This window comes from Helianthus annuus, chromosome 17 (assembly GCF_002127325.2).
Source record: "Helianthus annuus cultivar XRQ/B chromosome 17, HanXRQr2.0-SUNRISE, whole genome shotgun sequence".
In the NCBI taxonomy this organism is placed as follows: Eukaryota; Viridiplantae; Streptophyta; class Magnoliopsida; order Asterales; family Asteraceae; genus Helianthus; species Helianthus annuus.
The window spans coordinates 40,177,776-40,249,864 of NC_035449.2; the positions used below are offsets into that span (position 1 = coordinate 40,177,776).

General features: G+C 38.8%; 4 protein-coding genes and 1 pseudogene across 9 annotated transcripts; 2 read left to right on the forward strand and 3 right to left on the reverse strand.

Moving 5' to 3' along the window:
• The first annotated feature begins 34,076 nt into the window (after positions 1–34,076).
• Positions 34,077–38,610, forward strand: LOC110926156 (probable galacturonosyltransferase 13). 4 transcript variants are annotated; one of them, XM_022169907.2, is made up of 6 exons: positions 34,077–34,699; positions 35,956–36,011; positions 36,112–36,267; positions 36,356–36,946; positions 37,071–37,373; positions 37,979–38,610. In XM_022169907.2, exons 1-6 carry the CDS (start codon positions 34,489–34,491, stop codon positions 38,258–38,260), a joined length of 1,599 nt encoding a protein of 532 aa, XP_022025599.1. In that variant the 5' UTR covers positions 34,077–34,488; the 3' UTR covers positions 38,261–38,610. The 4 variants fall into 4 exon arrangements, with proteins under 4 accessions (XP_022025599.1, XP_022025600.1, XP_022025601.1 ...); XM_022169908.2 differs by having other exon boundaries at positions 34,093–34,699; positions 35,965–36,011; XM_022169909.2 differs by having other exon boundaries at positions 34,093–34,675.
• Positions 38,611–43,162: 4,552 nt separating this feature from the next.
• On the forward strand, positions 43,163–46,160 carry LOC110921485 (membrane-anchored ubiquitin-fold protein 1). Of its 3 annotated transcripts, XM_035986979.1 has the most exons (7): positions 43,163–43,276; positions 43,638–43,691; positions 43,802–43,886; positions 43,959–44,091; positions 44,281–44,445; positions 45,737–45,832; positions 45,905–46,160. In XM_035986979.1, exons 4-6 carry the CDS (start codon positions 43,959–43,961, stop codon positions 45,790–45,792), a joined length of 354 nt encoding a protein of 117 aa, XP_035842872.1. In that variant the 5' UTR covers positions 43,163–43,276; positions 43,638–43,691; positions 43,802–43,886; the 3' UTR covers positions 45,793–45,832; positions 45,905–46,160. The 3 variants fall into 3 exon arrangements, with proteins under 3 accessions (XP_035842872.1, XP_022021504.1, XP_022021505.1); XM_022165812.2 differs by having other exon boundaries at positions 43,164–43,276; positions 43,802–44,091; XM_022165813.2 differs by having other exon boundaries at positions 43,165–43,457; positions 43,802–44,091.
• A 3,043-nt stretch (positions 46,161–49,203) lies between these two features.
• Positions 49,204–51,934, reverse strand: LOC118479363 (G-type lectin S-receptor-like serine/threonine-protein kinase At4g27290). Its single transcript, XM_035986980.1, has 5 exons — positions 51,235–51,934; positions 50,998–51,141; positions 50,782–50,900; positions 50,465–50,675; positions 49,204–50,375 (listed from the first exon to the last, which is right to left on the reverse strand). Exons 1-5 carry the CDS (start codon positions 51,902–51,904, stop codon positions 50,137–50,139), a joined length of 1,383 nt encoding a protein of 460 aa, XP_035842873.1. The 5' UTR covers positions 51,905–51,934; the 3' UTR covers positions 49,204–50,136.
• On the reverse strand, positions 51,890–52,599 carry LOC110924078 (G-type lectin S-receptor-like serine/threonine-protein kinase At4g27290). Its single transcript, XM_035986981.1, has one exon. It carries the CDS (start codon positions 52,508–52,510, stop codon positions 51,914–51,916), a length of 597 nt encoding a protein of 198 aa, XP_035842874.1. The 5' UTR covers positions 52,511–52,599; the 3' UTR covers positions 51,890–51,913.
• A 6,684-nt stretch (positions 52,600–59,283) lies between these two features.
• On the reverse strand, positions 59,284–60,125 carry LOC110924079 (annotated as a pseudogene).
• Positions 60,126–72,089: the final 11,964 nt, after the last annotated feature.

The following is a 72,089-nucleotide window of genomic DNA, read 5'->3' on the forward strand; positions in this document are numbered from 1 at the left end:
GGTAAAAGGAAAGCGGAGGAGGCAGCTGTTGCTGGTGGTGAAGTGAAGCATCGGAAGCTGCAGTCTAAAAGGACTGGTCCGACTCAAAAGAAGCCTGCGGTTACTGCTGGTAAGTATAACTGTTGCAAGTGTTTTGAAAGCACAACTTGTTTATTGATAGTTATTGCCTTGTTTGTATTGCAGAACCCCAAGATGCAGGATATTCTTTCTTTGATGCTCCTTTGTCTCCCTCGCATACCACAGCTGCGGATGCAGGGGTACCAAAGGAGCCTGCGGCACCTTCTGTTAAGGTGGTTCCTGATCCCACCGTGCAGGTGGAGAAAACGGTGGAGAAGACTGCGTCCCAGATTTTTGATACCGTGGATTCCTCCAACAACCTGATCAGTCCAAATGATGAAGGACTGGACTTGAGGTTTTCTGATGTTGGACCGCAAAAATCTGGGGCTGGACCGCAGAAGTCTCCCAGTGCTGAGAAGGTGTCTGGTTCCGCGTCCGGAGATGCGGGTTATGAAGGACCTCCAATTCAGCCTGGAGAGTCTGAGTTGGAATGGTACTACCGTACGTATACTCCGGGTCGGAGTACCAGTTATCATCGACCCCCCTGGACTGTTTTGCAGGGGGATGATATTTCTAATGATCCTTCTGCATGCAAGGAAATTCTGGGTGGTCTGGGCACCCCATTTGAAGTTGACCGTGCCCGTTCTGCACCCCGTGAGTTGCGTATTAACCAACTTTCTACCATGTTAGTAGGAAGTTCCATAGTGGCGAACGCCATTCTGGAAGATTACAAGGTGCTAGGCCGCAGGGAGGAGGAAGCTGCTCGCTTGCGGGCCGAAGCGGAAGAGTTGGTGAGTGCTGCTCGTGCGGGTGCGGAGCAGCTTGAAAAGGACCGAGCTGCTTTTGAGAAGCAGAAACAGACCGCAGAGTGGGCTGCAACTGCTGAGCTAAAACAGGTTCGTACTCTTGCCAAGTTACTTTCTGATGAACGCAAGAGTTGGAACGAAAAGTTTTCCAATGAGCGCAAGAAGTGGAAAGAATCTTGGGCTAAGCAGAATGACAATCTGTTTCGTGCTCGTCAGGAGTTGACGAATGCCAAGGCAGCGAACGCTGTTTTGGGCAAGGAGAAGGCTGTGGCTGAGGCGATTGTCGTTAAAGCCCAACAGGCGGAAGCCTGATCGGAGAGTCGCGCTCCGGTCAAAGATAATATTTATATACCCTAATTACCCTTAACAAATAGCTAGTGGTAGCAAGGGGTCGAACCACGAAGAGTATGTGGTTTGTGTACGGATTTGATTGAATTATGAATCGTTGTCACTTTTATGAAGCTTGCTATATTGTTTTTGTATATTTTTGTTTGATTGAAAGATGTGAATTGAAATTACTAAAGTGATTAACTAAATTAACTACTCACGATTACTAAATGCAAGAAGTAAAAATGATTGTTTGAACAATAATAAGAAAAACAAGGCTCACACCCGGTTTCAACAATTGCAAGACTTAGGGTTACTATGTATTTTAATTAGCTTTACTTGAAATAGTTCGTTAACGGGTCGCAATCACAAAACTTAGGTGTCAATCGCTATCAACGTTGTAAACAACGGACCATGATACACTTCGTTACTTTGGACTAGCAAATCCTACCAAAAGACAAGGCATAAATACGTGCATTCATTTCACAAAGTCAAATTTGATCATTCACTCGACAGTTTGCAAATTCAATACCAACGTAGGACAATTGTCTAAGATTCAAACGCAATTCAAGTTGTCACAAAACCATTAACAAAACATAATAAACCCTAAACCTTACAAAAGTCTACACCGGGGTGAAACCTCCAAAAAATTAGCCAAGCATGATCAAAGAAACTTGATCACCGGATGTTGGAAGCGTGAATTGGATCATCGTGAAGCTTGAAGATGAATTGATGGATGAGGATTAGGGTTTTAGGTGAGTGATTATGGTGGATGGATGAATGGTGTGGTGAATTGATGGAAGGATGGAACTAGGGTTTGGAATCAAGAAGATGATGGTGCTTTCGTTCTTGATTCGGGATGTAGGATGGGTCGTAGGTGGAATAGAGATGATGTAGTGATGAAAGATAGGTGAAAGATGGCTCCAAGAATTGTTTTTAAACTCAAAATAGAGTGTAACCCCCGAATTGATGGCCAACAACCCCTTTTGATTCGTTCCAAACCCCCAAACAAACAAAAATTCGCGATCCAGCATTTGACGAGCCGTCGCCGACGGCTTGATGCCCCGTCGGCGACGGTGCCTGTTTCTCCACTTCTGGCCGACGGCCTATCTCCCTGTCTACGGTGAATTTCAGGCGACGGATATATGTGTAGACCGTCGGCGACGGCCCCTATGGGCGTCGGCGACGGTGCCTGGATGTTGGTCTTTCTGTTTTTCGCCTTCCTTGCTTCCGGTTGACCCGTGTCGCTTCCCGGTGTTTCCGTTTTCGCTCCGGTGGCCCGTAAAGCTCCCGAAAAGCTCCTTAAACTCCAATAAACCTGCAAAACACAAATCTAATCAAGAGTGGGCAATTCGAAACTAAAACTTGTGTAAAAACATCAAGTTAAACAATTACAAGCACCGGTTTTCAACCACGTATCACATCCCCACACTTGTCTTTTGCTTGCCCTCAAGCAAATCTGTTTTTCACTTTCACTTGGGTCAAACAACGAATATACATCCCATTCCCGAGACAAAGGTTAAGGTCTAATGTCATGCTAAAGTTCAAACTCTTTACAATATTCAATGTATTTAATGGTAACGTGCTTTAGATACACAAATGGTTACCCAAGATTAACCCGCCCGTAAAACTAACAACTCATGCATATCCCTCACAATGTGCTCTCCACTCGGCTTAAAAATTTGCTAACATGTATAATGTATTAGCATTTCAACAATTAATCGCTCAAAGCCGATTAGAACACGTACCCGCATAGGCTTGCAACTCAATCATTCTCCACTATCGAACACAAATACTAAGCACAAGTCAAAAGGTCTTTGAGGGGTTGTAACGGGGCTAGGCGAAGGGTAGGAAAGAGGGTATTTTATTGAAGTGGCTAACGTGATGAAAATTCGACCTTTTATTACAAAAGATTATCCTGAACAAAAGCAAACTATAAACATCCACTATGGGCAAAAACTTTCGCCTTTTATTCAACAAACTACTAGCACATCTTTTTGTGTTTTTCTCAATGCTTTTTCATTCTTTTTCGCAACATTTTCTGATTTTTTTTTTATAAATGAATAACAACTATACAAACTTAAGTTCCTATAATCGAATTTCATCACACGGGTTTAAAAAGAAAAGGCTTATAGTTATGGGCTAAGTGGGTTGTCAAATGAAAGGTTTAGGCTCAAATTGGGCAACTAGGGGACTTGTTTGGGTAAGGATAGATAAATGGTTTAAAAGTAAAAGGTTTACCTAATGCCTTAATCATTCTCGTGCTTGTATTCGGTCTATAGTCTCAAATGTATCAAAAGTTGCAAGTTCTACAATACGCAACTAATGGCCCACTCAAACAAAGAAACATATGAATGTGAATCTATGATGTATAAAGGGCTCAAACCTCACGTATAAGGGTATGATATGTGATATGCATACATTGCTAGTTCCTTAGGCGAATTATTCTCAAATAACCACCCGCTAAATACCCGATATGCTTATTAATTTGAACTTGACCATGACAAAAGACCAAATGGTTTGTGACATCCCTCGTTGACTTGATTACTTGTGCTTTTGAGATTGCTTTGAAAACAAGACATTTTTGAAAATTTTTTTGAAATTTTCCCCCATCCCCACACTTGAGGTAAACATTGTCCTCAATGTGTAGTATTTAAATGAACGGGTCAAAATCGAAAATTTTTACTACTCCCCCATCCCCACACTTGAGGTACATATTGTCCTCAATGTGTAAGAACTAGAGTTTTAAAACGCACAAGGGATGTGACACGGCTAACCTCCCCAAAATTACACCCCAGAAAATAAAATACAATTTACAATCCACTTATTTGCTAACTAAAAATCAAAGATAAAAAGAAACGTATGCACCTGGTTTTTTTCGCTAGTTCCTCGGGTGCTCTTCATCTTTTCAACAAAGCGGTCGTCTCACGCACATAGTGTACCTACAAATCTTAACCCTTGTGTAGAAGCATGCTTCTCACAACCATCAAAATTTGTTAGTTACCTAGTTCTACCACTTTTATGAAATTATTACCAAGTCATACATTATTTTACTTTTGACTTTATGTGGAAAATATTTTACAACAACAATAAACCTAACTCACTTTCGTAGGAATCACGGTTGCATTTAGCGTATGCAACAAGCCCTTTAAACCTCCCGATAGCTCGGGAGGACGAGTCGGTCTCGTGAGGGTTATATAGGGAACACACCCACAAAGTTTATTTAACTAGGCAATAATTTAAATAATCAAAATGAGAAAAACGAAAATAAACTAATAATATACAACAACAACAACAAAAAACGTACCTTGCCTCTACCGCTGATATCTCTCATTAGGGTTCACTGGCGGGTTCGGCTGGTACGGATAACCAGTAAGGGCCTCGAACATATCCCTATAGTTATCCAACGGGCTTGACTCTTGTTGGGGTGGCGGTTGGTATGGCATGGGAGCGAAACTCGAGCCGACTGCTTCGGGCCAGTGAGGGATTGGATCGGCTGGCCCTCGCGGATGAGGAAGGTTGGGGTAATCAGTCCACCCCGAATGTTCAGCATATGGAAGCCCGGCTTGATAATCTCGTTGATGGCGTTCTTGTTCATGGAGTACCTTGAAATTATTAATTGCCATCTGGTTGGAGAAAGCCAACGCCCCCCACCGGCGTTGGTCCAACTCTGCCTGTGCATTCCGGCGCCTAGCATCCTCTTCCTCCCACGCTTGTCTGCGGGCCCTTTCCTCTTCTTGCATCTGTATCATGCGTTCCATTTGAGATTGTTGTAACGCATGTTGCAGTTGCTGTTCCTCCAACTGTTTTTCCACCCTCTCGCGGAAAGATGATTGAAAACCCCATTGTTGTTGTGAGTACGCCCCTTGCGCCTCTTCCCATTCTTTCCGACTAGCATGGTACTCTCTTGCTTCACCAATACTCGCCGACACATTGTCGTAGATCGCTTGATCCGCACGGTTCCACAACCGATACGACGGTATTTGTCTTTGATTCACAAAATCTGCCACATTGGCAGAGATTTCCCTATGCTTTTTCCGGTACCTACGCCTCGGTCCCCGTGGACCGGAAGGATCAATGTCCTCCTCAACATCGGGCATCTCCTCATCGCCCCCTTCTTCCTCACCTTCTTCATCAACCTCCTTGTCGTTGAACCGATAGCTATCCCCTTGCTCATCTTCAACCGTGTGCAAATGCCCAAAAGATTTCACGGTTATGTTCCAATGTCGCCTCATAGAGGCAAAGTTGAATTGATCAATGGGTTTGGATACCCATAGTGAGTCTTGAGGTAATGCGTTTTGTTGGAGAATCATGGCGCTGATCAATCTTGGGTAAGGAATCATTTTGCGTTTAAACGATTCCCGTGTATCCCATGTGTTAATCATAACAATTTGACGCCACGAGAGCTTGGGCGTCCCATATAACAATGCATGCACCACCCGACAGTCGGGTGCCTTCACCGTTCCACGGTCTCCAAACCGTACCATAATGTTCTCCAACGAGATACCTTGCAATATCTTTCCCATCAGAGACATATCTGCCCTTGCGTTACCTGAACCCCCAGAACCGGGTAATGTATCCTCCAAGAGAGTCACTGGGTCAGCATCATTCCTCTTGTTATCCAAAAACTGATCATACCCATAATAATCGTATGCGTCGACCCCAAGCGAGTCAAACCTCGCTATAGCATTCATATGCTCGAAGGACATCACCATTTGATTTTTCCCAATGTTCCCAATTAACTTCCACCTATGGGCTGGTCTATCGGAATGTTCAAAACGAAGAGTGGATAGCCACTCACAAACTGCCGCCAAGTATACCCGATTGGTGATGTCATCACACCAATCAATCACTCGCTCCCAACCGAGTTTCTCGAACCTCTGCACTATCCCAATCTTCCTAAACTCTTCGACATCCACCGTACGTTCACAAACCGCCCTGTCGGGTACGGGTTTTGAAATGCCCGTAACCATTTTCATCTTCCACATCTTGGCTTCCAACTTCTTATTATTGTATCTAGAAAGAGCCTTTGTTTTCTCTTCCTTCCATTTCGAAGCCGACCCACTATTCTTCGCCTCTTCCCAAGCCCAATCTTGTCTTTCAAGTTGACCATCGCCTTCTTCTACATTACTAAGTTGTTCCCATCGTCTTTGATAAACCCCAGAGCCCGAACCGGCTCCCGAAGATGAACCTTGACTGGAGGTCTTTGCCTTCTTTCTTCCACGCAACATGACTACAATCACAAGACAAAAAATAACAACAATTAGTACATTCCAACCTTCAACAATCTCAAACTTTGAACATGATATGTAATGTTGAACTTTAATCCAATTTTGGATGAAAAATCGCTTTTTAAACTTCTAAAGTCGCTCATTTTATCATCTATATTGACTAACACGTTTATTCATAAGATTTTTCAAATAAAAAAAAATCTCGGTTCAACCATGTTCAACATCACTACTATGTTCAATCATGCCAAAATCTTAGTGTAATCATATCACTAAAACTAAGCATGCTCAAATCCCACCCAAATCAAGCAAACACCCTTGAATTTATGCTTAAACATCCTACATTATGATAAACAACCTACTCTTAAACAATAAGTCTAAAATTTCGGAAGAAATCACAACAATATATGAAAATCATGCATAAATGGAGTGAAAGTTCATACCTTTAGTGAAGATTGACAAGAATAACCAAAGAAAAGTGTAAAAACAAGAACTTGGATGAACACTCTTCAAGAACCCTAACACACACGTCCAGAAATCTTACAATCAAGCAAGAATTGATGGAATTGGTTATGGGGATTTTGTTCTTCTCTGAAAATCACTCAAGATGGACTCAAGAATCGAGCGATTTGGTGGAGAATTGAGAGAGTTATGAAGAAGAGAAGGTTTAGGGTTTTAGAGAGAAGTTGGGGAAAAATATGAAGATACAAGAGAGAGGTAAACGTATGGATCTGCTTAGGGAGGAGTTGAATGGATGTAGGAATGATATGGTATGGTTTTTAAGTCACAAGGGAGGTTAAAAACGACTTTGGAATGAGTTATGAAGGTTAAAGAGGGGTTTGGGTTCGATTCTATGCGTCAAAAAAGAATCAGCGTCGGCTGATGATAGGGGCACCGTCGGCGACGGACAACCCTATCGTCGGCGACGGTTGCTAGTTTTCAAAACGGCAGCGACGGCTTATGTTCCTGTCTACGGAGGAATTTGGGCGACGGTGTTTTATGAGGACCGTAGGCGACGAAGACATTAGCCGTCGGCGACAGCGCTTAGATCTTTCATTTTTTATTTTTTTCAATTTTTAATTTTTTTTAAAGAAAATAGAATTTTAATTAACTTTTATTAAGGGGCTATACATCTATAAAAATCCTAAAAAATATTAAAAATCTTTTTGTGAATTTTTATAAGTTAAAATTTTTCAAAACGGAAATCGTTAATGGCCCTACCACCCCCCAAAAATTCGTGTATTGTCCTCAATACACATAAACAAGTCTAAAAACATACCTTGTATCTTCATGACCCGTTCGTAGTGTCTAGACTTCACACAATCAAGAAGGATTAGTAGGAATTGAAACGATAATCCGGGAAGCACGCAAACAATTAAACAAGTATACATAACTTTACAAAAAGTGTTACCGGTCCTTTTACTTCACCTCATATGTTGGCACGCTTACCAAGAAACATACCAACTCCGCATTTGCGTCCTTTTTCTCTTCGTTACCATCAAGGAACGGTTTAAGGCGGTGACCATTAACCGTTTGCTTCGACCCATCCTTTGGGTCCTTGATTGTAACATCTCCAAGCCTTCCGACCCGTGTAATCACATACGGGCCCATCCACTTGCTCTTGAGCTTTCCGGGGAAATATTTAAGCCTTGAATTGTAGAGCCAAACCTTTTGACCCACTTCGAACTCCTTTGGCTTCAACTTCGCGTCATGTGCTCTCTTCATGTCATCCTTGTACTTTGAGGCACACTCGTACGCTTCCTCCCCAAGCTCTTCCAACTCGCAAAGCTTTAACTTTCGCTCCTTTCCTGCATCGTCATATTTCATGTTAACCTCTTTTATAGCCCACCAAGCACGATGCACAAGCTCAACCGGTAAATGGCAATTTCGCCCATAAACTAAGCGATAAGGAGTGGTTCCAATAGGTGTTTTATGAGCCGTTCTATAAGCCCATAAAGCGTCATTCAACTTCGTTGACCAATCCTTTCGGTCGGGTCGAACGGTCTTTTGCAAAATTTCTTTTATTTGCCTATTGGAAACCTCAACTTGACCGCTTGTTTGTGGGTGGTAGGGAGTAGCAATTCGATGGTCAACACCGTACCGTTTCAAGAGTTTGCCAAAATTAAAGTTCTTGAAGTGAGATCCCCCATCACTAATGATCACCCGGGGAACCCCAAATCTAGAAATTATATTCGTTTGAACAAAATTGCAAACAACGGTGTGGTCATTCGTTTTGGTGGCAATCGCTTCGACCCATTTGGATACATAATCGACCGCCACCAAAATGTATAAATTGCCATGCGAATTAGGGAATGGGCCCATGAAATCGATCCCCCATACATCAAAAATATCTACAATAAGGATCGGTTGCATGGGCATTTCATCCCTTTTTGATATACTCCCTAACTTTTGACACTCAACACAATTTTTAGCGAAATTAAAAGCATCCTTAAAAATAGTCGGCCAATAAAGGCCACTATTGAGCACTTTGTGCCCGGTTTTGTGACCGCTAAAATGGCCCCCACAAGCAAATGAATGCAAGTGCATCAAGACGCTAGGAATCTCCTCGTCGGGTATGCATCTTCGAACGACTTGATCCGGACAAAACTTGAATAAGTCCGGTTCTTCCAACGTGTAATACTTGATTTGAGACAGGAAGTGCAACCTCTTCCTTCTATCCCAATGAGCCGGCAAATCACCTGTAACCAAATAGTTGACAATATTAGCATATCATGGTAATATTCCAACTTTTAAAATTTGCTCATCTGGAAAAGTCTCATTAATTTCTTCACGGGAAGAATCCTCTACACTCAACCGAGACAAATGGTCCGCGACCACATTCTCGCTCCCTTTCTTATCTCGAATCTCTAGGTCAAATTCTTGTAGCAAGAGAACCCATCGGATTAGCCTCGGCTTCGCATCCTTCTTGTCCATGAGATACCTAACTGCAGAATGGTCAGAATAAACAATGACCTTAGTACCCCATATATAAGCACGAAACTTATCCAACGCATATACCACCGCAAGTAGCTCTTTCTCGGTGGTTGTGTAATTCAATTGTGCATCCGAGAGAGTCTTACTTGCGTAGTAAATGGCAACCGGTTTCTTATCTACCCTTTGACCCAACACGGCCCCCACCGCATAATCACTTGCATCACACATAATTTCGAATGGTAACGAACAATTCGGTGATTGCAAGATTGGGGCCTCAACCAACTTTTGTTTCAACACATTAAAGGCATTTTGACAATCTTGGTTAAATTCAAACGGTTGGTCTTTTAACAATAACTTACATAGGGGTTTGGTTATATCACTAAACCCTTTTATAAATCTTCTATAAAACCCCGCGTGACCCAAAAACGATCTAATACCCTTAACATTCGTGGGATAGGGTAAGGTAGAAATAACTTGCACCTTTGCACGATCAACCTCTATCCCACGACTCGACACTACATGCCCCAACACAATCCCTTCTTGAACCATGAAATGGCTCTTTTCCCAACTCAAAACAAGATTCTTTTCAACACATCTTTTCAAAACTTTTTCAAGTTGGTCAAGGCATGTATCAAACGATGACCCAAATATTGAGAAATCATCCATGAAGATTTCCAAAGACTCCCCCACCATATCTGAAAAGATACTCATCATACACCTTTGAAAGGTGGCGGGGGCATTACAAAGTCCAAACGGCATTCGCCTAAATGCGAAAGTACCGTATGGACAAGTAAAAGTAGTCTTTGCTTGGTCTTCCGGATGTATAGCAATTTGATTGTATCCGGAATAACCATCCAGAAAACAATAAAATTTTTGTCCGGCCAATTTCTCAACTATTTGGTCAATAAATGGCAAAGGGAAATGGTCTTTGGAAGTTGCGGCATTCAACTTCCTATAGTCAATACAAATACGCCACCCGGTTACCAGCCGAGTGGCGACCTCTTCACCTGCGTCGTTTGTGACGACTTGAATACCCGCCTTTTTAGGAACTGTTTGTGTCGGGCTCACCCATTGGCTATCCGAGATAGGGTATATAATACCCGCATCTAGCCACTTCAATACTTCCTTCTTCACCACTTCTCGCATATTCGGATTTAATCTTCTTTGTGTGTCGCGAGAAGGATTCATACCATCTTCCGTGATGATCTTGTGCATCACCACCGAGGGACTAATTCCCTTTAAATCCGCAATGGTCCACCCGATAGCGGCTCTATGGGTGACCAATACCTTCATCAACTTCTCTTCTTGCTCCCCGGTTAAATTGGATGCAATAATGACCGGGAGCGTGCTACCTTCACCCACATAAGCATATTTAAGATGCTTGGGTAGCACCTTCAACTCTAATGCCGGAGGTTCTTCCAATGACGGCTTCAACTTCGTGTCTATGCTTTCCGGAAGACTTTCCACTTGATGTGTCCAAGTGGGCCTTCCTTCTTTTGCCGCCATAACCTCCAACTCTTTCATCTCTTCATCCATGCTCCGATTTGTTTCTCCTTGCAACCTGTCAAACATGAAACACTCCTCTATTGTGTTTTCCTCTTCGACACTAGTGTCACATAGAGGTATACACTCGTCAACGATGTCCGCCATATAACATTCATCGCCAACTAGAGGATCCGTTAATCCTGAAAAGACATTTAACCGCAACCGACGGTTACTAAAAGTCATGTCGACCGTGCCCGATTTGCAATTAATTTGGGCATTCGATGTTGCCAAAAATGGTCGACCAAGGATCACCGTTGGTTGCTTGGTTCGGTCCAAAGAAACATAATCTAATACAAGAAAGTCCACCGGATAGTAAAAGTCCTCGACCTTGACTATTACATCCGTGACTATCCCACGGGGTAGTTTAGGAGTCAAATCGGCTAACACCACGGTGGTGTTAGACACTTGAAGTGGACCAAAATCGTATTGGTCATATAAGCTACCCGGCAAGATACTCACACTTGCCCCAAGATCCAAAAGTGCCCGTGTCATTTTGAATTCACCCACTTGTATTGAAATAATGGGCGCCCCCGGATCTTGAAGTTTTGGTGGAAGTGCACCCGAAAGAATCGAACTCACATTTTCGGTTAAATCAAGTTTTTTAGGAAATTTGTGAGTTCTCTTTTGGGTACATAAATCCTTCAAGTATTTAGCATATGAAGGTATTTGTTTGATTGCATCTAAGAGTGGTAAATTAATTTTGACTTGTTTAAAAATTTCCCACATCTCTTCTTGATGTGGGCCTCTTTGTTTACCACTTTCTTAGATGGTCCCAAAAGAGCTTCGGGAAAAGGGGCGGTATTACCCTCCACACCCTTGTCCTTAGCCTTTGGGACGGGAACGGTCGCAACGGGTGTATCTTTGTTGAGTTTTAATTCATTTTTATTTTGACCCGTTCGACCATTATTCTCTTCATCATCACTCGCATCTTCCACCACCCCTTCAACAAACTTGGGTGGTGGTGGCTCAACACCGTTATCTATCACTCGACCACTACGTAAAGAAATTTTATTTATTGGTACCTCACGTGTGTTTTTCGAGCTCGACCCATGATGCTTAGGGTTCACCGTGGTGTCACTTGGAAGTCCTCCTCCGCTTCCTCGAACTTGAGCCATCTCTTGAGCCAATTGCCCCACTTGCTTCTCCAATGCTTTTTGGGACTTGTCTCTCACCTCGAACTCTTTTCGCATCTCAATCTTTATCTCTTGATTTGAATTCCGCATTTCCGTTCGAAGTTCTTGATGCGAATTGGTGATAGTGCTCATGATAGCATCTAGTTTTGAGCTAATTGAATCGTCACCTTGGGAGTTAGATGCACCACCTCCATTACCACCTTGGTTGTAACCCCGTTGATAATTGCCTTCACGATTTTGATATCCTTGGTTACCACTTTGGTTGTAATTCCTTTGGTAACCCCCTTGGTTACCACCTTGACGATTGTTGTATAAGGATCCACCTTGGCCACCTTGATTACCCGATTGGAAATTCGGATTCATTTGATTTGAGGCGTTACTATACCGGAAATTAGGGTGATTTCTCAAACCCGGATGGTAAGTGTTGGAATTCATGTCGTATTGCTTTCGATCCCCATACACTTGATTTACCTCCTCGGTGTAATCACTCGATCCCGTTGGGCATTGCTTGGTGCTATGCCCAATATCACCACAATCTTCACACACTTCAAATTGAACCGCGTTCACCTCTTTCTTCTTTTTCAATTGAGCTATTTCCCGCTCTAAGGTGGAAATCCGATCCTTGGAATCGAGATCGGGAAGTGACCGGGAAACCGGATGCCTTTTTGCTCTATCGGCCGATTCTTTTTGTTTGGACCGTTTGCTCATCCTCTCCAAAAATTCCCAATCATCATCCTCATGATTGCTCAAGAGTGTTCCGTTGCTTGTCGTCTCAAGCCGATTCCAAGTTGCATCATCCAAACCCCGTATGAAACATTTCACCAATTCCCATTTTTCTATTTGGTGATGTGGGCATCTCCTCATGAGTTCTTTGAATCGGGTGAATGCTTCATGTAGAGGCTCACTTGAAAGTTGACGAAATGACCGAATTTCATCTCTAGCATCGTCGGTCTTGGCCATGGAATAGTATTCATCCAAAAATGCTTGTTGCATTTGTTCCTAAGTTCGAATACTATTGGCCGGAAGTGTAAAGAACCACTGTTTTGCTTTATCTTTCAATGAAAATTGAAATAGCCGTAGCTTCACTTCCTCTAGTGCGAAATTATGTCCTCCAATAGTATCACAAATAGACGAGAACTCTGTTAAATGGGTGTACGGCTCATCATTGGACCTCCCATTGAAATGAGGAAGGATGTTGATGTAATGCGGCTTACAATCAAACATCCTCCTTTCGCATACTATTGGAGAGTTGTTCTCGGTCACTATTGGTCGGAAACGGTCATTTACTCCCCGTGGAGGTTGTTGACGACGTTGTGGCCCATTAACTTCTTGATCGATCGGTCTTCGATTATCCCGTCTTTCATCCCTTCGCTCCTCTCTTCGATTATCCCTCGGGTTACCACCTCCCACAAAACGAGGAATCCGGTTAGGGTTTACATTGTTGTTGTTATTGTTGTTGTTGTAAAACCCTTCATTCCGGTTCCGTTGGTTGTTGTTTTGTGGTTGACGGTTGTTCCCATAACCATCGTTTCTTCCACCTCCGTACCCATAATCATCTTCCCCAACATAATTGGCGTTTTGAGACCCAAACTCCTCATCGTCGTACCTTCGAGCATTGTATACGTTTCCCCTATTCACGTAGCCCCAATCTTCATCATTATTAGCTCGATCATCGTAATACCCCCCATCGTCCGAATTTTCCGTATGAATGCTTACGTGTTCCGGCGATTGATAACCGGGAACACTATACGGTTCGTCATCGGGAATTGCATTCCTTAAATCGTCGATGTTGAAAAGCGGGTCTTCATTTACGGGATTGCCGCGATCACGGTTACCTCTTCGATCGGAGTTGACATTCCGATCATCAAGGTTAATAGGTAACGATGCTTGTCGGTGAAGAGGTTGTTGTTGAGGTGTTCGTTGGGTGTTGTTGGTGTTTTGGTTTCGGAAAGGTGGAGTGGGTGGTCTTGCATTGGTGTTACCACCCGGTTGCTCTTGAGCGGGATAAAAGGCTCCTCGGGATTGGAATTGATTTGGGTGGAGGTTTTGGTTTGGGTTAAATTCTTGGTTGGAATTGTGGTTTGCCATTGAATCGGTTTCAATGGTCGGTGTGAGTGGTGGTGTTTGGTTGGTTTGATTAGAAGCAAGAGTTGCTTCTAACCGGCTTGCTAGGTTTCTTCTTGCGAGTCTTTCAATTTCCGGTTCGTAGACTAGAGGTGAAGTCCTCCCGGAATTTCGTGTACGCATGCACTACCTGTAACCTGCACAAGTAACACACCCCGCGTAACAAGGAAAAAGACAATACAAAAAGAAAGCAAAACAAATTAAACAGTTAATCACACAAATTCAAACAATATCCAAACACAAAGCGCACGCACTCCCCGGCAACGGCGCCAAAATTTGATCGGAGAGTTGCGCTCCGGTCAAAGATAATATTTATATACCCTAATTACCCTTAACAAATAGCTAGTGGTAGCAAGGGGTCGAACCACGAAGAGTATGTGGTTTGTGTACGGATTTGATTGAATTATGAATCGTTGTCACTTTTATGAAGCTTGCTATATTGTTTTTGTATATTTTTGTTTGATTGAAAGATGTGAATTGAAATTACTAAAGTGATTAACTAAATTAACTACTCACGATTACTAAATGCAAGAAGTAAAAATGATTGTTTGAACAATAATAAGAAAAACAAGGCTCACACCCGGTTTCAACAATTGCAAGACTTAGGGTTACTATGTATTTTAATTAGCTTTACTTGAAATAGTTCGTTAACGGGTCGCAATCACAAAACTTAGGTGTCAATCGCTATCAACGTTGTAAACAACGGACCATGATACACTTCGTTACTTTGGACTAGCAAATCCTACCAAAAGACAAGGCATAAATACGTGCATTCATTTCACAAAGTCAAATTTGATCATTCACTCGACAGTTTGCAAATTCAATACCAACGTAGGACAATTGTCTAAGATTCAAACGCAATTCAAGTTGTCACAAAACCATTAACAAAACATAATAAACCCTAAACCTTACAAAAGTCTACACCGGGGTGAAACCTCCAAAAAATTAGCCAAGCATGATCGAAGAAACTTGATCACCGGATGTTGGAAGCGTGAATTGGATCATCGTGAAGCTTGAAGATGAATTGATGGATGAGGATTAGGGTTTTAGGTGAGTGATTATGGTGGATGGATGAATGGTGTGGTGAATTGATGGAAGGATGGAACTAGGGTTTGGAATCAAGAAGATGATGGTGCTTTCGTTCTTGATTCGGGATGTAGGATGGGTCGTAGGTGGAATAGAGATGATGTAGTGATGAAAGATAGGTGAAAGATGGCTCCAAGAATTGTTTTTAAACTCAAAATAGAGTGTAACCCCCGAATTGATGGCCAACAACCCCTTTTGATTCGTTCCAAACCCCCAAACAAACAAAAATTCGCGATCCAGCATTTGACGAGCCGTCGCCGACGGCTTGATGCCCCGTCGGCGACGGTGCCTGTTTCTCCACTTCTGGCCGACGGCCTATCTCCCTGTCTACGGTGAATTTCAGGCGACGGATATATGTGTAGACCGTCGGCGACGGCCCCTATGGGCGTCGGCGACGGTGCCTGGATGTTGGTCTTTCTGTTTTTCGCCTTCCTTGCTTCCGGTTGACCCGTGTCGCTTCCTGGTGTTTCCGTTTTCGCTCCGGTGGCCTGTAAAGCTCCCGAAAAGCTCCTTAAACTCCAATAAACCTGCAAAACACAAATCTAATCAAGAGTGGGCAATTCGAAACTAAAACTTGTGTAAAAACATCAAGTTAAACAATTACAAGCACCGGTTTTCAACCACGTATCAAAGCCCGGGCTGTAAAGGCGCTTGAAGAGGCCAAAGAGGTGGGGGCTCGTGCTGCAAAGGCCCTTGAAGAGGTCAAAGAGAGGGAGAGTCGTGCTTCTAAGGCTCTTGAAGAAGCGAATGCTGAGAGGACCCGTTTGAATCAGGTTGCCGGCAGCCTTCAGGTATGATTTGTTTTACCTGTTTTATCTTTCCTTCTGCCTTTCAAGAATGTTTACTAACTTCGTGTAACATGCTTCTTGCTTTTGAAAGGTTGAGGTTCGGTCTTGCGAGGCTAAGCTCGCAGACACTACTGCCCGCTTGACTGTAGCGGAAGAGTGTGCAAATGCGGCCGTCGAGGCCAGGGATGCCTTGACGTCTTCGTTTAACCAGCTTGAGGCTGACCGTGAGTGGATGCGGGATCACGGTATTGCACGTGTAAGTACCACATGCCTTTGTATTTGCTTGGATTAGCATGTGAGTCTTATCATCCTTTTATTGCAGATTGTTCAGGCTATCATGGATGCACATGAAACCGTAACTGGTTTGGACTTGGTCAAGGAAATGCCCGCGATGCCGGTTTTAAAGCCGGTTACAGCCGCTGTATCGGTCACATAAACGTCATGTCTAAAGGCGGTTATAATGAAGAGCGGTCCGGGTTTCGTGACGTGGACACCGAAGCGCTCCTTAACACGGCTGTTGCCTCCTTTTACGATACGTCCCTCTCTTGCGTGGAGAAGTTGGACGAATGTTTAGAGGCTGCGGATTATGTAGACCGGTTGCGGATGCTGTATGCCGATGTAGAAGAGGAGAATCCTGTTGGTGGCGGCCAAGATGGCGCGGGCACCAGTGGTTCAAAATAGGATTTGGGTTGGCCTGTGTGCCCCTTTTTTGTTTTCCTCTTGCATATGTAGGAAACTTTATGTAAATCCATTTATGCACCGCGTGGGTGCCTGAATTTTTTGAATATAAAGTTTGTTGTTCAATTTGTACAAGTGTTTTTACTTCTTGCATGATTGAACGTGTGTATGCGGGACTCTACTCATTATGAATGGGGTTGAGTATACTCCATACTGTTGTCGTAGGAGTATGCTTCAATTCCATTGTATGCCTGATTAGGGTTAGGAATTGTGTAAGTTTGTGAAAACTTGTCCGGAATTCTACCCATTGTGAATGGGGTTGAGTATACTCCATACCGTTGTCGTATGAGTATGCGTCAATTCCATTGTTTACCTTATTAGGGTTTAGGAATTGTGTAAGCTTTGTAAAAACTTGTCTGTCCAGCCGGATAGACACTTAATATTCTGCCTTTTGCTGGCCTATTACAATATTTGTGTGTGGTTGGCACTTTGTGTGGGTATCGCGAATGAAGATTTTGCCAATCTGTTTTTGCGGATACCGCAAAGTGGAACACGCATTTGTAATAGTAGTAACAAACAATATTGCATTGAATTGCTCGTTTATTTATTTGCAAATGGCCTGCGGCCCGATAGGTTACATGAAAATGTAAAAACATGGCTTACATGTAACAGCGTCTAAGCTGTTGTGCATTCCATGTACGTGCGATAGGTTCGCCTCCTAACGTTTGTAATTTATACGCCCCTTTGCCCAATACCTCATTGATGAGGTAGGGTCCTTCCCACTTTGGGGCAAGTTTCCCTGGGCGTTCAGCATTAGATGCCTCGTCACGGAGTACGTAGTCTCCTGGGTTGAAAGTACAAACGCGGACGCGTGAGTTGTAGTACTTTTCAAGTTTGGATTTGTACTTGGCCTCATTGATGGCCGCGTTTTCACGCCTTTCTTCCAAGAGGTCCAAGTCAATCCTGCGTTCCATACTGTTGTCTATTTTTTCAATAGCCAACATTTTGGGAGAAGGGACGCCTACTTCCGCGGGGATCACTGCTTCTGAGCCATAGACCAGGCTGAAAGGTGTCTCCCCGTTGCTTGTTTTTGGGCTTGTGCGGTGAGCCCATAAGATGCTTGGGAGTTCATCGACCCAGCCACGTCTGGCTGTTCCCAACCTTGCTTTGATGCCCTCGACTAGACTTCTGTTGATACTCTCAACCTGGCCATTCCCTTGCAGATGTGCCACAGATGAGAATATGTGTTCAATGTGTAATTCTTCTAGCCATTTTTGAAATTAATCGGCAGCAAAGTTGGTGCCGTTATCGGTAACGATGCACATTGGTAAACCGAAACGGCAGATGATGTGTTCTCAAATGAATTTCCTTGTTATCATAGCAGTGGTTAAGGCGAGTGGTTTCGCCTCTACCCATTTTGTGAAGTAATCAACCGCTACTATGATAAATTTGACCGCACCTGGTGCGTCTGGGAAGGGTCCGACCACGTCGATTGCCCATTTCTGGAAGGGCCATGCGGTGGTGACCGGGACCAAGTTGTTCTTGGGGCGTAAAGTTTTTGGAGCATGTCGTTGACAGTTAATACATTTGCGCAACTCTTTGACGGCGTCCAGGTGCATGCCGGGCCAGTAATACCCAGCATTCATGATTTTGGCCACTACCATGCGTGGTCCTGCGTGTATACCGCACATACCCTCGTGTATCTCTCTGATGAGGTATGTGGCATCCTGGGGGTTGACGCATCGTAGGAGTGGCCCTAGGTATGATTTGCGGCATAAGATACCATCTCCCATTTGATAATGGCACGCTTTGTATTGTAGCTTGCGTGCCTCTGAGTTGCTTTCGGGAGTCACACCTGATTGCAAATATGCAATAATTGGTGTCATCCAAGATGTTGTGCCGTATTGGATTACGTTGACCTGGCGCAGGGGTACTGAAAGATTTTGTAGAATTTCGATGCGTATCTCCTTTGCCAGGTGTTGGAAGCTGGTGGATGCAAGTTTTGAGAGTGCATCTGCGGATTTGTTTTCACTTCTGTTAATATGTCGGATATTAAATGAAGTGAACTTTGATGTTAGTTGCAGGGCTTGCTCGAGGTAGAGGATCATGATATCCCCCTTTGCGGCATAGTCGCCGCGTATCTGTCCTGCAACCAACAAAGAGTCGACGTGTGCTTCCAGATGTTGCACGCCGAGTTTGACTGCTAAACGTAGTCCTGCCAGTAGGGCCTCATATTCTGCCTCGTTATTTGTGCTTTTGAAATCGAGGCGGATTGCATATGTAAGTTCTTGGCCATAAGGGCTGACGAGTCGCAGACCTGCGCCTGCACCTTCCTCGTTGGAGGCACCATCAGTAAAAAGTGCCCAAATCTCCGAGGAAGCTGGTGTTGGCGTAAGATTTTGTGCTGCTTCGCATTCTTGAATGCGATCGGCCGGTACCTCGGCAGCGAAATCAGCTAAGACTTGGCCTTTAATCGCGGGGTGCGGTTTATAGTTCAGTGTGTGCGCGCCCAGCTCGATTGCCCATTTTGCTAATCTCCCAGAAATGTCAGGTTTGGATAGGATCGGGCCGATCCTGTAATTGGTTAGCACCGTGATGACATAGTTCGCGAAGTAGCGTTGCAACCGTCTTGATGCGTGCACTAGTGCTAATACCAACTTTTCCATTATTGAATACCTTGTTTCTGGGTCGTTGAGCATCTTGCTGATGTAATAGATGAGCGTTTGAACCCCCTCCCGCTCCACTATCAATACTGCACCTACCGCATTGTCTGCGGCAGATAGGTATAATATGAGTGGTTCATCCTTGCGTGGTGCGGTTAGAGTTGGGAGTTGTATCAAACACTCCTTCATTTCCCGGAAGGCATTTTCGGCCTCTGCGGTCCACTGGAATTGTTCTTTCTTTAAACAGTTCCGCAGGGTCTTGATGAAGGCATAGGACTTAGCTGCATGGTTGGTTAAGAATCTATTTAGTGCGGCTAGCCTGCCGGCCAGCCGTTGCATTTCTTTCATCGTTGAAGGCGATGGCATGCGCTCGATCGTCTGCACCTTTTCCGGGTTTACCCTGAATCCATCTTTGGTTACGATGAATCCAAGGAATTTGCCTTCTTCCATTCCAAACGAGCATTTCCCTGGATTGAGCTTTATGTTAACGCTTCGCAGAGTTTGGAATGTTCGTTCAATATCAGTGAGCATGGTATCTTCCTCCATGCTCATGACGACTAGGTCGTCCATGTAAATTTCGACACTTTTGCTTATTTGCACGCGGAAAGTGTCGTTCATCAGTTTTTGATAGGTTGTGCCCGCGTTGCGCAACCCAAACGGCATTTTTGTATAGCAGTAATTCCCGGTGGGAGTGCGGAATGCCGTTTTATCTTCATCCTCGATTACCATTTGTACTTGGTGGTAGCCTTTATAGCAATCGAGGAAACACTTCCATCTGAATGGTGCGAGGTTGTCGACTTTTTCGTCGATTTCCGGAAGTGCGTAACAATCCTTGGGACAGGCTTTGTTGAGATCTTTGTAATCGACGCACATGCGCCAGCCCCCGGATGGTTTTTCTACCATGACTGGGTTGGATAACCAAGTCTATTATTTAACTTCACGCAGGATGCATGCGGAGAGCAGTTCTTCCACCTGCTCATGCATCGCCTGGTTTTTAGCGGATCCAAGGTGGCGTTGGCCTTGAATCACCGGCTTAACACCTGGCATGGTATTTAAGCAATGTTGCGCAATTTCACGCGGGACCCCAGTCATGTCTGCGGGTGTCCACGCGAAAATGTCTTGGTTCCTGAAGAGAAGCTGCTTCAGGTGCGCTTTGGTGTTGGGAGACAAGGCGTGGCCCAACGTAACCTTTTGTTCTGGGTATCTCGCATTGAGAACCCATTTTTCTGGTTGGTTGTTGCGGGTAGGCCTTGCTATCTTAGTCGGACGTATTTCGTCCGACATCATGACGTCTCTGCGTGCGTAGATTATCGCGACCCCTGTTTCGGTTGGGAAACCGACCGTAGAGTGGGGTACGGACTTAATCATATTGAAATCACCTTGGGATTCTCTCTCAAGGAGTACGTCATATCTGGAGGTATGAGGTAAAACCATGAAGTTTACCTCTTCTGTTCGTGTGTGCCTTCCGCTGGTAAGGCGCACAGGAAACGTAATTTGGCCGAGGGGAAAGACAGTTTCCCCTGCGAACCCGGCCAACGGGTAGTCCATTGCTTGCAACCGATCTTTATCCTCCTGATCGAACTGGTTGAAGCATTGCTCATAGATGATATCTGAAGTACTACCCGGGCCGATGAATAGACGCTCGGTGCAGTAATGAGCCAGTTGGCCTGTAATAACGACGGCGCGTCTGTCGCGCGAGCCCCCTCGAACTTTTGGAAAGACGACTTGCTCGTCTTTCCAGTCATTGTCCGGTCTTCTCGCCGCCTTGCGCGGCCTACCTTTACCTCCGTTGATCATGTGGGTGGAGGCCACGTACATGGTCCTCTTCCCTGAGGAGGTGCCTTCGCCATGAGGGGTGATGCGCTTGGTGGGTTTTTGTCCACCTGGCAAAAGATGTTGCAGTTTCCCCTCTTTTAAGGCTCGCTCAATCTCCAGCCGGAGACTGATGCAGTTGTTTGTGGTGTGGCCCGAGTCCTTGTGGTACTCACAATAGAGTGTGAGATCCTGATTTTTCTTGGACTTCATTGGTTGGGCCGGTCGCAAGAGCCGTGCGTCCGTAAGAAGGACTTCGCTTGGCGACGCAGTGATTTCGGTCCAGTTGCGGTCCCGAGAATCTTTCTTTGGCGCTCGGTTGTCCCGTTAGGGATTGTAGTTCCTTGGGTCAAACGGGTTGGTCCGCGGGAAGTATGGTTTGGAAATGTCGCGATTTCCAACGTCTCGGTTGCGTTTATTGTTACGCTTGGACCCCTGGTGGGAGGTTTTGGCTTGGGGCTGTGCGTTTGACATATGCGGTTCGAGGGACCGCTGCGTCTGGGCGTATGTCTTGACTGCGGCCATGACATCTTCCCATTTTTTAGGCAAGCCCTCCTTGCCAGAGATGGTCATAACCATCTGCCTGTCCCTGACGGCCTTGATGAAATGGTTCCGTGCCATTTGGTCTGCCACGTCACCTATTTCTAGGCACTCTTTATTGTACCGGACGACGAATGCTTCTAGAGATTCGTCGTCCCTTCGCCAGATATTCATGACGTCTAACGAATCGCGTTCGTGACGTCGTTGTTGGCTGAAATGTGCGAGGAACTTTGCATGCAAGTCCTCGAATGAGACTAGTGATGCCACTGGCAAAGAATCGAACCAAGCCCTGGCCAAACCTGTGAGGGTCTGGGGGAAATATTGCACCAAGTGGGTTCATCCCACTGGCCGTTGCATCCCGCGCCCATGAAAACGTTCATGTGGTCGTCCGGGTCGGACGAACCGCTGTATTTCCCAATGTTGAATGAGAATTTTGTTGTGATGACATGGGTGTGGGCAATTCGCGGGGCGAATTTTGAGTTTTTGGCCGCAGCTTCGGCCTGTAGGGCTGGTTTTCGGGGCGCTTTGCAGCCCTGAGGTATGTGTTGCGTGGATGAGTGGGAGGAATATAGTTGCGTCCTCCCGGTCTGCTGCTGGTGTCATGCGAATCCCCATAATATGTATGGTCATCCGGGTCGGTATGGCCATAACCTTCATATTGGGGCAGCGGTCCCAGTCGGCTTTGGATGCCGGCACTGCGGTGGACTGTGGATGGCCGCCTATTACCACCTTGGGGGCCTAGGCGGCTTTGTATTGGTCCTCTGGTGCGGGACCCATATGAGGAGTCGTCCTCATTTAATGTGCGGACCTCACAGTAAGAGGATCCGCGGTCCTCACGCCTGCTTCTGGAGGCTGGACGTGAGGGTGCCCTGCCGTCGTATTGTAAAATACGACCCACAGGTGTGGTTGGTGCCGGGGTAGGCTCGGCCTGTATTTGCGCTTCAGCGCAAGCTCGGTTATATGTTGTGGCCAGCAGGGCGGCCTGCTGGTCATACCAGGTGTGAGGGTCCATGTCCGGATGGATCACAGATGCGTACTGCGATAGGTCGTGTCCGAACGTTAGGGATGGACCCCTTTGCGTGGAGGTGCCAATGTGGCCCGGATTTGGGTCTGGGGGAGCTGTCCCCGCATTCCCTGGGTTGGTGGGGAGTAGATTATCCCCGTTAGTGTTGTTTTGGTGATCAGTCATGATTTTTTGAGAGGGAGAATGATGGTTGAAAGAGTGCTAAGAGTAGCGGTGGGCGCCAATGATGAAACAATGGTTAACCGGGCAGGGTTAACTCACTGGTCTCGTCAAGAAGGGTTAATCCCTTCCTCTCGAGGATCGCTGGCTGGTCACCGGTGGGTTGATTTCCTGCATAAGGAGACAAACCGTGACTCGTAACAAGGAGAATGGGGTGGGGGGGTGCTCCTTGTTAACACTCTCCGGCGTGGGAATCAGTAGTCTGCTTGGGAAGCAAAGTATGATAGTAGTAGTAGTGAGAGAGTTCTGTCGAGATACCTCAAACCTGGTTTGGGGTTGGTATTTATAGCCGAGGAGTGAAGGAGGAGGTGGATGGATAGACTGACGGCATGCTGCACCTTTGCAGGTGTGTCAGACATGTTGGCCGGGGAGGCGACGCCACGTCAGTCTATCGCTTACATAGTCCTGACAGGCGGCTGCCATTGGTGCTACTTGCTCTGTGGTGTCAATCCCACTTGATGAGTAGACAGGGTGCGGTGCAAGCCGCATCGCTGTCTGCGGTAACTGTAGATGTTCCCGCGTCCTACTCTTCTGATCAAGAAATACGCGAGATGCGGTGCCAGGCCGCATCATCGGCTGTGGTGACTGTTGCTGTTATCCAGCTTCTCTGTATTGATAGAAGTGTTCACTGGATGTAGTGCGGGGCCGCATCGCTGTGAATACTTCCGTTTTCATACACCAGATGCGGTGCCAGCCGCATCGCTACACCGTTCTCATATTCCAGGTAAGTCCTCCTCCATCACTGGACAGATTGGATTCAACCACTGTGTCGATGCGTTCCCGCATGGACATAAATAGGTTGTTAGCTAGTGGGGGTTTTGATAAGGGTAATGGTCACTCGCGGTCGATGCTGACGCGAGATTTGGGACCATACCCCTTCACTACTCAACCCTGTTTTTCTATTAAACAACGGAAAGTTCTTAATATCTTCGTTCTTGATGCTTGCTTCTGGCTGCCAATGGTATAAACATCAGTATGATGAGGTTTTACACTTTTACCTAAATGTGAAGAATAACCTTTGTCAAGAAAACACTTATAATCATCATGTAACCAAAAGTCTTTAATTGAAATGATTAACCTCGTTTAATTTTTCATCACCCCTAGTGAGAAACCTAAAATAGGTTATATGCAGTGAGAAACCCGAATTAGAAAATCTTTCTAATTTATCGTCACTCAAATTCTAAATGAGAAATCAAACCAAAATTGTAACATGATCTCGATCACTATAATTTTCGACGAGGATCTTGAAAATTTTCAAAGAAACATCATTTCGTAGAAAATTTTTATCACCCCATTTTCTCTTCAAAATACAATCTCAACAATTAAATAGTCCCAAATTGTCATGAAACTCTTTATAAAGTAAACCCAAAATTTAAAGTAATCCTCTCCTTTAGTAATGAAGTACCCTACTAGGATACTCATAGCCTATGGAGAGTTTAGAAAAACCCGAAAAATTACTCGAATACTGAAAGTCTTGAAACAAACATGGTTCAGGTTCACAATACCGAACAAAAGTTTCCAACAAATATTATCTCCAATTTTTTCTTCATCACTTATCCCCTTATTTGGAATATCCTAAAAATATTTCATTCAAGAAAATACTTTTTTTCCATCAATAAGCACGCCTGATGAGCTTGTCGTACTTGGGGATATCGACTTTAAAAAATTTGAGATCAAGCAGCCAATAATTGCGCTAGCAAACAATTGTGTTGCGCTAGGAACAAACTAGCGTAATTGCTAAACAACTGCATTGATAAAAAATTGTGCTCAACAGACAACTGAGGCTAAAAGACAACTACGCCTAATAGACAACTACGTTGATAACTGTGCTAGGCACTGAGTACGCCTCAACTACCAATAACTGCGTGCACCCCAACTTACGGCAACTCCGCTGGCTTTGTTGTTTTCAAATTTGAACTTGAATCTGACCTTAACAACTCGAACAACCACCTTTATTCAACTCCTTTTTTTATAAAAAATCATCAAATACATCAAAGATTTTCAATATCATCCCAAATTTAATGTCTCATGGGCTTTAGCGAAAATAAACACCGAATCAAGAGCAATACTGAATCAGATAGGCGGTTAGTCCTTACGACTCGAGCACCATGCCCTAATACCACCTAAAAGTCACCGATACCCATCACGAATTTATAAACTAACAAGAAGCATCACTATTGATTGAGACGAAAGCGTGTGTGTCTATCTTACATAATAACAAACAATGTAGTAGATGTGCAAAAAACCCGTTTCATTATAATCATCACAATTACCGAAAGAGTACACATCTACATGTTTAAGCACTATGCCAACCCTAGGTGAGTTCCCTTAGGGTTGGAGACTCACTACCAACACTAACACGTAATGTTGTTACGATTTCTCTCTCTCTCTCTCTCTAAGCCCATCCTCTCCAGCTTAAGCTCTCCTCAAGCAAGCTTTGAAAGCTCTCTCTAATTCCATTCTCATACAAATGCCACAAACACGCATATATAGGCACACGGCTAACCGCACTAGCTAGTGGCTAGCGTAGTTAAACTAACTACACCTACACACATGATGCACTTGACATACCCATGCCAAGCTACTATGTGTGCTACTTACCTAAGTATGCCTATGACACATCACAACATATAATTGCATAACGACAATTACTGGCCTTGGTTTTACACTAACATACTCTCCTTAATTGTTGCTTTTAAATATGATTAACACTGAGTTATGTATCGACATTATTGGAGATTGAGAAAGTGGTTAGAGGCGCTAAGGGATTAAGTGAATTATGAGGGGGATCTATGAGCAGTTTCATTTTTTTTTTTTAATTTTTAACGAGAAAGACGATTTTTTCATGTTTTTAGCACCTGTAAATTAAAATACCAAATTTTGATAAGTGGCAAGCCTTTGAGACTTTATAATATTTAAGGATCAAACACAAAATCTAGAAAATCATGTAAAGTGTATTCTTTTTCCTTTTAAGAACATCACAAACATATTTAATTTTTGTGGTCATACCTTTACAATTATGTCAAGAAAAATAACGCTCATAGCCATGTGATAAACTTCATGCCAACAAATCTACATTTTTTTTTCTCAAATATCAAACTTACATTCCTTGAATGTACACATAAATACACGTAATACATTTTTTTTATGATATACAAGTGAAAAAGTGACACACAATTCTGATCTTATAAGATCATTGGTAATGGTTAATGTCTCTTAAGGGGCATATTTTATCACATCACCATTATAATATTTCATGTAATGGTTAAGGTTTTATAATGCCCTTTCATTTATTAGTTTCCTTGTTTTTCCTCATTATTGGGTATTATTCTAGAAGTGCCCCTCCCTCTTCATGCCCATGAGAAATGGTGTAAGGGCATTATCAAAATCTTTCACGCCCTTATAAAGCCCCATTAAACCATGGGGTATGGTGGGGCGTGGGTTGGAGGCATGGTGCGACACGTGGAGTATGGGGCACCCAAGACCAAAAGCCAATGAGGTTTCACCATGTCATGTGGGTAGCCCCGCCCAACGCCCGGGCTGAATCCCACGCCAATGGGGCCACGCTCAAACCGAAGCCCACCCGGGGTGGTGACTTGGGCGTTTCTCTCCAACCCACACCCCAAACCCCCGCCCCATACTCCATAGTCTTAAATATAGCCTAAAGAGTGACAGATCCAGATTTTTTTTAATGAGTTTCTATGGTTATCAACACCAAAAATAGATTAGCTTCCTCTCCAAGTTTTGTACTCTTATTTATACCCTTATTGTATCACATTGTAAAGAGACCTCAATCAATGAAATATTAGATCCCTTCTCCCTATTATTTTCTTCTTCTTCTTTGCTATTAGACTAGTTTCACAACACGTTATTAGCACGAAAGTGCTCTCACCAGAGCCCTAATCATCTTCCATGCTTTTATGATTTCTCATCGTGAGAGATTGTAGACAAGTGTTAGAACCTTAGCAACTAGAAGCAACAAAGCAAACCATGTCCCAGTTTTATTACTTTGTTTCTATCCAAGTCGTCTCCATCGATTGAGGTAAAAGGAATCTAACCCTCTTCTGTTAATAATATGCACACCACGTAGATATACTTTGTATCCTTTATTCAATATGGATATGTGAATGTGTTTTTGGTTTCTGATGATGAATATTATATGAATAATAAGCATTATATAAATTAGAAACTAAGTAAATAAGATGAAAAAAAAGCTGAAAGTTGTATATCGTTATCTTTCTCTTGTTTAACCTCTATCGACAGTGTTTCGTTGTAATTTTAATAGATTATATTTAGCCAATCATTTACTGGTAGAGTAATATACAATATGGTTTATATGACATGGTTTTAATTTGTTACATTCTATTGATTCTAAACATATTTTATAAATAAATTATGGATAATTATTGATTCGAGTATGGTGATAATTACTAAAAAAAATATTCGCATTAGTTAATTGCTTTGCTAGAACAACTTTTATAATTTATTCTTAATCCTAAGTAGAAAAAGATTTATGGTATGTTTTTATCTCTACCTTATTTTTTTTAATGATTAATGGATATGTGTTGGTCTTTATACGTATAAGATTGAGTATATAAAATATTTTAGGTGACTTACTTATTGTCATACATATATAATAATTAATGATATTATATTAGTAAACTGCATCAAATGCAAATCATGATTTTTTTATATATATAGATCTTCATATTTAATATTAGATTGATATTTTAGCATGCATATTTTTAACAATAGATAAATTTATTTTTAAGTACTATAATATCGATTATAATGTTCTAAATTTAATCTTCTATCTTTCAATAGTTTGAGTAGAATGAATTCCTCTAGTTATCTATTAACTTTTCAATTGTGCTTTAGTTGACGAGAAACTTAGTATAAACATGAAATATGTTCGCTAACATGATAGATAGATTTAATTGTTTCATGAACATGAATTTAAACTTTCTTGGCTTTCACATTTATTGATATTTCATATCTATATTAATTTAGTTGTGATGTTCTCTTCAAATTCATTAAACCCTTTGGGGAACACATATGTTTTCTTTTGTATACACTTATACCTTATAGATTGTTGAGTTATGTTAAAGAAAAATACATTCGTACGTTAGCTTTAAGGGATGTTTAATCTTAATGAGATTGATGAATAAAAGTATTTGATTCCTATCAATTAAAATCACACTTGATCTGTTACATCCTATTCTAAGAGATTATTAAAACGATACGAATGAATAAATAATGACTTCTGTTTCATATTCTTATGTTGGCATTTTCGATTTTTTTTTTTTTGTATTTGAATAAATAATAGATATTTTTTATCTCAAACTTAATGATATGGATTATGATAATTCGAAAATTATATCCTAATTTTCATATCATGGGTTGTATTCGAATTTATAATAAACTTGTGCCCGTGTGATATTTTCTAGCGATTTTAGTATTTCATACACTCCTTAGACACGTAGTCATTATAGTTCACAGTAGTAGTGAAGATCAACTATTTTTATTGCTATGATTAAATAGTGATTATTATTTCAATTTGATCTCTATGCGCATATATTGATTACGTATCAGATGTTAATTAGTTATTTAAATATCAAAATTGGTGAAGGAAAACACCTCCTCGTTACTAAATTATAAAAGGTCATAAGATGTTAGCCTGATAAATCTTATATGACTCAGTTATGTAACTATTTCTCAATTTATATTATATGGAAAGGGAGATTGTTTATGAGGGAAAACTAGAGAAAAATATCATTTGTCATATTTGAGATATGCTCCTAAAGTAGCGATATCATTAAAGGGTATGAAAAATACGAAATGATTTCATATTCCTATGATCGAGTAAAAAATGAAAAAATGTGAAACTTGTTTTGGTTTTACTCGACTCACTGAAGTAAATGTCATTATAAATTGGTATTGATCATGGACATAATTGAGAGAATTGTAATGATGGTCCATGACAATAATGAGATTAACCATCAGAAGTGGCAAACTAAGGGGTAACAATATAGCATGATGGTTTTAACTTTGAAGTTATAATATATTATTTCATATCTTATGTTTTGTATTACATATGTTCAAGTAATACATATACGATCATAAACCAGAAGTTTATGGATCATAATTATTTAATTAGTTGGCATGACCGGTTAGACCACACCGAGTCAATGATGATGTGAAACATAACGAAGAACTAGAAGATTCTTTAAGCAGATAATTAGCATGTAATGTTTGCTCTCAAGGAAAATTTTATATTTGCCAAATAAAGGAAGGTGTGTATCCCTAAATATTCTGAAAGTGATTAAAGGATATGCATATCCCAACATGATACCATTTAGTGTCTTAAATCGATGCATCGTCTAAATGGTTATCAAATCCACAACCTTAAGTTTGTGTGATTGTGGGTTAGTTAATGTGATAGCAAGTATATTAATCCAGAATGGTATATTTATTTTGGTAATAATGGTGAATTCAATTCCCAAGTTATTAATGATTATTGGAATAAATGTTGAACTTCATATCGCTTATGTTTATACAAGAATTGCTTTATTGAGACGATCACTAAACGTTCACGATTGATAGCAAAGCCATTAATCATGTGAGCAAGTTCATGTTTATATATGCGTACATGTAATTTTACATGCAATAACATTAATACACATCAAGCCAACATGTTGTAATAGTTTATCCCCATTATAGTTGGTTTTTGGTCAGAAACCAAAGATATCCCTTTTAAGATTTTGGTTGTGCGATATATATTGAAATTGATCCACCACTACGCACAAAGATGGGACCTTAAAAGGTGGTTGGGAATATATGATAACGAATAGAGCATTTCACAAGATATTTATTTATGGCTCAATTAATTGATATCCATCTAAATTGATTAACATTCCCAACATCAGGGGGAGATAAAAAGCAGTTGAAAAAAAAATGAGTTGGTATGAATTATCATTGATCCTCAAAAATAAAAGTGTGAACTAAAAGTTCAAAGAATAACTCATTTACAAATATTAGCGAATCTATTACCAGACACATTCACTGACCTTAAAGAGGTGATTTATATCACATAAGCCAACTGCTAATGCTCCAATTAAGATGAGTGTCCCAGTAGGACAACCACATATTTGTGATGGGTCTATTGCACGTCTAATGCGTGGTAGACTAATCGATTCCAATAATAAAATTCCTCGAAAGTTGGAGCAAGTAATTAAGATGGTCAAGTCGGGGTTATATTAATAGGGTCTCCTGAAGAGACATTAGATATGATGGTTCTAGAAGAACCTCAAGTACCTGAAAATAAAGAGATCTCGTTATATTGTATCATGTCTATGAAATATATATGGAATCGAAACAAAATCGACGTCGTTATACTTTTGTATATAATATAGCGCTTGAAATGATGAGGATCAAAATTTCAGATCTGCCTATGAGAAATGATTGGCCAAAACGAAAAGACGCAAATGAGGCAGAGTTGAATTCTCTATTGAAATGGAAAGTTTTTGGACCAGTAGTCCATACAACAAATGTTGTAAAATATATTAGAAACAAATAGGTCTTTTATGCGAATCAATAAATGAAAAGTAAATGGTATAAGGCAAAATTGGTGGCACAAGGATTTCGCAAAGACCTAATATTGATTATGAGGAATCGTATTCTCCAGTGGTGGATACAATAGCTTTCCAATATTTAACTAGTCTGGTAATAATATTAAAGAGAGAATTGATATGAGTCTTATGAATAATATTTATCACTTGATACTGAAAGTTTACATGAAAGTCCCTAGAGGATTTAAATTATCAAAGTCATGTAAAATAAGTTCTCGAGAACATTAAGATTCAAATTTGAATACGTTATGATTATTTTATATGTTAAATATAACTAAAACTCTTGAAGAGTTTCCTAAGGTAGTTGAGTGCCTAAAAGGTTAATTAAAACATCTTAAGGATGTAATTATTATGCACCAGTGAACATACATAGAAAACTTGTACTCGGTGATTATGGTATCTCAATGTACAATGTACAAACATGGTACAATATGGATTTTATTAATGAAGCAAGTGTTCAAGACGTCTTTGTATATGATATAGAAGTCAATGAGGAAGTTTATGTGACAGAACTCCTATAAAGTGTATGCTCATACATAATTACTCAATGTGGAAAGAAGTATGTGAATGATTGTAAATGTCTAAGGCATTGATTCAAAACCTCGGCAATGTATCTTTATAAAGTTAGAAAAAGATTTCTATGGACTAAAATAGTAGAGTCGAATGTGATATAATCGACTTATTAATGAACTTCAAAAGAGAAATACATATGGTGTAGTTGGTCCACTTGTTTTCATTAAAAGAACAATATGAGGTTTACAAGTGGTTATATATGTTGATGTCCTTGAATCTCCTGAAGAGATAAAAATGAGCTCAAATATTTAAATCAATAATTTGCAAATTGAAGATGGCATTGCAAATTTATGGCTCAATATGTGGAACATGTATTCATATTATTATCCATCAATCATAATACATCAAGAAGGTGTTGGACATTGCATACAGACAAAGCTTATGGTGTAAGTACATTTAATGATATTAATTAGTTGCTATAGAGAATGACTCTTATCATCTCCTATCAAAGAAGCAACGATAATTATTCCAGAAGTACCATAGGTATATAAGAATTGTACTAATATACCTTGGTAGTTATACACGAACATATGTCATTAAATTCATTGACAAGATATAACTTGTGTATAGTGAAGAGATAATGTTTTGGTACAACATATATTCTATACCCTTAAGGTACGAAAGATATGGGTTTATATTTTGCTAACCATCAAACAAGTTTGGTTAGTTTTGTAAATGCAGGGAATGTGACAAAACAAAACTGTGGATCTTACGATATTTATTTACAAGAAGAAGCACTAGAAGACTCATATGAAGATCATACAATGCTGCGAACATAAAAGATTGCACATTAAGGGAATCAAACGACAAATCATTGGCTACAAAAGCTTTGAGCAATTTTCGAGGAAGATGGAGACACTTCATTTAAAAGATACATGTTAAAATGAGGGGGAGACTTATTCAAGTTGCACTCTTTTTCCCTTGACTAAGTTTTGTCCCATTGGGTTTTCTTAGTAAGGTTTTTAATGAGGCAACATACCTGATCCAGAAGTATCAGAATAAGAAAATACGCGCTGCACTCTTTTCCCTTAGCTGAGGTTTTGTCCCACTGGGTTTTCCTAGCAAGGTTTTTAATGAGCCAGCATCTCAACGCGTATTAAGTTGATTACCAAGGGGGAGTGTTATGAATATGTTTATTATTAATATGGTTATCAACACCAAAAATAGATTAGCTTCCTCTCCAAGTTTTGTACTCTTATTTATACCCTTATTGTATCACATTGTAAAGAGACCTCAATCAATGAAATATTAGATCCCTTCTCCCTATTATTTTCTTCTTCTTCTTTGCTATTAGGCTAGTTTCACAACAACTTTTTTTTTTCTCAAATATCAAACTTACATTCCTTCAATGTACACATAAATACACGTAATACATTTTTTTTTATGATATACAAGTGAAAAAGTGACACACAATTCTGATCTTATAAGATCATTGGTAATTGTTAATGTCCCTTAAGGGGCATATTTTGTCACATCACCATTATAATATTTCATGTAATGGTTAAAGTTTTATAATGCCCTTTCATTTATTAGTTTCCTTGTTTTTTCTCATTATTGGGTATCATTCTAGAAGTGCCCCTCCCTCTTCATGCCCATGAGAAATGGTGTAAGGGCATTATCAAAATCTTTCACGCCCTTATAAAACATGGGGTATGGTGGGGCGTGGGTTGAGGGCATGGTGCGACACGTGGAGTATGGGACACCCAAGACCAAAAGCCAATGAGGTTTCACCATGTCATGTGGGTAGCCCCGCCCAACGCCCGGGCTGAATCCCACGCCAATGGGGCCACGCCCAAACCGAAGCCCACCCGGGGTGGTGACTTGGGCGTTTCTCTCCAACCCACACCCCAAACCCCCGCCCCATACTCCATAGTCTTACATATAGCCTAAAGAGTGACGGATCCAGATTTTTTTTTAGTGAGTTTCTTCTGTTAGATTCTCACTATTTTTTTCCAAATCATACATGATTAAATCCGCGTAAATAGAAAGATTTAATACACGAATTCAAATACTAGGTGATCAAAAAGTATATATTTGATACACAAATTCAAATACTACGTGATCAAAGACATGGTTATAGACGTAATCTATACTATATAATAAAAGAAACCATTTGAGGGACACATGTCGCTCTATAAGGTGGTCTCAATTTGATAAATTTTTTTTAAATATTATTTGAGTATGATTATATCTTTTGTTAAAGATAAATTAATCAATTAAAAAACTTAATCTAATAAAATAAAATATGAATTCGGTGGGTGGGAAAAAACAAACTTTATAATTTGAACAAATAAATGTTTTTTTCAACGGTTTCAAAAAAATCAATTTTCAATTAATTTTTTCTTCTAATTTTTTATTTTTAGTTTCTTTCCTTTTGTTTAATTCATTCTATTCTAACTTTGTTGATTCCCTTTCTCTTTATTAATGTTTTTGAATGGCAAATGTCACAATAACATACTACTAAATTACGTCAAATAAATCCTATATATCCCATGCCAAAGCTGAAATGACATTTTTATTAATTTTAATCCATCACTCATTATACTAATTCCAATTTAATAAGCCTTAATGGGGTGTTAAAATTCACACACCATTTCCATCTCTATACATGGATATATAAAGAAAGAGATAGACTGAAAAAGGGTGTGGCATCACAAGTTTTGATCATACATAAAACAAAATTTTGTTGGGTTGTTAAAAAAGTGTCTTAAAATATCGTTTTATAATTGTTAAATCTTCGTTATTAACTATTTGATATTTTATTTACTTAACCCGTGTAATACACGGGGTTATAACATAGTTTTTCTCTAAAACAACGACATACCAAATAAAAAATATTATTAATTAATTTAAATCTAGAAAATTACAAATAAAAAATATTATTATTAATTAATTTAAATCTAGAAAATCAACATGAGATTGGACCGTTCGCAAAGATACATCATCTTCTCTATCCCTCCCTCCCCCTTTTCACTCTTCCGGGATTATAAAAAATCTGATGAATCATCCTCATCATCATCTGCAGTTATAATCACATATACATACATACACGCATCTATCTCTATTTCTTTCAAAACCCTAGTTCCACCAATCAATGACACCAATCCAATGCATTATCACCACACCACCAGATCAAATCACAATCACCGAATCATAACCAGCACCAAACCTCAATCCAGATCCTGCCATTTCACCGGATCTGATTATAATGAAACCCTCGCCATCCAAATCATTATCTGCATTGAAGAAGATCAATCGGAACAAGTTGTTGTTGTTCTTCGTCGGTCAACCTAGGGTTTGTTGTTCGATCGGTACGGATCATTATGCAGCTACACTTGTCACCTAGTATGAGAAGTATAACGATATCGAGCAGCAATGGATTTTTTGATTTTATGAAGGTTAAGATCGCAGCTCGTCATATTTCCTCCCGAACGCTCTTTCATGCCGTGCTTATTCTCGCTTGCTTGTTGCCGTTTGTCTTCATCGTTACGGCTCTTGTTACTCTTGAAGGTGTCAACAAGTGTTCATCGTTTGGTACACTACTGGTTTCTGTAGATTCATTAGTTCTTGATTTGTGTTGTGGATTGTAGATCTTCATGTTTATTCATTGTTGTTGTTTAACTTATATTGATTGTGGCAATGCTGAGTTGATAAGCTGATCATTCAGGTGTGTGTTGGTGTTTCTAGATCTTGATTGATGTCGGTTAGTTTGTAGAGTTTGATTAGTTAGGCTCCAGATGTTTTAAAATTATATTTGTTGGCGTTAGGTTAGTTTAGAGACAATATAAGCTTGTATGAGACATTTCAGTGTGTTTGATTCTTCATTGCTTATTGATTGTGTCAATGGTGAGTTAATAAGTTGATTATTGAGGTGTGTGTTGGTGTTTCCAGATCTTGATTGATGTCGTTAGTTGTTTAGTTTGATTAGGTTGGCTTCGGATGTTTTAAAATCATCTTTGTTAGCATGAGGTTAGTTTAGAGACAATATAAGCTTGTATGAGACATTTAAGTGTGTTCGGTAATCTATGCTATGTTGTTGAATGCGCAAGAGGCACTCAAGGCGCATAGGCCTTGTTTGGAGCCTAGCCGCAATGAATGAGTTGAAGTGGTTGTGATATCGATCATGGCTGGATAGAGTAGTTATTGAAATGTGATTGATGAAGTATTGCAGTCTGAATATTTTGTGGCATATCGATCTTGCTACCCAGAACACTTTGTGTATACAGTTTTTCCAGGCATGTAACTTCTCACGGTGTTTCATATACTGGTGTTTTTATTTTGAAAGGCTTTTGAAAGTTTAGTTGATTTATAGGGTATAATCATGTTTTTTTCTGGTGGATGATGCTCCAAAACACTTGTTTCTATGACAAAACCGTTTTCACACTTTACATGCTTTTAGGGAGGACAAAACTACCATCAAACTTAACACATTTGTATGTCGAGTTAATTATTTTCAGCTTATGAGTTTACTCTTCTTGTTAGGGGATTTGTACACACCTATATCTGCCCTTTTTTGTTACTTTCTTTGACTCTGAAAATTGCAAAAAAAAAAAAAAAAAAAAAAAAATTCCGTTTAGAGACGTCTGATGAAAATTGAAACCTGATTTGGTATTTTGGTAACCTTCCTGAGAACTTGTTAAAACAAATTCTTCTAGTTTTCTTTTCTAATGCTTGTTAATCTTTTTTCCTTTTTAAAAAGACATTGTATGGAACTATGGATGCTATCTATTTTCCTTAACTTCTGTTGGTTATACACATATTCTTAGTTAATTATTTATCTTATGCTTTAGATTGTTTAGGCAGGCGTTTGGGACCAAAGCTTCTTGGGAGGGGTGAAGACTCAGGGGTAAACCTTCTGCACACAGTATCTTCATCTTTCTTTTATATTCGTTTAAGGCTTTTTTTATATCTAATAACTTGAATTTTTTGTATGTTGGTCAAAGCAGAGGCTTGTTAACGAACTTTACAAGACCCTTAACCAAGTGAGATCCGTAGAAGTCCCAAATGACTTAAAGCTCCCTGAAAACTTTACACAGCTTGTCAATGAAATGAAAGACAACAAATACGATGCAAATGAATTTGCTGTTATATTGAAAGGAATGGTATGTAATTATTCATGAAGCTTACTAAATGAGATGGTTTTATGGAATAATTTCTTTATTGATCTCTTTTTTTCATTGATATTGACAGATGGAAAGATCTGAAAAGGAAATTAGAGAATCTAAATTTGCAGAATTAATGAACAAACACTTTGCAGCAAGTTCTGTCCCAAAAGGCATCCATTGTCTCTCTTTGCGGTTAACCGATGAGTACTCATCCAACGCACACGCACGCAGACAATTACCTTCACCAGAACTACTTCCAGTTCTATCCGACAACTCATACTACCACTTCATCTTGTCAACGGACAACATCTTGGCAGCTTCAGTTGTCGTCACTTCAGCAGTCCAGTCATCACTAAAACCCGACAAAATCGTCTTCCATGTGATAACTGACAAGAAAACTTACGCAGGCATGCACTCCTGGTTTGCTTTAAACCCCAATTCTCCCGCAATCATTGAAGTAAAAGGTGTTCATCAGTTTGACTGGTTGACCCGAGACAATGTTCCAGTTCTTGAAGCCGTGGAAAATCATTATGGAGTTAGGAATTATTATCACGGGAATCATGTAGCAGGTGCAAATCTCAGTGATACCACTCCAAGATCATTCGCCTCAAAGTTACAGGCTAGAAGCCCCAAGTACATATCGTTGCTGAATCATATTCGCATATATTTGCCAGAGGTAATTGGAATTGGATTATACTGGTACACCTGCTTTTCCTTACTATATGTAGCTAGTAACTTTTTAGCTCTAGTGTTAGTTTTGTTCTTATTAAAAGTATTTTTTTTTTGCTTATTTTGGTCAGCTCTTCCCGAATCTTGACAAAGTGGTTTTCTTGGATGATGATATTGTGATTCAACGTGATTTATCCCCACTTTGGGAAATTGACCTTGGTGGAAAGGTCAACGGAGCGGTTGAAACCTGCAAAGGTGATGACACGTGGGTGATGTCGAAGCGGTTCAGAACCTACTTCAACTTTTCTCACCCGTTGATATCCAACAATCTGGATCCAGATGAATGTGCTTGGGCTTATGGGATGAATATATTCGACTTGCGTGCATGGAGAAAAACCAATATTAGAGAAACATATCACACGTGGCTGAAAGAGGTGATTTAGTGGGGCAGCATTATTTTGACACGACCCGCCAACCCGACCCCAAAAAACAGGTTTGGGTCGACCAACTCGACCCGTTCAAAAATGGGTCGGGTTCGGGTTGACCGTATTAAAAACAGGTCGGGTTCGGGTCAAGTGTATTAAAAACAGGTCGGATTCGGATTGACCCGTTAAACTATTTAAAAAAAAAATACCTTTTATATATATTTTTTTGTTTTTTCCGTTTCTATTTACATGGTTATAATAATGTTAGTTTTGACACATTATATTATTTACTTGTCACACTAATACATAGCATTAAACATGTTATCAATAACCCGCTTAAAACCCAACAACTTGCTTATAAATTGTCAACTTGTATGACTCATTTAAAATATGGGTTAAATGGGTTGGGTTCGGGTTGACCTGAATTTATGTGTGCGGGTTAGGGTTGAAATCTGTGACCCGAATGGGTCGGGTTTGGGTTGAACATTTCAACCCACCAACCCGTCAACCCGCTAATCATCAACCCGACACGATGTTCATAACTTTTATATTTCTTTCTTGTAGTTAAATGTACAATTCTTGTCCATTTTTAAGATTTGACTTTTTATGTGCAGAACTTGAAGTCAAATTTGACTTTATGGAGGCTGGGTACTCTACCCCCAGCCCTTATTGCATTTAGGAATCATGTTCAACCCATTGACCCGTCCTGGCACATGCTGGGCTTGGGCTACCAAAACAACACAAGTGTCGAGAATGTAAAGAAGGCGGCTGTAATCCACTACAACGGTCAGTCAAAACCGTGGCTAGAGATAGGCTTTGAACATCTTCGCCCTTTTTGGTCAAAATACGTCAATTACTCCAATGATTTCGTCAAAAGTTGTCACATCTTGGAGTAGTTATCAGTTATCACTTCCTCAAGGTTGTGTGCGTAAACAAAAAAGAGGACGGGCCATTTTGTCACTAAGGGCCCGCGATCTGCTGGATTCATTCTTTTGGTCTGTTACACAACCGCGCTTTCTTATAACAATTAGGATATGATATAGCATAAAGTTTTTATTAATACATATTCATGTCAATGATAGCGCGTAGATCTTTTGAAACTGCTTTGTCATAGAACCCTATTAGCCGGGAACTGTATTCGTAGGTTATATGTTTGCCCTGTCGGTTATTGTCGTGTACGATATTCAAGATACATTTTTAAAATGTGCAGTAAATTCTTTTTGATAGATAGTTCCAATCTTTGAAATTTGATCTTTTTGCTCATTGTTGTTGAACTTATGGCATGAATTTGAAAGGAGCTGAGTCAACTCAGCATACCTACTGCTTTGTACTTTGGTTTATATATATATATATATATATATATATATATTGTGTTATTATTATATTTAAAAACAAAATAATAAATGCATTATTTGTTTGGAATCTGGTAAGTTGGGTATGACAAGAGACCCACTAGATGAGCAGGATCTTATGTTTAGTGGTTGGGAAGTATTTTCCATTGGAGAATGCTAATAGAAAAATATAAGATTATATATAAAATTAAAAAGTTTAAATTCTTTATGGAAAATAATTAATAGTTTATTAATAAATAAATTAATAAATTAATTGCAGTTTGTACATGTTGGGGCAATAATTTGAAGGGAATCAACTTTTATTTGTTTTCTAGAGTTTCAAAAGCGATTAACAAAAGCGATTAAAGGTCAAGAACAGAAGGTTAACAAAATTACCTTACTGCTGTCAATTGCTTCTTCAGCTGTTGATGAGATGCCGTTGGTTTGATGGGAGCGATTGGTATAAAAATAAGGGGGCAGATGAAGGTAGTTGGAGGATTAATGAAGCTGGTAGATGGGGGAGATTAATGAACCTGTTTGATGACAGTGACGAGGAGAATTGGCAGATGATAGGGGCCATTAATGAAGCTGATGACAGTGACGAGGAGATTGGCAGCTGGGCGATTAATGGCGAGGCAGATGGGTCGCGATTAATGGAGGATTGATGATGAGCGATGTGGAGGAATTGGCAGCTGGGCGATTTTAATGGAGGATTGATGATGAACGATGATGTGGGGAAAAAGAAAAAGCGTAAAGGAGGGCAAGAGATGGCAGGGGTTGAATGGGAAATTCTCCCCCAAAAGGACTTTTAGGTTTTCAGAAGTAAGAAATTCTTACTTCTCAAAGTTCCTTTTAACAAGTGCAATCTAAAAGCTATTTTAAAAGTCCTTTTGTCATTGCCAAACACTATTTTTGAAAAAAAGGACTTTTAGTAAGTCAATAAGTAGAAGTTGATGGGAAATAAGGAATCCCAAACACCCACTTAATATAATAAGAATAAGAATTACTTGTTTTGTGCTAAAAGAATTGATTTCACATGCTAAAGGTGGGGATTGGCATCATTCGTGCTGGGTTATAATTATTGGATATCATGAACGCTAATTAACATAAACAATTAAATGTTAAACATGTATTAGTGCACAACGTGCTTCACATCTTTTCACATTTCATATATCAAAGGAAGTTAAAAATTGGTTAAAACAATAGGATCAATATTTCAATAATCAATATTAATACAGTTTTCACAATAATAAATAATAATTAAAAGGAAGTTAAAAAAAGAAAACAAATCCGACTCAAATGTTAGTTAAATACTTAAATACACTTCACCAATTTCTTTTTAACTCTATTTATCTTTTTTATTCTTCATTATTCTTAAAAAAAATATGTCATAAAATCGAGAATTTATAATCTAAAATTTGAATATAGTACTGTTGTATTTAAAAAAACTACATTTTATTAAAAAAAAAGTGTCTAAACAATTAATATGGTGCATCTAAGTTGTTCAATTATGACAGTATGTGTAAGTTAAATACAACAATGCGTTTAAACCAATTACAACAGTGCATATAACGTACAACAGTGCACCTAAGTTGTTAAGATCTGTCACATGGACAAATTGTGTGAATGTGATGGTGCGGCTAAGACCATTTGTAATTTAATAAACGTATATACTATTGTCTTAAAATACACGTGCATATCTTACAACCTCCATACATTTCGAACATATACATTACTCTATGACTCTATGCAAATCATACTAGTATATCTAATTAGATTTCCTTATGCTATGGATATATTTTCATTCTTGTTTGCTAAATATTCTCTAACTAGAACATCAAGTAACATAAATATACTTTTAAGGGTATAAATTTCATTATTGTTTTACTAGTATTTAAATATATTAAAACATAGGAATTTAATAACAAAATTAGAAGAATATAACTTTCAACACTAATCATCCACGTATAAAGAAATTTGATGTTAAAACATCAATTATCATACACAAAACGAGTTAATAAACAATTATCCATAAATAGAATAGTTTCTTTATTCATCCAACCAATCGCTATAATCGAAAAAGTTAGATGGTTTAACTCTTGACTACTTAGAGCATTGATATTGGTGTCCGTTAGCCCTCACAAACGGTGAGATGTAGAGATGGCTAAAGTGGAAGAGAGAAGAGAGGGAAATCCCTAACCACAAACCAGTCCATGTAAGACCCTCACAAACGGAAATGTAGAGATGACTGAGGTGAAAGAGAGAAGAGCGGGAAATCCCTGACCACGAACAAATCAATGTAAGAAGGGGTTGTTTTGCGGGAGAAGGGAGGAAAGACAAAGGTATGTAGAAGGTGGAGTAGGATCACATACAAACTAAATTAAATCTAAAAACTATAAAAACCAATAGAGCAGTAACACATGAATAACTTATAACTCAAATAAAGGTATATTTGTCTTTGACAATATACAAGGATTATGGAAATTCCTATTTTCATGCCTTTTATAATTTGTAAATTTGACACTGTCATTTTTTTTTATTTTGTAAACAACACATGTTATTACATAACTAGTATAATTTCATTTTTTAATTATACAAAGAGCACATGCTACTACATAACTAGCACAAGCACAATCTCATGTTTATTTTTTATTTTGTAAACAACACACATGTTATTACATAACTAGTACAATTTCATGTTTTTTTTAATTTGTAAATAGCACAAAATGTTACATACTAGCATAATTTCATGTTATTGTTTTAATTTTGTAAATAGCAGATGCTATTACATAACTAGTAGAAAACAAATTTATTTCCAAATTGGCTCCCAATAACAACATAAAAGGAAAAAAAATGCAAAACATAAGAATTACACAACAAAATAAGAACATACGTATAATTTAAAATCAACACAATACATTTTTCATACTAGCACATTCAAACTTCATAGCCAGCACAATTATAAAACAGGTACCTTTTTATAACTTTTTTAAAAGTCACTTTTTATAAATAAAAAATAAAACACATTTTAATTAACTTTTTTAAAAGTCACTTTTATAAATAAAAAAATATAGTAATATGGTACTCATATTTAAGATAAAAAAATACTTGATTTTATGGTATAATTTATAATTTTTTTTAAAGGGGTTGGCTAAATGCACCCCCTTTTTTACTAGTTATACCCCCCTTTCTAAAAATATAATTTAAAAATTGTTAAATTTCACCCCTCTAAACAATTCAAATATTGTTTTTGAAAACTATTGTGTTTCTATAATTTGAAGACACTTTCTCTTACTAGTATTTTATTATGTTTCTATAAAACGTCATTAAAATTAACAAAAAAGATATTTTTTATACAATAAAAAGTTTCAGAACTTTTTTTTGAATAAAAAACAGTTGCCTTTATATTTTTTATTTATTTCGTATTTTAGTTCTCTCATCTTTCTATTTCTATTTATATTAGTATTATTATTATATTAAAATGTTTTTTAATATAATTAACAACTTTTATCTATTAAAAGTAATAAGACGTAAAAAGAAATAAAATGTTAGTTAAGTTGGCTGGCTTTAAAGCTTCATATAATTTTTTTGTGTATTATTGTTTATACAAACTGAATTCGCATACCCACTTCAAGCCGCTATGAACAAAAAAATCCATTTCAAAATTAAAATTACTCGCTTTAGTTTAAAACGTAAGAAAACGATTATTTTCCAAATAATCAAAAAAAGTTTCTTTTTAAATAAAATAACGTTTTAAAAACAAATACTAGTAATAATAATAATTAAAGATAAAAAATGAAAGAAAATCAAAAGGGTTTGAATTAAATTAATGTAAAAGTTGAAGGAGGGGGTGCATTTAGTAGAAAAGGGGTACATTTAGCAACACACTTTTTAAATTATGAAGTATATAAAAGTTATTTTAGTTTAAAAAACTTTGATGGAATTAGTATTTAATGGGAAATGGCTAAATGACTAAAATACTCATAGATCTTATTATATAATATAAATAATTGTTAATGATGAACTCTAATCAATCTTATCTTTTAATTCAATTAATCAACGATCAAAATCTGTTCTTAGATAATATAAGGTTTATACCGGATTTTAACTCATGTAGAAGGTTGTTGGTTAGAAAATTTACCCTATGCTATTTTAATATACAAAAAATACGTATTTTTTTAATAAAATAAAATTCCATTCATATTTGGCAAGTTACATATAAATACTATTATATTTGATTTCTTAATAAATTCTTTAACTTTCTCTTTTTATATTTGTTAAGAAGGTTTCTTTTATACAAATACATACAAATACTCATATGAATCTATTTTAAGTTTTATGTTAAAACTTTTTAACTAATATGATAATAAATCAAACCTAAGATTTATTCAAACGAAGAAAGCAAATAATTTTCTACAACCATTTTTTAATTTGACCAAACATTTATAACGTTGCGTTATTATTTGGGAATATGATTGAGGTTCATAATTGGAAAAAAGTATAGTCTTTCTTTGTTCTTTACCTAAATCTAACATTGACACAAGTGGACAAACGGATCAGTTTCTTGAGCTAAATCAGGAGGTTATTTCATTCCACTTTTGATCAATCTCTTTCTTTTCTTTGGCATCATCATCAAACTTAATCTTGTTTCTTTTTCCTCTATTTTTTCTTTTGCACATCACTTGATTCTTAAACTATACCAACTTTGTTGATTTGAGTAGATGATAAATAAGTTCATTGCCGGTTGTTGACCTAGTTTTAGGTAATTCAATTTAGGGTTTTTCAATTCTTGAAAAATACCCATATGAAAAAGATTTGTGGGTTTGATTTTTAAGATGCTAAATCTTTCTTGTTTATGTGATTCTTTGAGTTTCTTGAAATACCCACATGAAAAAGATTGTTTTTTTAAGCAGCTAATACTTTCTTGATTGATTGATTCTAGGGTTCAGCTGATTAATTCATGCTTGCAATTGCTCATCAGTTCATGTATTGATTGGTGAGTTCTTCTTTTTTCTTTGTGTTTCTTGAAATTGTTAATAGTTGACTTATATTGATTTCAAACAGTTTGTTCTTTAATATCAAGTATATGAAATTTCCTGATGTCAGGAGTTGAATTGATGGGTGTAAATCGACCGAAAGATCCTTTTTGTATAGCTGATTGAGAATATAAAGATTGTTTCTTTTGGATTCGGTAAATCCCGAACAAATTTAAGATCTTAGGTGTTTGGATACATATAATTTCTGTTAAAGATAAAGTTGGAAGATGTCAGGAGCTCAAGATTCATTAGAGATCAAGTTTCGATTGATCGATGGAACGGATATCGGTCCTAAAAGCTTCCCTGCAGCCACAAGTGTTGCAACTTTGAAAGAAAACATCCTTTCCCAATGGCCTAAAGGTTAGTAGTGTTTTTTTTTTTTTTTTTTTTTTTTTTTGTTTAAATTTTGTATTCGAACGTGTTTCTTATTGGTTTTAAAGAGATTGAAACGAAAGATTGAACGTGAAATTGAATAATATCTGCAAAATTCCTATTTCTTGTCATGAAATTGTTACCGAAAAATGTGATTGTTTTTTTTTTGTTTGACAGATAAAGAGAACGGTCCAAAAACGGTAAAAGATGTGAAGATAATAAGTGCGGGAAAGATATTGGAGAATAACAGAACGGTAGCAGAATGCAAAAGTCCATTGTTTGATGTTCCTGGTGGGGTTACAACCATGCATGTTCTTGTTAGCCAACCGCCTCAAGAAAAAGGTACAAATAATCGTTTTAAAGATATGCTGCACAAAAGACGTTTGAAGTCGTTTGGATGTATGTTTGCAAAGTGAAAATTGCAACTTCAAAAATCATAATCACATGAACATTTTATCCTCGTTTTAAAAAACTGCGAGGCCATAAGCTGAGGCGCGCGAATCAAGTATGCAACGCGTTGCTCTATTACAACTATAAGTTTATTTACAACCAGAAGCTGCACCTCTCTCATCTGTTTTACATATTAACCTTTTTTGGTAAACCTTTCGTAATTTCGTTATCCCGTTAGTTGTTTTTCATATATCAGCGTCCTATAAACCTTAATTTTGACCAGGTTTGACCCGGAAGTACCCCCCTGATGCGTTTTTTTGAGCGCCTCACACCTTTGAAAATTTCGATTCTGTCAAAGTTATACTTATTTACAAATAACTTCCACATTTATTCTCTATATAATTTTTTTTGTAAGAATTTTATACCAGGTTCACAAAATATAAATATGTTGACCCTAAATAGTCCAAAATTTAAATCAGAGTAAAATGCCATTTTCGTCCCTGAGGTTTGGCCAGTTTTGCGACTTTCGTCCAAAGGTTTGTTTTCCACATTTGGATCCAAAAGGTCTAAAATCTTACCATTTTCATCCGGCTCGTTAACTCCATCCATTTTTCTCTGTTAAGTCAGAGGTATTTTCGTGTTTTTTTTTAAACTTGGGCAATTCGGTCTTTTTCAGGAGTATTCGGTCTTTTTACAGAAAGTGAAAAAGACCGAATTGCCGTTTAAGTTAACAAAGAAGACGGAGATACCCCTGACTTAACGGAAAAAATAGATGGAGTTAACAAACCGGATGAAAATGACAAGATTTCAAACCTTTTGGATCCAGATATGGAAAAACAAACCTTTGGACGAAAGTCGCAAAACTGGCCAAACCTCAGGGACGAAAATGACATTTTACTCTTTAACTAAGTTATTTTTTAAACACCCGAAAATCGAAATTTTGTTATTACTTAGTAATCACAATTGCAGCACATCCAACCACCTATTGTCGTGCCATCATAGCCTATTGTTTAGGTCATAAGTTTACCTTATGTGTCTTTCGGAGAAAGGAACATGTAACTTGTGGGTCCTATTTGCTTGACATCATAAAATTGAGATGGGACCCATGATCTGGATAGCGGTTGCAAAATCGCGTTAACAATTAATTTATAGTTTCTTGAAAATGGTTTGACTCTTGAAAGTCAAAGTAATCTCGATTATCCTCACGAGACCAAAACCTAAACTTGTTTCGGTAACTTGACAGAAAAGAAAGTGGCGGACGATCCAAGAGTAAACAAGTGTGGATGTGTGATATTATGAGAAGCAACTCCAAGTACAAACATTGCATCTTCAATTGCAGGTTGGTTACTTGTTCATTTGAATTATTTTATTGAATCGTTAACAAAGTAGCGATTTAATGATTATGTGGCAGATAAAGGATGCTGGAGTTTACATAACATGTGGCTGCATCTAATGATTGGTTTGGATTGGAGTTTACAAAGAAAATAGAAAAAGAAATAAGCAAAATCGGTGAGATAATACATTTCTATGTATACAGTTTGGTTTTGGGGTTGTTGTTTTGAATATTTTGTTAAATTCTGTGAATTTAAAACTGGAAAATTTCTTGACATTTGATTCAAAGTGTGATTAGACTTGAATGAAAACAAAATATAGTTGCTTTTGTGTAATGTGTTCATTTTGAGATGGTAAAAATCAGGTTTTGGTCTCTTGGCAGTCATAGAGCTGTTTAACCCATTTAATTATACTAGATGATCTTTAAATTCTTTTTAGTTTTATAATTAAAGAAAATGGTTTTTTTTTTTGGCCCGTTTAACCAATTTATTATAATCCGTTCACAACCCATCAACCTGTTTGACTCGTAGAGAGATGGGCTCCTGGGTCTTGTTGTGGTTACATGATTTTGAATGTATCCGGTTTAAGGTTAATGTCTTTGACGTGAATATACGACATTAGACTAGATATACGTGTTCACCATCTTTTTTTCTGGGAGTTCATTTGAAAAATCATGTAATGTACAACTGATCGATGCGTGTCACACACTAGTTTTCCGAGATGTAACTCTTGTGTGTGAAAGTTGGAACGGATGCTTTACTTATACAACAAAAGTGTATACAAATATACAAATACATTGAAAGCAAATCTTACCCTTACATCTGCTATAAAACTTTGTTAATTATAATAGAGTTGAAATACATGCTAAAAGCCTAAAAACTATTTCTTTCCTTTACCGACATCATGTCAAACAGATATCCTGTTTATGCCCCGAGGCCTTTCCGATATGCTGTTCTACCTGAAGGTCTTTTTGACTTATGCTAAGAAGTTCATGACTAGGACCCCCTAATTATGAATATTTCGCGGGCCCTACGGGCGCCCCTTACCCCCTACTCACAAGCTGAATCCGTAATTGTTGATTGGTCAAATTTACCCACGGTCACTGATATCGAACTGCCAACCTCATCTTTGATTGAACATCCTTAAGACTACTCGGCGGAAGACGCTTGACGGAGCGCCATGTGTCTGCCACATCAGCAGAGGGGGCTTTGCCCAAAAACCACGGGGTGGTGGGGCGTGGTGGAGGGGGCTTGAACTCTCTCTCTCTCTAACATTCATAGCCTCTCTCTCTCTAAACATTCACAACCAATCACTCTCTCTCCAAGAACCAACACCACCATCCACATCTTCACATTTGCATCTTCACATTTGCCTCACGCCATGTGACAATTCCCACACCACCCCCAAGCCCCTCGACGGGGCGGTGTTTCCGGCGTGGAGGGGGTTCCACGCCACCATCACGCTCCCACTCCGCATAGTCTAAAGTCGAGGTCACACCATTATTGACTAATATTTAAACTCTATTATTACACTTTTAGTTGATGTCCTATGTTCTTACTTAGGTTTAATGTCTAGACTCGACCTTAGATGTGTTTGAAACTTCGGGTCTGAACTCAGGGCCGGCCCTAAAAATTTCGGTGCCATGTCTGAGTCCGGAAAACGTGCTCTTTAGGCGTTACCGAAATATATAATGTAAAGTATTATTTTTAAACAACGATTAAAGTTATTTACTTATTTATTTTGAAAGTAAAATAGGTATTGGGCTAAACTTACGTGCTAAGTTATAAATTTTAAGATTAATTTTTAAATGGGCCTAACATATAACTTGATGTTTTATATGAGTATTCTAATTTAAAATCCCCACCCACCTCCATGTAACACCCATTAATTTTTAAACACCAATTAAAATATTTTGCAGAATTTAGGCCCAGATTTCTCCAAAAATCTTTACACCATAAAGATGTCACAATTCAATATTTAAATATCTCTACCAACTCATTAAACACGTGTTGAATAATATTGGTTCTTATAAAATTTCAGCATGACTCGTTCGCATAACATGCAACCCTTACGAAAACAAAACCTGTTTAACATGACACTAACCAAAATCATAAGATTCAAAACAAATGGGCATGTGATTCTTTTGTCTATATTTAAAATGAATTTATACTTCTAAAGCACCAACATATATGTTTGCTTGACTCATTTGTATAAAAAAGTTAACTACATGTTTAGTGAACGAGAACCCAAATTTTCCTCCCATTGACCCGCTCCCTAGACTTGATCACCTCTGCCTTTGATCACATGAATATGTCATACAACACAATATCATTAGCCGCAACTAAGAAACCAGATATTTCTAAGATAGCCACGTCAATAACCATAAGTAATATTTAACCGGTGAACTCCCAAAGAATCCACTTCTTTTATGTTTGAAAATGTCAAAGCGCCTCATAATCCCCCATGACTTGACCACATTGATCATTAGCCACAATGGCATCACCTTGATCTTCGGCACCAACTTCCCCAAAAGTATGATCTCCATATACGCGTTGTTCCTTCCGTGAACTCCACCTAGGTGTTACCACACCACAAGTTAGCAATGATAGTGTTTAAATCACAAATAAGAATCTTATAAGGACATGATAATAGAAGGTCGGTAAAATTACAATTTTCAAACCAAGCCTACACTGTGTGGCATAGGTTTCGCTGTATGTATAAGCATAGCTCACCATCTTAATATATTATTAAAGGTAAAATGAGAAGCAAGTATATTCCCTATGAGGATGGTGGAATGATACATGTACTGATGTACCTGTTTTTAATCCCGTTACACAATCATTTATACATTAATCGTTACCAGGCATCGATTTATCCGCTGACCCATTTGTGTTACCTTCCTAAAAGGTACATGTGTACCGCCGATTACTTCATGAACCCTTTGTAATCATAGTTATTATACCAATCATCTTTTTGTTTTATAAGACCATGTTTAGTGGTTTAGCTCAATAATACCCCTACCATGGGGCGTTTTGCGACACGTGGCAGTCCAGTCAGCATGGGGCATTATTGGGGGTTATTGCAAAAGTGCCGTAGTGGGAATAATGCCCAATAACACCCTTCCAATCAATAAACAATTATTTTTTATAGAGAAAAGGATAAAAAAAATAAGAAAAGGCCCCTTACACTTGGACCACTCCCATTGGCCACATGCAAATTCCATTTGACCACTTCAGCGTTTTTTTAAAAACGCCGGCATGCAATTTTCTCAAATATAACGCCGGAAAACGCCCGGTGTAATGGGGGTGTGGCGTTTTAGGGCGTTTTTTTTCGAATTTTTTTTTTTAAAATACCGCCCCACTACGGGTGGTCTAATAACCAAACTTAATACTCTAATTTGGTATTCTCCATACAATTACTTGGATTTATTTCCAAATTTCAAAAGTTACAATCAATGTTTTGTATGTACATAAAATTATAAAATAACCATAAAATCTCTCCAAATATATGTAGATAGTCTAGACATCAAGAAAGATGACAACAATCAATCAATCATAATGAAGATACAAATATCTCTGACACAACACGAACTATGCGTGTAGGTGATAGTTTATCTTAATCTTTAATATGGGACAACTGATCAAGCAACAAGCTAGAGGTGGAGAAAATATGTAGCAGTAGTTGCTGAGGAACAAACATGTGCTTACTATCGAGCGTACAGTAGTGTTATGGTACCATTATCAACTGATATAAGAGATTCAAGTTCATGGCAACTCTCTTCATTAAAAAAAGCTGGTTGTTTAGGTTCAGGCAATGCTGCTCCCTCGCTAACCAGCATCAGAACCACTGACAACATAGTGGGCCTATCTTCTACTTGATGTTGCACACATAACAGTGCAACATGTATTGATCTTAATACTTCAGAGACTACAAATGAGGCCTGTAAAGATCCACTCATTAATTCAATAGACCTGCCTTCTTTATAGAGTCTCCATGCCTACATACAACAAAACAGAACACAGATTTGGTATATGATAAAAGGTTACGGTTCAAATATATCAACAATTTTCGGGTCAATGTTTATAAGAGAATTCTCTGATTTTCATCCCACTCACTATCTCCAGCACCAGAACACCAAAACTATATACGTCTGACTTTGTAGAGAAATGCCCGTATATTGCATACTCGGGAGAAATGTAACCACTATAGCATAGTTAAGCAAACAGATTATTTTTAGAATTTCTCATTAATCTCGTCTTACTTTTCTGTTCTGGGAATAAAGTTTAAAGTAGTTAAGGAGGATGATTCTTACTATGTTCCGACCACTTTCTTTGTGTTTGCCATGGTATCATGGCCTACAAACTTTCTAGCAAGGCCGAAGTCGGATATTTTTGGATTCATATCACCGTCCAGTAATATATTACCTGCCTTGATGTCTCTGTGGATAATTTGAAGGCGGGAATCTTGATGTAGATAGAGAATACCTCGAGCTATCCCAAGAATAATGTGAAAACGCTTAGGCCAGTCAAGCATCAAACTTCTTGTTTCATCTGCCAAAAGGTGACTACTTTGTTGTGTTATTGTAAAAAGTTTGAAAGTAAGATACTACGTGAAATCATAGATAGACAAAGAAACAAACCAAATACAAATGAGTCCAAGCTTTTATTGGACATGTACTCATAAATCAAAATCATTTCATTTCTATGGATGCAGTGTCCAAGAAGCTTCACAAGATTTCGGTGCTGAAGTTTTGCAATACAAATGACTTCATTCTTGAACTCCTCAAGACCTTGTAAAGATGTTTCTGAGAGCCGCTTCACTGCTACTTCTTGCCCATCATCCAACACACCCTAAAAGATTGAAATTAAGAGTTTCTGAGTACCTTTTTTTTATAGTTTTGATTATATATTTTGATTCTGATTAGCATTATATATTCATGAACCATCAACAAATTACCTTGTAAACGGGCCCAAACCCACCTTCTCCAATCTTGTTGGAGACACTGAAATTACCTGTAGCCCTGGCTACTTCATATAGGCTAAAAAATGGTAAATCATCGAGATGTTTAAAGATTCCTACAAAAAGATATGTTCGATTGCTCCAGCTTACACGATTTTATTATATCGGTATTCTATAAATATGTTTCTTATCTAGAAACAAAAAGTGACTTACCTTCCCCCTTCATGACAGGCCTTTTCATATTCTTTATCGAGGCATATGACAGTACAAAGAGAAGTAGCACAGCTGAAGAAGTAACCACCACCGCTATAAGTATTCGTTTGGTTTTCTTGGAATCCGACTGGGAGTCGATAAAACCTTACATCAAGAAGCAATAAACATCAGATTTTTGATAGTCCAATTCAAGCCAAGAGAAGTGTGGGCAATTTATTATAGAAGAAACATATGTACCTGCTAACTCAGAGGCAGCCACTCTTACGTAAATGTCGTGATTATCATCATACTCTCTGATATCCATTAGCTCACCAAACCATATCAAGCATCCACTTCCCCCATTTCTGATATCTAAATTTGCATAACATGTACAAGAGCAATTCTTTCTGCAAAACATTTCACATTCTCCAAGGGTCATGCTGTAATTATACCATGAAAGTCGTGTGTCCGGTAGTTTTACACCTGAGATTTTTTTAAAGCCATCCCCACTCCCACAATTCAAAGGCTTTTGGCTTTGACACCCACTTGACCAATCTGAAGCATCCCATTGTTCTGGATTTTTTGGTTCAAAACCTTGCATACAAGTACAAGGTGGATGCTTACTAATGCTACAGATTCCATAAGGACCACAGAGTTCATAACGATCACAACTATCTACTTTAAGATCTCCATACATTATCCAGTCTTGGATTCGCTCGTTCCAATGGAAAATCTGTGTCTTACCATCGTATGTCAGAACGATCCTTATTTGGTTAACCGAACTTCTAAGTTCTTTTTTGTAGGATATTTCCTTGTCATTATTAACAAACTGGGAGAAGTAAATTGGATTTTTATTATCAATAGGATGGCCACTATAGCCGTTACCATTCCACGGTCCAAATCTTGATATTATAACTTGACCTTGCATCCCGTAAATTCATGGATATCCATTTATGTCAACTCTATTATGATACACACCTATAGAAGGATCATCAGGACTCTTCCAAGATGTCATGAACCACTCTAAACCTGTTACCAAATCCTTCCCGATTTTCATTCCTGCTAGCAATGTGTCACCGGGGTAATCAAAACTTTGCCAGATCAGATTTTGGCTGCCGCTGTCCCACACAACAAGATTTCCAGTATCTAGAAGCTGCACCACCACCACTAGGTTATAACTCCGCCTAGGTACCGTTGAATTGAATGACCACACCAGAGTGTTGCTACCACTGAGAATCTGCAGGTTTCCATTGCTACTGACTTTGAACATGCCTGATGTGTCATTAACCGGACTGTCCCGGTTAGCAACCCAAACGACAGTGCGGTTTGATATCTTCTTGTACCATATCCCCAAGTATCGATTCATCGATTTTCCGGGGCTGAAAAAGCCCAATTCAAACATCTCTCCTTCAGATATAATGGTTTCACCATCTTTGATTGGTTGATTTGCATAGATGGTATCAAGTGCAGCACAATTTGATAGCAGTATGATAAAAGCAGTAAAGAACAACACTGGTACGGAATGGTCCTCCATTGATGATCTTGACCAACCAACTTATTCAAGCTCTTATTGGGTTTAAAATCACCTTCAAGGTGTAAATATAACAGATGGTTCATGGTTGAAATTTCTGTATGCAAACTGTGTCATTGAGCTTGTCAAACTGCTTGGCTTGGCATATAATCTGGTGACACTTGGCAAACTGTTTTGACTTGCAGATATCGTAGATACTGTGCTGCAAACAATGTTTCTTGGAAGCTGTTAAGGCACGTATTCGTCATCATTCATAAGCTATAGTCTTGGTCATTCATAAACTATAGTCTTGGTCAAAGTCTCACCCTTGGTCCAATTTTAGAAATAAAAAAAAATTATTCCACGACGACTTTGAAAATTATTTCGTTAACTTATGGTTTTATAATAGACTAGATGTAAAACCCGGGCAAAAAACACAGATAGTCTTTAGAAATTTTACATACCAAAATTTATTAAACAACGAAACAATATATATCATACTAGGTTAGAATCCCGTGTATTACACATGTTGAATAAATGTAATTTTATATATTAAATAACAAAAACTTATATCTTTATGAACCCTATATATTGTACGGGTTAAATAATGTAATTTTATATATCAAATAATAAAAAAGTTATATCTTTAAAAACCATGTGTATTACACAGATTAAATAAATATAATTTTGTATACTAAATACTAAAAAGTCGTATCTTTAAAAAAACCCGTGTATAATCGGGTTGAATAAATCTACCAAATAATAAAAAATTACATCCTTAAAACCCCCGTATATCACGTGTTGAATAGATATAAAAATAATTATATTTTTAAAAACCATGTTTATTACACAGATTAAATAAATGTACTTTTGTATATTAAATACTAAAAACATCGTATCTTTAAAAAAACCGTGTATAGTCGGGTTGAAAAATCTACCAAATAATAAAAAAATTATATCCTAAATAAATGTAATTTTGTATATTAAATACTAAAAACGTCGTATCTTTAAAAAAAATCCATGTATAGTTGGGTTGAAAAATCTACCAAATAATAAAAAAAAATATATCCTTAAAACCTCGCGTTTTACTCGAGTTGAATAAACATAATTTTGTATACCAAATAATAAAAATAAGTTATCTTTTTAAATAATTAGGATAACATTTAAAATTAATTTATTATTTATATATTATATATTCTTATGTTCCCACTAATTTCAACTGTTTTTTGAGTTAATCTTGACCCTTTAAAGTCTCTAACTTTTAATCCTGACCTTTTAAATTCCATATTTCCTTCTAGAAGGGCAGTTTTTAGAGAAGTTTAAGGCTATGCAGTTCGAACGTGGGGTGTAAATGGAGCAGTTTACACCGACATCGGAGTTCAAAATCTGAATTCCTCTCTGTCTTTCACCATCTTCCTCAAAATTTCAAGTGTTATACGAGGGTTTCTTCCAATGCTCCCATGAAATTCAACCAACATGCTCCATCAAACAACCACACCAATTTACAATGTACATACACACACAATCGTAACCAGATGGATGCGTGTCAGCCCTAATTTCTTCAGATGATGACGCCGTTAACCACCCTTCGGATTGAAGCCCTGAAATCATTGATGTTTAACCCCGTCACTGGAATTATATATTCTTATGTTCCCACTAATTTCAACTGTTTTTTGAGTTAATCTTGACCCTTTAAAGTCTCTAACTTTTAATCCTGACCTTTTAAATTCCATATTTCCTTCTAGAAGGGCAGTTTTTAGAGAAGTTTAAGGCTATGCAGTTCGAACGTGGGGTGTAAATGGAGCAGTTTACACCGACATCGGAGTTCAAAATCTGAATTCCTCTCTGTCTTTCACCATCTTCCTCAAAATTTCAAGTGTTATACGAGGGTTTCTTCCAATGCTCCCATGAAATTCAACCAACATGCTCCATCAAACAACCACACCAATTTACAATGTACATACACACACAATCGTAACCAGATGGATGCGTGTCAGCCCTAATTTCTTCAGATGATGACGCCGTTAACCACCCTTCGGATTGAAGCCCTGAAATCATTGATGTTTAACCCCGTCACTGGAATTATATATTCTTATGTTCCCACTAATTTCATCTGTTTTTTGAGTTAATCTTGACCCTTTAAAGTCTCTAACTTTTAATCCTGACCTTTTAAATTCCATATTTCCTTCTAGAAGGGCAGTTTTTAGAGAAGTTTAAGGCTATGCAGTTCGAACGTGGGGTGTAAATGGAGCAGTTTACACCGACATCGGAGTTCAAAATCTGAATTCCTCTCTGTCTTTCACCATCTTCCTCAAAATTTCAAGTGTTATACGAGGGTTTCTTCCAATGCTCCCATGAAATTCAACCAACATGCTCCATCAAACAACCACACCAATTTACAATGTACATACACACACAATCGTAACCAGATGGATGCGTGTCAGCCCTAATTTCTTCAGATGATGACGCCGTTAACCACCCTTCGGATTGAAGCCCTGAAATCATTGATGTTTAACCCCGTCACTGGAATTATATATTCTTATGTTCCCACTAATTTCATCTGTTTTTTGAGTTAATCTTGACCCTTTAAAGTCTCTAACTTTTAATCCTGACCTTTTAAATTCCATATTTCCTTCTAGAAGGGCAGTTTTTAGAGAAGTTTAAGGCTATGCAGTTCGAACGTGGGGTGTAAATGGAGCAGTTTACACCGACATCGGAGTTCAAAATCTGAATTCCTCTCTGTCTTTCACCATCTTCCTCAAAATTTCAAGTGTTATACGAGGGTTTCTTCCAATGCTCCCATGAAATTCAACCAACATGCTCCATCAAACAACCACACCAATTTACAATGTACATACACACACAATCGTAACCAGATGGATGCGTGTCAGCCCTAATTTCTTCAGATGATGACGCCGTTAACCACCCTTCGGATTGAAGCCCTGAAATCATTGATGTTTAACCCCGTCACTGGAATTATATATTCTTATGTTCCCACTAATTTCATCTGTTTTTTGAGTTAATCTTGACCCTTTAAAGTCTCTAACTTTTAATCCTGACCTTTTAAATTCCATATTTCCTTCTAGAAGGGCAGTTTTTAGAGAAGTTTAAGGCTATGCAGTTCGAACGTGGGGTGTAAATGGAGCAGTTTACACCGACATCGGAGTTCAAAATCTGAATTCCTCTCTGTCTTTCACCATCTTCCTCAAAATTTCAAGTGTTATACGAGGGTTTCTTCCAATGCTCCCATGAAATTCAACCAACATGCTCCATCAAACAACCACACCAATTTACAATGTACATACACACACAATCGTAACCAGATGGATGCGTGTCAGCCCTAATTTCTTCAGATGATGACGCCGTTGACCACCCTTCGGATTGAAGCCCTGAAATCATTGATGTTTAACCCCGTCACTGGAAATCATCGCCATGGCAAGTCTCCTTTTGTTTAGATTCGAAGGTTAGCTATATTCTAGATTTTCATCTTTAGTTTACATCAATTCACGATTGGCAGAAATCTTCATTGTGATTCTTCTTAATCATCTGCATCATCTAAATTTATTTAAAATTCGGTTTTTTTTAATTGAGGGATTTTTGCAGTTCTCTTAACAGTTTTGCAGGTGCCATATTTGGTCTATGATTTTGAAGATTCAGTTTTGTTTGTGGTTTATGATTTGTATGTTCAGAAGAAGCTTTAACGGGTTTTTTTTTATCAAACTCACGGTTACCACAAAACTTCATCTAGGTTTGTTTCTATTTTATCTTCATCCGAACTTTTAGCGGTATTATTTTATTCAGGATTTAATGTTGAGTGATTTGTAGTGACGACCACCTGTTCGATGCTACTGTCAAAATTGCCAAGTTAAAGGAGACGTACGTATTTGTGTACATTGTTAACTAGACGAGTTATTTCAGGTTTTCTCTTTTAATTAGTATCACATTGAACCATCTTTTATTAGATCTTAATAGTGTTGGCTAAGATGTCCGGTAAATATGTAGAAGTTGAAGTCCTCTTTGCCAAAGATTTGACTTCATACTAGGTCAACACTTACTTAAAATGTGAAATTCTTGATATGGTAAAAAAGTCAACAACTTTAATTTATCTTGATTTATTTTTACAATTAAACCTGACCTAATTAATGTTTATTCATCTTATTTACAGATGTAGCAACCAATCTCGTATGTTTTTAAAAAAAGATGCCTCAAGGCGGTTCGATTTGAGAAGGCGTTTTCTTCGATCAAAATAGTTCACTCCTATGTTGGAGAGAAGAAAATGGTGAGTCAGGTTAGGTTCGAATGCATTAACACTTTAACTCTTGGGATTAAACAAGGTTTATTAATAGGAATGGTTTTTGTAGCATTGGACTTATATATTCTATTTTGCAATTACGAGCAGGTACGGGAGCATATTTGTCAATAAAAGTGGAGAATGGAGATATTATTAGTGCAGGTGTACGCATTGTAAATGAAGGATCGTAACTTGTAAGTATGTGGAGAATGGAGATATTATTAGTGCAGGTGTACGCATTGTAAACGAAGGATCGTAACTGTAAGTATGTATTTCATAGCTTTTACATAATAAAACCAACAGATAATAAAGAAATTATTCAACTTAAACATCAAATTTACTAAGTATTGGAGTGGTCTTGGAGCTTCTTTAATGAATGTGAAACAATTTGCTGAACCCAAGATTCCAGCAGCCCTTGTGAATGAAGTTATTATTAGGGTTCCGAGCTTAAACTCAACATACAAACATGGAGCGAAGACCGGAATGTTTGCTTTAAAAAAAATCAAAATCCAGATCAAGACTTGCTAAACCCTTGGGCTGGTTGGTCAAAGTGGGCCCAGTAGGTCAACAATGGTCAATCTGCTAGAAAGGTTCTATGATCCAACTCGGTAGTTGGTCTCGAATTATCATTACACATCATATTTCTACAATCCATATGTTGGTCAAACTTGGTCAAAGGCAGACTAAATCGGACCTAAAACCGGACTAGCGCCTAACGACTATTACAACATTTCTTTAGATGAAGCCACAAGTTTTCTAGATTCACATTCCAAAAAGGCGGTACAAAACGCTTGGATCAGGTTTTCTAAACAAATGGCGTCTCGGGTTTCCTTTTTTCCTTTTCGGACGAAGGAGCTTGGGGAAGTGAAAAAAAGTGTCTCCTTTAAAAGGTGTTTTGCTTTAATTAGAATCTTGGTGTGAAGGTTGGTGTTCTCTCGTATGCTTTCTTCTTTATGTTATACGGTAGTGTTTGAAGTCCTATTGAGATATCAAATGGGAGTCTTTGCAGGATGCATTTAAGTGATTATGGAGAGGCACAAATGACGGTCTTGTACTAGCTATACCAACTGTAAGTCTCTTGATGGTTTGACTTATTATTTGATGCCAAGTTACACTATGGTTAGATATTCAATATTTTGATTGAACAGGTGGGAATTTATCTCTCTTGAAATGAAATAATTTGTCATTGGTTGGAAGATCTTTACTGGTTGGATCATTGTCACGCTCACTGGCTTGCACTACCTGCTATCCTATAGGACTTGCATTCAAGTGTTTTCAGTGGTTCTCAGTCTTTTTATTTTCTTTTGGCGACCACATGCTATTAAACTTGATTATTAATTTAGTTTTTTTTTTTCATTTAATGAGTTATAAAATTGATTGTACATGTAGGATTCAAAGACCTCAACAATGGGGAAAAGCCCATGGAGTGTGGAAGACATGGGTGGATGTGCTATCTAATGTCAAGGCTTAAGAAATAATGAACAACAGTAAGCTATTAAACAAGTTAATATGTTCATGTTTCCTACTGTTTTTTCTGCCAGTTCATTAAACTTTATTCCATAGTATTAATACAAGAAATTCATGTTTTTTATGTATATAACAAACGAGACTTTGTTCGATTGATATTAATTCTAATTGGCTGTTTTTTACTACGAGGCAAAGTTACCGCGCTCTCTGAACAGGTTTTGACCCGTAAACTCCTTTGATATGGTTCTTTAAGGTAGTTAGTTTTACACATCTCTTTTTTTGTGGGTACTCAGGATGAGGCCTAATGAGCTAGATGTTGGAAAGGAGCTGAGTATGCTAGATGGAGTCCTGATTAATGTAAAGAGGCTTGATGTTGATCCAGTAGCAGCAGCACTATCACTACAATTAAGCCAGTAGTAGCATCGGTTCAAGATGCCAATGCTAGCCCGGATGAGAATGGTATTAGGTCTTCAAGTTGGAGGTGCGTTACCAGATTAACTAACGGCTATATTATGTAATATTCTTTTGAAATTTCTATATAAAAATTACTTTATGTCGATTGTTATGCATAAGTATTATTTTATTATGTCATTATACCATTAGTATACCCGTCCACCGGACGGGTATAGAACTAGTTTAATATAAGATAAGTAGATAAGAGAGGTGTTTGTTTTAAAAATATATTAAATTAACAATTTTAGATTTGAGAAAAATATTTTATTAAAGTATGATAAGATTTAATATTAATTTATTATTTATTTATTCAGATAAATATAAATTTGAGGATACTTTTAATGAATGACACGTGTCCAAAAGTTGGTTTCTTTTATTATAGTAGTTAGATTTACACTAAACTTGATACCATGACATAACATGTCATCAAAAACCGTTTAAAATAACTAACTAAAACAATACATATCATATTTACACTAGACTCACTTCCTGACAGCTCGAGGCACCCTCAAAACGGACACGTGCTTTGTTCTACCATTACCTTCCTCTTAAGAAATACATTAGCACATATCCTAGAGATTCTAGATCATCCCGCCTGTTTTGGGAGAAATCGGTCTGCCAGGTCAATTGCATTAGCTATACCTGTAAATGCAAGTTGGTATAAGGATTTAAAATTTAAAAATAAAATCAAAACAAATCAACTCAAGTTCAAAGACAGTCTGAAAAGCATACCAATCAATTTAACTTTTGAGAATGCAATGTTGTTAGCATAAATAGATCATGAAGCACCACTCGGTCCTTAGTAATCAGGTAATCCAGCTCATCAGCTATAACCAACCTGCTTACAACTTATGTATTAAAAGATGATGTACGAAAAGCGGCTAGCTATTCAAATCTAACCATTGATCAAGTTTGTGTTATCAGGTATTGTAAGTGATGTATCTTACATCATTTTAGTGTCAGACGACTGCTGCTTTTGGGAATACAATTGCTGAAGTTGTTTTAAGGCTGTCGAACGACCATTGACTTTCTTATTTGGTTTACTTTTTTCAAGTATCTACAAAATAAATGAAACTTTGAGCATAATGTTGCTTACGTATGAGTCTATGTGTATCAATATCGTGTAAATTTTCACCTTATTGAAAATTTATGAGGTGTTTGAGAAAGAAGTAATGTTTATAGCCAAAATATCCGGCAGCTGCCCACCTGTTTGAAAGCAATAACCATGGTTCCATGAGTTTACTAAAGTGTTCTTTCTAATGTATATATATCCTAATGCATGTAAGAACCTAAAATGACCTGCAATCTAAAACAACACATGATAACAAATTCATTATTTCCATTTAAATACTTTCAAAACTAATAATCAATCAAAGCCAAAATTACCTCCTTAACCCAACCAGCAAAACACCCCTTCACATTCTCCATCGAAAGCGATTTTCCGGTCCCAGGACAACCACAAACATACAAGCTCCCAGCCTTCTCTTGCTCAACACATTGCTTACAAAACTCTACTACCCTTCTCTGCTCATCCTCTTGCTCAACAAATAATTTATGTATTAAAAGTTCTTAATTTAAATAAATGAATTGATTTATGATGTAAAAATGACATAAGAAATGCTGAGTTGGCGTGTCTGAGAGATCGACACGTAAGCATTTCTTATGTTAGCGGAAACTCTCCTTTAATAGAAAGGGGAGATAATGTTGTAGTAGAAGTTGTTCAAGTGTACTAATATTTATTAAGTGGAAGTTTTTTTTTTTTGCATACCAGTATAGTATATATAGATAAAAAGAATTGCCAGCATAATATACAACAACCTTTTATATATATATTTTTTAAAATATATGCTTGTAAAAAAAAGTTACTAATGTTGTTAAACAACGGCCTAATAGCAACATCTAATATGTAAAGGATAATATAGAGAATATAGTGAGAATGAGAAGTATAGAAAATGAGAGAATTCTTATTCATTGAGTGTACATATATATATATATATATATATATATATATATATAGATCAATACAACAACAACCCTAAAGCCCATTAACATTAGGTCAGGCTTGGCCTATGGGTCTGAATGTCTGCATTCATAACACTCCCCCTCAGACATTTAGAAATACACATACACTGTTAACATTATACTACTAGATAATGTTTACACGATTCTTGAGGACCGATGTTAACTGATACTGCAGGACCAGTTATGTTGCCTCATTAAAACCTTACTAAGAAAAACCCAGTGGGACAAAACTTAGTCAAGGAAAAAGAGTACATACATTGTGTATATTATGGGTACATTACTCCCCCTCAATTTTACTTGTATATCTTGATGATGTTGAATCCAATCTTCTGTGACAATTGCTTGACTTGATATTTGGCGTAGTCTTCTTTGATTTGAGTGTTGTTGTCTAAATTGTCTTCATACAGTATGGCTTGAGCTTCTCTTGATCAACTATAATCTACATACTTCTTAAATTTGCTGAAATCTTCGACCTTCATAACTTATATGCGAGTCTAATATATATCAATCATAACCCAGGACGCCATATTGTTCTTGTGGAACTATCCCGTGTCTCAAGTTTGTAAATATGTCAAATAATTATTTAATGCGCTTTATAATTCTGCCTCGTTAAAAACCATGCCAGGAAAAACCCAATGGGACAAAACCGTAGCTAAGGGAAAAGAGTGCACTACGCATTATACATAAGATGATGTTAAATTAGTACTTCGGGACCTATAAGATAAACTGATACTACTGGATCAGTTATGTTGTCTCGTTAAAAACCTTACCAAGAAAACCCAATGGGAAAAACTTAGTGAAGGGAAAAAGAGTGCAACATTTGAGATTAGAACTATAATCTTACCAATACATCTAGCAAGAACGTAATATCAGATGTCGTCTTGTTTGCAAGATACGTCAATGCTTTGATCACAATTAAGTATGGTACTTCTTGACTAAGTAGTTCAAGATCCCTTTCTTGGGGTTGATAAGAATATTTTTTCTATGTTAAGCGATCAGACAATCGTTCATGTACTCAACGAATGAGCTTTTTCTATATAACATCTTCTAGACGTAATCAGATTGATGAGCAAAAGTAGTACATATATACTCGAACTACAGGTCGAGAATAACTACACTTTATAAAGGTCATTCAAAATTTTCCTCTTTAGTTTGAGAGTTCCCTCTCGATAATGTTTACATTATCACTGTAAGAGTGAAATCTTGTTAAATAGATGTAGCTCATTTTATCAAAATTATACCTCTCTTTTCAGAGTATAGTTGACTGTACCACATACGAGTAGTTTCCTTTAAGATTCATATATATAACACCTATGGGGTTATTGTTTCATAATGCTTTGAGCATTTTTAATCCTTCAGGGGGTTTTCATACAGATGTCATTTGCAATTGTCTCGTACATGTATACGGTGATGACATCCATAAGTTGTTTTATCTGAAGTCATTCTGAGATTGCGAGGCCGCTTAAACATCTAAAGATTATCACATCCACTACAGGGGTAGACGTTTTCTCGTAATCAACTGCTGGAATTTGGGAAAAATCTCTATATGTTAAAATGCGTGCCTTACATCGCAAAAACTCATTATTTACGTTTCCTTTTATTTAAAGACACCCATTTATAACCTACTGGTTTGACGTCTATGGATGTTCGAACTGCTGGTTCGAAAACGTTTAGTTTGTCGAGCAAATTTAGTTCAACCTTAAGTCATGTAGCCATTTTGGCTATTTGTGTGCGTACACTCTTGCACACTTTCTATATGCGTAATCTCCTTTTTTTTCATCGATTACATTTATTGCTATAGCATAATCAAATATATAATTTTACACGTGTTTCATTACGGTTCCATATTGTACTTATTTTATACATAATTCATCGCGATCTCATATTTGTTTGGTACTAGAGTTTCTTTTAGAACTCCATTAGCCTCTTTTGGGGTTTTGATAACAACCTTCTGTAACACCCCATGTTTCGAAGTCAAAGTCAAAGTCAAGATTGAAGTCAAAGGAAGAAAAGATTGCTAATTGCGACTTGTCTCTCCTTGCTCAATTCCTGTTTTGACTTCTTTGACTCGTAGATTAGTCTATTTTATTTTCGCTTTAACTGTATTATGTAGAGTATCTATTAATAATCGCATGGTAATCGCTATATATCGCTTGATTTATCGCTTTATTGCTATCGCAATCGCACTCACAACTCGAATTAACACATTTTGGTTATTGTTATACGTGTGTGTGTGCCTTATGTGTTACTTGTGCATGTTCAATTTATGTTATGTGTGGTAATCAATCGAAATGCAATCAAAACTCAATCGCAATCGAATCGCGAACGCTAAACGAATACGAAATAAGGATGATTGTATGTTGATATAGTAGTTGGGATTAAAAGTAATTTGACTAGGAAACTCTAACACATCAAAACGCTCTCAATCGCAATCGAAACGGCAAACTCGTCGCGCCGAACACTCAAACAGGGTGACTGATCGACCAGGCAACCAGTCGATCGACCAGACGATCGATAGAGCAGCCGCTTGATCGGACAGCTGTTCGATCGGACTGCTAACCGATCGACCAGCCACTCTCCACTCCTCTCCACTTTGGGTAACCCTATAAATAACCCATGTCACCATCATTCTTTCCACTTTTGGCAACTGACGTCCGACCAACGCTCTAACCTTGCTTTTTCTCTGATTTCTCGCAATTCCGGTAAGATCTCGTCCTAAATCTTGTACATCCTTAATTTACACGCACTCCTACATCTTTCTATCTTTTGAATCTTAACTTTTAACCGTGAACTCATCAAGATTCAAGGTGTTCTAGAATGACGTCATCATGTGTTCTTGAAGAACTTCATGTTTTGGCCTCAATCCACCAAGAACAACTTAGATCTAACCGATTTCCACATAAACATACAAAGATCTTTCATAAGATCTAAACATAATCACAATGAAAAGGATTGAAATATGGTTTTCCAACTTTCTTTTAACTCTTTTACACTCAATGCATTCAAAACCGATAGAATCAGAGTTTGTGCCGACTTACTACTCATTCTTGTGGTTGTGTTGGTTCAAGATCTAGATTCTATCCACGAGACTACTGATTTCGGGTTAAACATGGAACCCCGTCTCGAACAGTTAACTGGTCAGATTTGGGTGATTCCTGTCCGATCAAGGGTACCAAGTATTGATAAAGTTTCTGTTGCTTAATACGTTTTCAAAACGTCTCGATAAAACGACAAACAATCAAAACAACCAAGTGTAAGACGAACAGGATGACCAGGATGAGGTGCCGTCCTATCGGACTGCTGTCCAACCGAACAACCAATCCGAACGACTTGCACCTTGGTCCCACCTTAATTTCCAAATCAATCCTCAAGAGTTTTGGGGACACCGAACGGATTGCCACCCGATCGAGTTACCACTCGATCGACCGACCATCCGACTATGTGGTGTTTCGAAACTTCAAACATTTAAACAATTTTCAACATATTCAATGCACTAGGGATGCCGCCCGATCGAACCACAGTCCGATCGAGTGACAACCTGCTGTGAACTTGTTCTCGCTAAAGTTTCCAACCAATCGGGTTGTCGTCCGATCGAACGACCGTCCAATCGACCGACCTGAAAGGTAAAGATACTCCCATGTTTTCTAAATACTACAACGAAAACTTCAAAAGTCAAGCCATCATACACAAACACATCCTTCCTAAAGGAAGGAACAATCCACTCGAACGACCATCCGACCGGACGACCGTCCGAACGGACTACCACTCGCACGACTGGCTGTCCGACTGGATTACCATCCGATCGAACTGCTGTCTGACTCACTTGTACTTACATCGTTTTGCGCGTCACTTATCGTTATGCCATCGAACTGTTCAGGCTAACCCTACTCTCTAGCGCTCCCTTCAATCCATCAATCGCTGTGAGTATACTCGATCCCTTTTTGCTTTACGCACTTTTGGGTGTTACATACGTTACTTATACCAAATCACATCGAACACACTACGCAATACTTTAAACGCTAACCGCTATCGCATGTATACGTGACTTAATGAATGCTTGTTTGTTATGTTTACACATGGAATGCTGTCTACCTGCGTTAGCAACGATAGTACTATTAGTTTGGACTCAGCACCCGTTCACTCGGGGGTTGTTAAGGACAATTACCTACATGGCTCACATGGTGAGTATGTATCGCGAACTGCCTTGGGCAGTCAACCCGCAGTCATTGATATCGATAGGTTCATGTCGATAACTAACATGCCTCATTTCACTCTGTGTACGTGCTGGTTATGCGTAACGCTTTCGAACTCTATATGCTATTATCAAACTTGTATGCTCACCTTTACACTATGTGTATTGACTTTTATTTTAACGTATGTGACAGGTGCTTAGGATGCTTATTTGCTTTGTTTGCTGTGAAATCGAGGCTAGGAAAGACCTAGGTCAAGAATAAACAATTATCTGTAATAAGAATCTGAGTTGTCGAAACAGAACAATTTGACTAAATCTTTTCTGTAATAATTGTATTATCATTTATGACATGGTATGGGACGTGTTGCTTTAAATATTTGGTAAATATAGTTGTTATGGAAACTTCTGGACAATCTGTTTCGCTCAGTGCCGCGCCCCGATGTTTCCGCCATCGGTTGGGGTGTGACAGATTGGTATCAGAGCCCTAACTATAGGGAATTAGGCAAGACTCGACCTAGTCCGGTTCGATGTCTTAAAAGAGACCTAGTCTATAGTTAGGAACCAACAGACCGACTCGTGCATGTCCAGTAGGGATTATGTGTGAGCATACTTACTATTTCTCGCAATTCTCGCCTAAGCTACACCATCACTGCACTCGAATTTTCAAAAATAAATGAGCGATTAAGTCGAGATTAGGTGTGAAAGCCGCAAACTCTCGACTAAATTGCTTGTTTGACCCGCATTTTTATCTACGAACACGAGAATTTGCGTTGAATCAGGAGTGAAATCCATACTTTAACGCAGATTTTCGTCCCTGTTTTATCAAAACAGGAACGAAGTTGTTAAGCCAGGGGTGAAACCCTAACCTTGACGACTTGTTCCGACTTTTACTTTGTTTTCCAAAACTCTCACCAAAGTCTCGACGGACTCCAATGACCTGAAGACACGATATGACTAAAGGTATGCGTGCCAAAAGCCTAAGAATCGAGGCAGAAGCACGGTCCGAAAAGTCAAAATGTGCACAACAAGTCCTTGAGAATAGTCGAACCACTTTGGATAGTCACTGTCTAATAGCCGCAGACGATCTATTTCTCGATTTTTATGTGTTTCGATTCTGAGCCCGCAACTGCTGACTCTGATGATTCGTTGATTTTATGTGTCTGTATGTGTGTTTACCTGTTTATGTGTTTATCTATCCCAAAACGTTAACAAATTGCTTTCACTTCGATCGACACGCACGGCCCGCATTGCATATCTATCCCAAAACGTTAACAAATTGCTACTACCATAAGGAACCACCGTACGTTATGTTGCTTGCTATACTACACGCTTATGCTATACTAATCGCTATGCTAGACGCGATCGCTATATTTGAACACTCGCAGACTTTGAATGATAGGTTTTTGTATTCTGACTGCCTCTTGAGATTATGTGCTTATATGCTTCTGTGATTCTGTGCCCTACGTGCTTATGTGCTTCTGTGTCTATGTGAATCTGTGATTATGTGCCTACGTAATTATGTGATACATGTTTCATTGTGTTCCTGAGCCTTAGCGGTATTGAGACGTGTGAGGTGAGATTCAATTTTGACGTGCCTGAGACCTATGACGATGTCTGTTGCAGACAATGTCGAATGGACCATCATCTGGACCCCGTCACCCATGACTTTCTCGCCAAGAACATAGGGACAAATGCCTTGCTGCCATCCTCGCTAAACAAGTGGCCAAGGTTGTGTCTCATATCATGAGTGAGATTTAAGAGAATGTTAGCAAATCGTCTGAGGAGTCCAGAACCGAAGCTCCTAAAGTTGCTACCAAGACTGCTTTCAGCTTTAATCAGTTCAAGGCTTGCGGTCCAAAGGAATTCACTGGAGAAGATGGCCCAATGGCTATGTTTCAATGGTTCGATTCCGTCGAAGTCACTCTGCACCAGAGTGGATGTCCAGAAAATATCCGCACTCTAAACGCTACCGGTGTCTTCCAGTCCCGCGCACTAGACTAGTGGACGGCTGAGAGAAACAAACGCGAAAATGATGCAGCCTATGAGCTGACGTGGGAAGAGTTGAAGGCCATCATGATGGACGAATTCTGCCCTCCCCATGAATGCCAAAAGCTGGAGGACGAATTATGGCACATTAAGCAGAAGGAAGGTGACAACGCTGCCCTGACTGCTCGCTTTAAGCAGCTCAGCATCATCTGTCCCGATCAAGTGAAGACGCCCGACATGGCGATCAAGAAGTACATCCGAGCTCTACCCGACTGTGTTGCGGATTTCGTGCATGCCGCAAAGATAGCAACGATCGAAGAAACTTATGTCACACCCCAACCGATGGCGGAATCATCGGGGCATGGCACTGAGCGAAACAGATTGTCCAGAAGTTTCCACAACAACTATCATTACTATTCAGTTTAAAATAATACGTCCCATACCGTATCCCAAATAGTAAACAAATTATTACAGACAACAACTAGTCAAATGTTCTATTCCGACAACTCAGATTTCAAATATAAATACAGCAATTGTTTATCTGCTTCTAGAGACCCTTCATTTAAGATCTACCGACAACTATTTGTTGGACTCTAGAAACTTATTCTAGCCTCGCTTTCATAGCAGATAAGCGTCCTAATTACCTGTCACATACGTTAAAATAAAGTCAATACATAAAATGTAAAAGTGAGCATACAAGTTTGATAATAGCATATAGAGTTTGAAATAGTTTACGCATAACCAGCACGTACACGGAGGAAAACGAAGCATGTTAATTATCGACATGGATCTATCGATACTAATGACTGCGGGTTGACTGCTTGAGGCAGTTCGCAATACATGATTACCACCGTAATCCATGCAAGTAATTGTCCTTAACAACCCCCGTGTGAACGGGTGCTGAGTCCAAACTATAGTACTATCGTCGTTAAGGCAGGTAGACATCATTCCACGTGTAAACATAACAACAAGCATTCATTTAGTCACGTAATACATGCAGAACGATTAGCGTTTAAATAATTGAGTAGTGTGTTCGATTATGATTTCGATACGTAACGTATGTAACACCCAAAAGTGCTAAAAGCAAAAAGGGATCGAGTATACTCACAACGATTGATGGATTGAAGGGAGCGCTTGAGAGTAGGGTTAGCCTGAATAGTTCGATATCATAATGATGAGTAATGCGTAAAACGAGTACAAGTGTTGATGGGTCGAACAGCCTGGTCGATCGAACGGTAGGTTCGATCGGACGGGTTGTTTGTTTGGTTCGACAGTCCGTTCGGACAGCCTGTTCGGTCGGCCGGTAGGCTCGATCGGTGGAGCTGTTCGAGTGGATTGTTTCTTCCTTTATGTAGGATGTGTTTGTGTATGATGGCTTGTCCTTTCGAAGTTTTCGTTGTAGTATTCAAGAACATTGAAGTGTCTTTACCTTTCAGGTCGATTGATTGAACGGGTCGTTCGATCAGCCGGCTTAACCGATCGGTTAGGTACTTCAATAGGGTGTCACCTGATCGGACGGCATGTTCGATCGGGTGGCACTTCAATATGTCGAACGAGCTGAAAATCGATTAAGTGTTGAAGCATAATATCTCATGATCCGAAGAGTAATTCAATTCAAACCGTAGTTCGATCGAACTATACTTCGTTCAATACTAGACTTCATGAATTTGATAAAGTGTGGGGCCACGTGCTAGTCGATCAGCCGGCCTGGTCGATCGGCCAGCATCCTGACCTGGTCGGCCTGTTCGTTTAGTACTTGGCTGTTTTGATTTCTTGACGTTATGTCGAGGTATTTTGACAACGAGCTGAACCATGGAACCTTCATTCTCACTTGTTTCCCCTGCTCGGACAGGAATCACCCAAGTCCGGCCGGTGAGTGGTTCGGAACGGAGTTTGTGGTTTAACCCGAAATCGGTGAACCTCGTAGATAGAATCCGAATCTTGAACCATACAACTATTAGAATGATTAGTGTGTTGGCTCAAGCTCCATTTCTACCGGTTTGAAGGCATTGAGTGTAAAAGAGTTGAAAGAAAGTTGGAAAATCCATCTTTCAATCCTTTACAACATGTAATTGTTTAGATCTAGGATAAATCCTTGTTTGTTTATGTGGAAATCGGTTAGATCCAAGTGATTCTTGGTGGATTGAGGCCAAAACATGAGGTTCTTGAAGAACACGATGATGACATCATCCTAGAATGCTTGGTTCTTGATGATTTCACGGTTAGAAATCAAGATTTGAAAGATAGAAAGGTGTAGGAGTGTGTGTTGATCAAGAAAGTACAAGATTTAGGATGAAATCTTACCGGAATCGAGAGAAATCTGAGAAAAGAAGAGGAGCACGAGCTGGTCGGTCAGAGGGTTTCCAAAAGCGGAAAGAATGACAATGACAGGGCTATTTATAGGCTTCCCAAAGAGGAAAGAGCTGGCCGATCGGCCAGGCATCCCGATCGGACAGCCTGCTCGATCGGACAGCCTGTCCGATCGGCTGGGATGTTCGATCGGCTGACAGCCTGATCAATGAACAGCCTGTTTCGAGCGTTCGGGGCGACGATTTCTGATATTTCGATTTCGATTAAAGACGATACAAATACGATAGAGTTTCCTATTCAAATTACTTTTAATGCCAACCACTATATCTACATACAAGCATCTATATCTCGCATAAACTCTTCTCCATTAACTATTATGATTCGATTTCGATTGAGTTCGATTGAGTTTCGAGTTTCGATTCGATTGAGCACCACACATAACATAAGTAAGCATACACAAGTGACACGTAAGGCACACACACACGTATAACACAATCACGTAATTCGAGTTTCGAGTTCGATGATGATTCGATTAACTTGATTATTGATTGATTGACTTTATCGCATTGTTACTTCCTATTAATCACAGTCGCAAATCATTTCGCGTCGATAAACATTCGATTACTTCGATTTCTTTGATTAACAACACTTACTCCACATAATACAACTAATAAGCCATAAAACTAATTAACAGTCAAAGAAGTCAATCTTGACTTTGACTTTGACTTTGACATTCGGTTAATTGCAAGTGACCGATCTCGTGCCATACGATGGGCGATCGACATCTTCTTCCATATAAGGCCTCGAATGGTGCCATTCGTATGCTGGCATGATAACTGTTGTTGTACGAGAATTCGACTAATGGCAGGTATTTGTTCCAACTACCACCGAAGTCTATGACACACGCACGGAGCATGTCTTCAAGAGTACGGATCGTTCTTTCAGTGTGCCCGTCGGTTTGAGGATGGAATGCAGTACTTAAGTTAAGCGTCGTACCAAGAGCTGCTTGAAACGTTTCCCACAATCGCGAAGTAAACCGAGCATCATGGTCAGAGATGATGTCACGAGGCGTACCATGATTACAAATGATCTCATCGGTGTAGATTCGGGCTAGTCGTTCTACCTTGTAGTCTTCTCGTATGGGTAAAAAGTGGGCTGATTTGGTCAAACGATCAACTATAACCCAGATGCTGTCGTGACCTGATGGCGTGGGCAAGAGTTTGGTTATGAAATCCATAGCTATACTCTCCCACTTCCATACCGGAATTGGCGGTAGTTCGAGTAAGCCAGAAGGTCGTTGATGTTCAGCCTTGACTCTAGCATAAGTCAGGCATCTTCCGACATAGAGGGCGATATCTCTTTTCATCCCTGGCCACCAGTACTTGTAACGAAGGTCCTGGTAGATTTTTTCGGCACCGGGATGAATGGAATACCGAGATTTGTGGGCTTCATCCATTAAAATCCTTCGTAATTCGGTCCGCTTAGGGATCCAAATTCGATCCAGAAAATAGAAGATCCTATCCGATTTGCTTACAAGCTGAGCTCCATCGTGGTAAATCCTTTCTTTCTTCAGAGTGCGTTCATTAAAGCAAGCATGTTGGGCTTCGCGGATGAGGGTTTCGAGATCGTGCTGGGCTTGAGTATTGCGAATACTGAGCACATAACTTCTTCTGCTGAGCGCGTCGGTAACAACATTTGCCTTGCCTGGGTGATAATGAATCTCACAGTCGTAATCGTTAAGAAGTTCTACCCATCGGCGTTGACACATGTTAAGTTCTTTCTGATTAAAGATGTGTTGTAGACTCCTGTGATCGGTGAAGATCGTACACTTGGTACCATACAGGTAGTGTCACCAAATCTTTAATGCAAAAACAACTGCGCCTAGCTCGAGATCATGGGTTGTATAGTTCTTCTCATGGATTTTGAGCTGACGAGATGCGTAAGCTATAACCTTGTCTCGCTGCATGAGAACCAACCAAGACCAAGGTTGGAAGCATCACAATAGACAATGAAATCGTTGTTTTCGTCGGGCAATGTGAGAATAGGAGCATTGCAAAGCTTATGCTTGAGGGCTTGGAAAGCAGACTCTTGTTCAGTTCCCCAAACAAAAGACTTGCCTTTATGAGTAAGGGCGGTAAGCGGCACAACGATCTTAGAGAATCCTTCGATAAATCGTCGATAATAACCTGCTAGTCCGAGGAAAGAACGGACTTCAGACGGGTTCTTAGGCGTAATCCAGCTCTTAACTGCTTCAATCTTCGCGGGATCAACATGAATACCTTGACTATCCACGATGTGTCCCAGAAACTGAACCTCCTCTAGCCAGAATTCACACTTGGAGAATTTGGCATAGAGTTGATTCCCCTGGAGTAGTTCGAGAACCAAACGTAAATGTTGTGCGTGTTCGGATTTCGATTTGGAATAGATCAGGACATCGTCGATGAACACGATGACGAAACGGTCAAGATAGGGCTTACACACGCGATTCATCAGATCCATGAAAACTGCCGGTGCATTGGTTAAACCAAAAGGCATAACAACGAACTCATAGTGGCCGTATCGAGTGCGAAAAGCGGTTTTAGGTATATCTTCTTCCTGAAGGCGCAATTGATGATAGCCTGAACGTAGATCGGTCTTCGAGAAACACTTAGCACCTTGTAGCTGATCAAATAAATCATCGATGCGAGGTAGGGGGTAACGGTTCTTGATGGTTAGCTTATTCAATTCCCGATAGTCGATGCACATCCTGAACGACCCATCCTTCTTTTTAACGAAAAGGACTGGCGCGCCCCATGGAGAGGTGCTTGGGCGAATAAAGCCTTTTTCAAGCAATTCCTGGAGTTGGTTTGAGAGTTCCCTCATTTCGGATGGCGCGAGTCGAT

What these genes read in the sequence shown, in the direction of transcription:
- LOC110926156 (XM_022169907.2), top strand. Translation starts at nt 34,489, where the DNA reads ATGCAGCTACACTTGTCACCTAGTATGAGAAGTATAACGATATCGAGC. An exon ending in CAACAAGTGTTCATCGTTTG is followed by an intron (nt 34,700 to 35,955) that starts GTACACTACTGG and finishes CTTATGCTTTAG; the next exon opens with ATTGTTTAGGCAGGCGTTTG. An exon ending in ATCACACGTGGCTGAAAGAG is followed by an intron (nt 37,374 to 37,978) that starts GTGATTTAGTGG and finishes TTTTATGTGCAG; the next exon opens with AACTTGAAGTCAAATTTGAC.
- LOC110921485 (XM_035986979.1), top strand. Translation starts at nt 43,959, where the DNA reads ATGTCAGGAGCTCAAGATTCATTAGAGATCAAGTTTCGATTGATCGAT. An exon ending in CCTTTCCCAATGGCCTAAAG is followed by an intron (nt 44,092 to 44,280) that starts GTTAGTAGTGTT and finishes TTTGTTTGACAG; the next exon opens with ATAAAGAGAACGGTCCAAAA. An exon ending in CCAACCGCCTCAAGAAAAAG is followed by an intron (nt 44,446 to 45,736) that starts GTACAAATAATC and finishes GTAACTTGACAG; the next exon opens with AAAAGAAAGTGGCGGACGAT.
- LOC118479363 (XM_035986980.1), bottom strand. Translation starts at nt 51,904, where the DNA reads ATGCAAGGTCAAGTTATAATATCAAGATTTGGACCGTGGAATGGTAAC. An exon ending in GGTTTGGGCCCGTTTACAAG is followed by an intron (nt 50,676 to 50,781) that starts GTAATTTGTTGA and finishes TCAATCTTTTAG; the next exon opens with GGTGTGTTGGATGATGGGCA. An exon ending in CTTGGACTCATTTGTATTTG is followed by an intron (nt 50,376 to 50,464) that starts GTTTGTTTCTTT and finishes ACCTTTTGGCAG; the next exon opens with ATGAAACAAGAAGTTTGATG.
- LOC110924078 (XM_035986981.1), bottom strand. Translation starts at nt 52,510, where the DNA reads ATGGAGGACCATTCCGTACCAGTGTTGTTCTTTACTGCTTTTATCATA.